This window comes from Microtus oregoni, unplaced genomic scaffold (genome assembly GCF_018167655.1).
Source record: "Microtus oregoni isolate MIOR12 unplaced genomic scaffold, Mior012 000012F_ref0000307, whole genome shotgun sequence".
Classification (NCBI taxonomy): domain Eukaryota; kingdom Metazoa; phylum Chordata; class Mammalia; order Rodentia; family Cricetidae; genus Microtus; species Microtus oregoni.
Window position 1 is genome coordinate 53,528,260 of NW_024543071.1, and position 71,758 is coordinate 53,600,017.

Here is a 71,758-nt window from a genome sequence, read left to right on the forward strand (position 1 = left end):
GCTGGCCCCACTGCTCCTCCCCAGTCAGGAGACACTGACGTCACGGCCAGTCAGTGACACTGGCCCATGTACTCATGCGTAGGCAGGCACAGGAAGGCTGCAGCTACTTTCGCAGATGTAGCTCAAGTGTACCTGCTTCTCCAGGAAGTCTGCCCATCCACAGACCCCACGGCTCAGGCTCGACCAGATGAGCTACTTCACAGTATGTCTGCTCACTCGCCCTTCAGAAGCATCACCACCAACACACTGTCACATTGTCATCTACAAAGCCCGGTCACAGGTGTGTTGCAGTACATTAATATCCTAAGTCAGCGCTTAGAGTACCCAAATGGCACTGCTCTGTCCGGCTGGGGCCGTATATGGCTGAAAGCTGCAGCCATGCAGCCAAAAGGCCTCCAGGTTAGGTGGGTTCTGAGCTATTGCACTATTGTACTATATTTCTGCTTCCAATCATGGTTCAGAGTCCTAGTGAGAGCGTAAACAAAGATGAAAGAAATGTTACTCCACTTTAATATAGTCTGTAGTATCATACACATCGATGCTCAGTAGTGAGCCGTCCAGACCTTCTGCCCAGGGCAGTGGGCACAGCAACGCTCCACCGAGGGCCTGGCACAGCCGCCTCCTGCAGTCCAGTGGTGAAGAGTGGAGTCATCCCATTCACACCCCAAGCTTCTTCTTCTGGTCAAAGTAGGCATCGAACCTGGCTTGGGCATATTCCTGAGAGACAGCAAGCAGCACATCACTGTGTGGTCAGGTGGACCTGACCTGGAAACCCATGCCTGTACCTCTAAGTGCCTAACTTGCTGCTGTGGACCGCCACACCACAGAAACACACCTGCATGCCTGGTGCCCATCCTTGTTCTGAAGCCCGTTTCATCTAACAGTATCATCCGATCACCACAATTCATTTATCACACCACAGAGCATGCGAGGAGGACAAGGGACAGCCTGCTACAGTCAGTTCTCTTCCCCCACGTGGGCACTAAATACTAGGTATCAGGAGGCTTACTGGCAGAGGCCTTTGCCTGCTGAACCATCTTGCTGACCCCCAAATCCACTTTAAGTATCCACATTTTTCCTGTCTTTGCCTGATGGCATCATTACTAAACCTCTCATCTAAAATACAGTCACCCCCTGGGGCTGGAGAGATGGCTCAGAGGTTAAGAGCATTGCCTGCTCTTCCAAAGGTCCTGAGTTCAATTCCCAGCAACCACATGGTGGCTCACAACCATCTGTAATGGGGTCTGGTGCCCTCTTCAGGCCTGCAGGCGTACACACAGACAGAATATTGTATACATAATAAATAAATATTAAAAAAAAAATACAGTCACCCTAGTATGGGTGTGACCTGTCTCCATGTCAAGAACAAAGACAGGGTCGGGTGGTGGTGGCGCACGCCTTTAATCCCAGCACTCAGGAGGCAGAGGCAGGAGGATCTCTGTGAGTTTGAGACCAGCCTGGTCTACAAGAGCTAGTTCCAGAACAGGCTCCAAATCCACAGAGAAACCCTGTCTCGAAAAACCAAAAAACAAACAAACAAACAAAAAAAAGAATAAAGACAGCTCTAGTGTTAGAGCAGATGATGGTCTAACTTACAATGGTGTCTGCCTCCAACATGAAGCTGGGTATCTGAGGCTGGAGTACAGCGTGGTGACAAGAATATATATCCTTACTGTGGGAGCCGTCACAGTCACCTTTCTTCACTTAGTGACCCAGCTAGCACTTGGCTGGAGCTGGCAAGCAGCACCTATAGCCCTTGAGTGAGGCAGCTAACACCAGCAAAAAGGGTTTCCAGAGCCAAACTAACCTGGCGCTACCAGGTCACCAAATGCTCCTGCCAAGCATTCACACACTATAGTCTTTCCTTGCAGCCAAAAAAAAGAAAAAGAAAAAAGAAAGAAAAAACTGCTCCTGAAACATACCATGTACCCGAATTCAATGGATGAAATCTTGGCCTGTACAATGGACCAAAGTCCCCAGAGGAAATGGGAGGCGAGGGCAAATCTGTAATCACAAAAGTCAGAAGCACATAAGTCATGCAAGGTCAGTCAGGGAACCAAAGACATCATACCCATGGCCATGCTACCAAGGATCTCTCTTAATGCATTAAGAGCTGTTGCCTTGGCCCTTTTGTGGGACTGTATGTGAAGGGACTGGACTCTTCCCACCTCTACCACGGGAATGCTTACTGGTGTGATTGCATTCAGCTGCCTGGCCAGGGAACACAGGACACTGGGGTGGCCATGCTCTGCTGCAGGGGAGTATATAGAACCCAGCTGATAGCAGCTCCTGAAAACCCACCCTATGTACTCAGAAGGAAGCTGTTCCCTGAGCAGGAGCTTCTCCAGCCCACAGTCACCCACACTGTCCTCTCCTACTGATGTTAGGACAGCAGCAGGTGAGTAGAGCCACATCAGCATCTCCAGTCTCAGGACAAAACCGCACCGACTGGCAGCAACTTTACAAGGCAAAGCTTACCTGTTGACCTCAAGCAGCATGTCCTCTTTTGTAGCGGACTGCTCTTCACCACTGAGGCTTTCAAAATCATTCTGGAATGCAGCCAAGTAACTAGAAATAAAATGGAGCTTAAAAAAGAATTGACTGTGTTAGGATGGATGACGGTTAAAACAAACACTGCTAAAGCTACTACAAACACGCCTATCACACAGGCTGCCGCTGCCTTTGTACTGCCAGAGTGAGAACAGCAAGGCCATGGTGATTTCTGACCCTGACCCAGGGGATCCGATGCCCTCTTTTGGCCTCTGCAGGCACTGTATACACATAGAGAACAGACAGATATTCATGCCAAGAAAACACCCTTACACACAGAAATTCAAAATAAGAACTCCAGGATTCCATGCACTATAAAGTATCTACAGTGGATTATGGGGGAAAAGCTCTATATTACTTCAACATACACAGAGCTAATATATCTGACAGAGCCCCACACGCACACTATCTTTCCTTCTGTTATTTATTTATGTGGTGCTGGGATCAAATCGAGGGTTCTGCACAAGCTGGTCAAGCTCCCTCTGACTAAGAGAGACATCCCCTGCATCATCTCAACAGTTCAGAAAAATGTAACTAGAAAGTAACTTGCACATTATTCTAAAGTTTTAGCACCATCTTTGATCACCACAGTCTGCCCCTGGCTGCTATTCCCTCCTCCCAGCTATTCTGACAGCTCTGAAATCTGGAGCTATCCACCCTCTGGGTCCAGCTTCTCTTCCACCAAGCCTAGGCCCAATGCTGTCACCTGTGCTCTGCTCCCCAACCCCAGAAGCTTGGCTGCCTAACTTTGGACACATTCAAGTTCGTCTCCAACAGCCTTAAAATGTGTGCAGATAGAGTGATGACACTTTCCGATATCTTAGCAAGCTCCCATTTGAAGGGCCAGCCCTGGAATGGAGTGTAATTCCTGAAGCCTCTTCATGGAGCTCCCGATGCTCCTTGGCTGATCTGCAGCAGTGGCTTGTTCACATCTGTCCTCACATGGAGCATTTGAGCCACCATCCTGCAGTTGTGGAATTCTAGGTGAGTTTGGCTTGCTCATTCCCTGTCCACTTTCAGGACCAAACCCCAATAAGCTTCCACCCAGGCTTCAGAGATAGGCTGAGAAATGAGAGAATCCCAGGAGCATAATTCCCACAAGAAATGATACTCCACATAACCAGCGTCCTCCTGAGATTCAGGTTGAGAAAGGAACCATTCACAGCGACTCTTTTCCTCCAATTACACACAGGATGCTCAGTCTAGCACACAGGCCTAGGAAGTGGGGCTTTTGGCAAACACTGGAGGAACCATAGGAGGTCTGCCACCTCCTAACTGAACCAGGTGTCTATAGCACAGGGAGTTACCAAAATATGGACCCAGATGTTCAGTATGCATCCCACATCAACAGAACAAAACTTAATTATTGTCTTGTGGTGGGTGGTAGTGGTGGCACACGTCTTTAAACCCAGCACTCAGGAGGCAGAAGCAGGCAGATCTCTATGAATTCAAGATCAACCTGGTCTACAGAACAAGTTATAGGATAGCCAGGGCTACACAGTCCTGTTTTGAAAAACCAAACCAGGGGGCTGGAGAGATGGCTCAGTGGTTAAGAGCATTTCCTGCTCTTCCAAAGGTCCTGAGTTCAATTCCCAGCAACCACATGGTGGCTCACAACCATCTGTAAAGAGGTCTGGCGCCCTCTTCTGGCCTTCAGGCATACAGACAGAATATTGTATACATAATAAATAAATAAATATTTAAAAAAAAAAAAAAAGAAAAACCAAACCAAAACAAAACGTACTACTGTTATTAGGGATTGAACCCAGGGCTTCTTACACACTACCAAATGCTTCCACTGATCTACAGCACTCCTCTTTACTATGATGCATTGTACTGCAGTGTAGCCGATGCTCACAATTCTCTTCCCCCTCTTCCTAAGCAGCCCCATCCAAAATGATGCTTTTAACAAAGTAAAAGGATTTTCCTAAGCCTTTTTTGCCATAATTTAAGCAGAGCTATCACGGGGCTGGAATGTGGCTGAGTAGTATAGAATACCCATCTGGCATGTAAAGAGGTCCCAACTTCAGTCCCTAGAAAAAAACCACTCTCCTTCCCTCTTTCTCTCTTAAATGAATATATAGACTATCTTTTAAGAATGAGTATGTTCCAGAGTTGGTGGTACAAGCCTTTAATCCTAGCACTCATGAGTCAGAGGCCAGCAGATTTCTGATTTCAACGGCAGCCTGGCTTACATAGTGAATTCAGATAGTCAGGGCTACAGTGAGACTCTGTCTCAGAAACAAAACAAAATAAATACAAGTAAAATAAAAAATGAGCATGTAATCCTAACTGTGTAAAGCTAGTTCACATATAAAGCTAATTTATCAGTGTGAATAAGTCTTATACCTGTTGTTTTCGGGTAGGATATTTCCGAATATTCGCTCTGAAGAAAGGATATTTTTCATAGGTATAATCATACATCCATTCACAGAAATGATTTCCAATATCAAAGCCCCTGAAAGAGAACAATGCAGGCAAGATGTGAGGCACGCTGCAGGATCTGCAGGCTGCCTGAGCAGAAAGGAAGAATCTGAATGGGGGCTGAGGAGATGGCTCAATCCTGAAGAGCACGCGCTGCTTTTGCTGAGGACCCATGACAGATCTGATGACCTCTCTGGCCTCCACAGGTCCTTGGCACTAGACACACACAAGATATTCATACATACACATAAAATATATATTAAAAAGCTGAATGAGCCTTAAGTGGGATCTCTGGTTCCTAAGGTAGGCTTCTGGAGCAGACAAGAGAATGGCAGCCTTAATGCATAGACAATTAAATGAGCATCCATAGCAGACTGCAAACCAAAGTACCACCTGAATGCTACTTGTGCACCAGAGCACAGTGCTTCCTTGGCAATCAGTACTCATGTCAGGACAACCATCTTGGCACTCCAGAGAGAGAGAGGTAAACTGCTTGTGAGTAGTTGCTCCAACTGCTTGGGCAGGTCTGTGCTGACCTGCCTCAAGGGCAAAACACCTTCCTTTCTGCTCAGTGTGCTGTTTATGCCTATAACTGCTCTGTATCACAGTAATGAAACTATACTGAAATCAGCATTTGACTGTAACACATTACCTGTAATTGTAACTGCTGTATTCAAAGTCAATGAGCATCAGCTTCTGCTTTTCAGAATTCTCTTGGCCGTCCAACAGTAAGATATTACCTATGAAAGATTTGGATGACAAGACATTTTTTTAAACACAAGGCTCAAATCCTTGGGCAACAATTGAGAGTGATTCTGGCCCTGAATCATTTCAGCTTTGGTCCTAAAGACTTAACAGAGTAGACAGAGTACAAATTGTCATGATGGCCTGCTCTAAGCAGGGAGGCTCCAGGATCTCTTGTTCCTAGTCCCTGTCCTTCTGGGCACTCAGCACTGTCTAGAGCAGTACTTTCCAAACACCTCACAGTTTGTGTTAGGTTGCATTTGGTCTCCTTACCTCAATCTCCTGGAGCCTTGGGATTGGATTGCCGTCACCAGATGGCCAACTGGGGCCCAACTGATTTGTCTCTGCATGCTGTTCCAACCCAAGAAGACAGACAATGGCCATGTTTCCTCCAGCAATGAATCTAGGTAAGTGTGTGACTGCCAGCCTGGTTGTACCAGCCCATTTCCCCTAGATTCCCTACTAATGTGTTCAGCAACTCAAGAGTGGGTGAATGGGCCTGGAGTTCCATCCTTTGCTAACTCTGGCCACTCTCCCTCTCCCAGGGTTTCTAATGGAGCTAGTTCCTAGGCTCTGCAGTATACTCCTATTGCTTTCAACAGCAAGAAAAACGAGAATGGGGCAGACACCCAAAACTGTACAACAAAATAAATGCAAGCTATCATTTCTATCCTTTCTACACTTGGTCATCAGACAATTCCTCTCTGGTGATGATGATCTGCATATCTTATTCACCCACCATCAGGCCCAGAAGGGTATGGCTAACTTAGCACAAAGCTGCCGCTGAAATCTCTATACCCTGTTCTACCCAACTAGTGGGCAAGGAATGATTAGCTAATCAGAAAAGCACTTTGGCTCAAATTAATGGCTTATTGATGAGGAGTCTTCATAAGAAACTGATCTAGAACTAAAAAACTAGAGGTATGATTACCTAATCTCATGATCTGGGGGCCAGCCTGGGCAACATGGCAAGATGCTGTCTTGAAAACAAATTAATAGCTGAGTGGTGGTGGAGCACAGATTTAATTTCAGCACCTAGGAGGCAGAGTCAAGAGGATTTCTGTGACTGAGGCTAGCCTGGTCTGTATAGTGAATTCCACGACAGTCAGAGCTACACAGAGAAATCCTGTCTCTAACTCCCTGCACGCACAAAAAGAAAATTCAAAACCAAACCAACAAAACAACAACAAAGTCCAGGATAAAGCCGCAGAGAAGGACTGTATTCATCTGTGTCAGGGCAGATGAAACATCAAAGCAACATAGGCAGACAGTGTGGGCAAAAGGAGCTGAGTCGTTGGGTGTTTTAAAAACTATTATACCAGTACAATTCTGTGAGAGCGGCATACTTCACTGCAATTTTTCAAGGGAAGTGGTCTGAGTCTTTAGTTGTGTGTGTGTTATGGGAAGGTGGTTTCAATGTGTTGCATAGAGCCCACATGATCTGGGTCTTCTGCTTTGCAGGCTAAAGTAGGAATATCTACCAAAAGGAGTTACACATCAACAGGGACACATAGCCTCATTCCAGATCTTTCGCTGATGAATACTCTACTCATTTTTTTGAAAACTTGTTTTTCTTAGTATAATCCAGAGGGTTTTCTTTGGTATAAAGCTCTAGCTCAATTTTATCCTTATACTTCACTGACTGGGTGCACTTTATTCCAGTATGCTAGTACACTTGTGCCACCATTTTGTATGGCTCATATACATACATCAGCTGTCTTTTAAGTATAACACAAGCCTTATCTTTAGCACACCATGGCAATTCTTACCTTCTTGACAGTCGTTATGACAAAATACAACCGGAGATCTCGTGTACTGCAGCAATGACCTAGAAAAAGAAAGCCTCACTGTTACCTTTCTAGCTTAGTAAAGTAAGGTGCACGCACGCATACTCACGCGGCCAGCAAAGAGCAGCATTCTAGCACAGCACACACTCGTATTCTGAAATCCATGTCCGTGTATCTTGGCAGGAAGCCCCTTCAGCCTCTCTGCACTGCCAACTCTTCTCCACTGCAACTGCACACTCTGCTCATGCTATCCTAGCACACACACTGTTCCACATGAGCCTGCCCCGACTTAGAGCAGATGCCCCCAGAGTAGTTTCCTTCATGCATGTATCAGAACTAGATAATTGCTTTCTGTCCAAATAAAGTCAGAATTCTTTAAAGGTCTTGGTACCATTTCCACCTGGCATAGTACACATGTCTGCTCCAAGGCTCAGCAAGAAGACAGACACTTCAGAAACCAATCTCAAGGGTTTTTTTTTCTCTTTCCTTCCTCCCTCCCTCCCTCCCCCCCTCTAGATAGTGTTTCTCTGTGTAGCTCTGGTTGTCTGGGAACTGGCTCTGCAGGCCAGGCTGGCCTTGAACTCACAGAGATCCACCTGCCTGTCTCCTGAGAGCTGGGATTAAAGGTGTATGCCACCTTTCAAAATTAATGTCTCCCAGGATTTAGATTTAGTTTCCCATCTTTCTGGCCTACTACCTTCACCCATCATTCCTGCCCTAGGCAAAACCTCACTTGGCGATCTACATTAAGGGCTATTGGCTCAGTGAAATAAAATAAAATCTTAAAAAGACAAGCTCATCCCCCCCCCCCCCCCAAGCCAGGTGAGGTAGTGCACACCTTTAATCGCAGCAGGGAGGCAAAAGCAGGCCGGTCTGAGTTGACACCAGTCTGGTCTACAGAGTGAGTTCCAGGATGACCAAGCTACACAGAGAAACCCTGTCTGGGGTGGGGGTGGGGGAGTGAAAGGAGAGAATGCCAATTCACCAGGATTTACTCCCAAGAGAATATTTACTCTTTAGATGAGGAGCTTACCAACCCAGGGCAGCGGACAGAAGACTATACTCACCTCAGGTTTTCAAGCTCCAGAGGCAGATTGTAAGCAAGGATCTTGTGCAGTTGCTGAGCTCTGGCCTCCCCACTAAATTTAAGTCTTAGCACCTGATTCAGGTACCTGTCATAGGAAAGACAAAGACCAGCGTTAGGCTCAGCAGGTGCATTCTCAGGCCCCACTCACATACCCAACTTCAGTCAGTCCCAAGCCCAAGGAAGCCCTGTGGTCTCCAAGAAAGACGGAGGGGAAGATTAGACCTACAGTTCTTAGGGAAGCTGGCTCTCCACCCACCCACAGCAATTTTGCAAAGAAGTCTTCTTTCTTGGTCCAGGAATTGATTGATTCATGCAAGAAAGACCTATCATGAGACACACATTGCAAGCGATGGCTTGCACACCAATGATCCAAAGGGGCCTCTGACCGCCCTGGCAGATGAGAAGCACCCACTTCTGCTTACTGCCAAAGTCACCAGGGTAAAAGAGACAAGGACCAAATAATCGGAACACTCACTTTTCCATTGTTCCAAAAAGCCATTTTGGTTCCTTATTGAATGGCATTTTCATTCCATGAAATGTGGCCATTTTCTCAGCTATTTCTGCAGAAATATCTGGTAAATGTAATTCTTCAGTGTCCAATCTCCGGCTCTGGAACAGAAAAGGGGGTTCAGGTACTGACATTTATCATTGCCATCTAACAATTGTATTGAGACCACACCACATTAAAACCAAAAACCAATATGGGTATATGGGTAAGTTAAGTTATTCAAGCCTCAACCAGTGCACAAAATTTTCTTAAGAATGAGCGTGCAGCTAGGCATGGTGATATATGCTTTTAATCCCAGTAACTCATGAGCTAATGGCAGACAGATATGTGAGTTCAAGGCCAGTCTGACAATGAGAGCCTGTCCTCCATAAAAGAAGGATAGACAGCATCCCTACAGGTGATGACCCATTACGTTCCAAGACTTCTACAGAGAGAAGCAGGTCTATCTCATTAAGAACCTGAGGAAGTAACTCCTTCAATGAACTAGAAACACCATTCTTGTGATCTCTATAGCTATAGTTGGTGTTCTCACTTGCCAAAACTGACAGCCTGACTTCAGTAGTTCCCAGTACTCCACCAGCTGAATATCCTAGAGGGCTGCCAACTGCTCCTGCTGTGTTCTTAGCATCAGGGTTCACATGGAGCAGGCACGTGCTACACTAGGTGGACATGAAGGCCAAAACTTACCCTGTAGACACTATGCTGTCGCTGACATAACCTGAGGCCTGGCTCATCCTGACAGCCTTTCTACAGGTGTTCAAGGGATTCTATAGTCTAGGAAATCCTTTGGCTTTTCCACACAAGCTGGACCCCTGCAGGACTCAAGGTGGGGTCTTCCTGAAGCTACAAAGCAGCAGGCCTATGACAGGAGTGCTGCCCAGCAAGAGAAATCTTGCTCAAATTCTTGCTTCAAAGACATGAGCTAGGTGTGTGATTTCATTCCTCAGTGTCTTGTTTCCTGTTGCACTCAACTCAGAGTTGCTTCCAAGGTGAAGGAGATTCTACCAAACCCAGTGGAAAACTCAACAGTTAAGGTATTTGACACCTAGCACTGAAGCATGCATAGAAAGTCTCCTTGATTCTGGAATCTTCTCCACAGCATTCAACAAGCCATGCTGTTATATGGACGGGGAATCAGCATCCACTAATCATATACTCAGGACTTCTGGGGGCAGCACACTCAGCTTTCAAAAATGACACTATAGCCAGGTGTAGTGGCGCACACATTTAATCCCAGCACTCAAGAGGCAGAGATAGGTAGATCTCTGTGAGTTCGAGGACAGCCTGGTCTACAAAGAGTTCCAGGACAGCCAGGACTACACAGAGAAACCCTGTCTTGAAAACCAAAAGTCACTACAGTCACATAAAGCACTTAACAAAAGGAACACACTCCCAGAAATGTGTCCTTAGATTACTACAACCATACAGTGTACTTAACAAAGCTAAGTAGTTTAAGCCTATCACACAAATTGTGTCTTAACCCATTGCTCCTAGGGCCACAAGGAGCAAAAAATAAGTAAGTAAGCAAATAAATAAATAAAATACAAGAAAGATTAAATCAGGCACAAGAGAAATGATGCAACCAAGAGATCCAGGGCACGCCTATGCAGCTGATGCCAGACTTACACAGAACACAAGACACTCATTACAGGAAATTTCTTTGTGTGCTTTCAGACAATATCTCCCTGTCTAGCCTGAACCTTACTATGGAGACCAGGTTGTGGTCTCCACATACAGAGATTATCCCACTTTTGCTTCCTGTGTACTGGGATTAAAGACATGTATAGCCTAGCCTTTCATGCCTAGCTTTCTTGCTTGTTTTATAGACAGGGTCTCAACTGTGTAGCCCAGGTTGATCTCAAATTTAAGGTGATCCTTTTGCCTCAGCCTGCTGGGATCACAGGTGTGAGCCACCAGTTTGGCTTAATCTTTTGTTTTCTTTCTTTTTTTTTTTAAATTTTTTGAAAACAGGGTTTCTCTGTGTAGCCCTGGGTGCTCTGGAACTCACTATGTAGACCAGGATGGCCTCAAGCCCAGAGGTTCACCTACCTCTGCCTCCCAGGTGCTGAAATTAAGGCATAGAAGGAATACACTCATAATATGACAATAAAAGGTACAGCATATAAATATATAAGCAAGGAAGTCAATCATTCGTTATCAAGTATTATGTACTGTATTATGTGCTATATTTTTCTTTGTGTTTTTGGTAAGACATATTTTTTAATTTGGGTGACTAAGCCATATATAGGAAAGTAAGAGGATAAGATACTACTAGAAAAGACAAAAATCAGTAAAAGAGATTTCATGTAGCCCCGGCTACCTTGAACCTTCCTATGTAGCAGAGGATGAAGGTTCTTGCCCTCACTTCTCACGTGCTGATCTTAGAGGTGTATAGCCATGATGGGCAATAGTCCTGAAGAATTTACTGTTTATTTAGTTTTGAACAGAGCCTCAGTTTTCAGTTTTTGCCTAGCTTGGAACTTCATATAGATCAAGATGGCCTCCAACTCAGAGGTCTGCCTGCAACTCCTTCCCAGGGGCTGGGATTAAAGGAAGCTGCACTAAGAGTTGTTTACGCTGCCAGGTGCAGTGTTCAAGAGTTGTCTGTATTCATTTGTATCTATGAATGCGTGTGGCCCTCTGAACTGAAGCCAATCCATGGCCCAGCCATTCTCCATTTGGAGAGTCAACCAAAGATTCCCATCTGAGCTAGGTGGTGGTGGTGGCGCATGCCTTTAATTCCAGCACTCAGGAGGCAGAGGCAGCTGGACTTTTGAGTTTGAGACTAGCCTGTCTACAGAGTGAGTTCCAGGACAGAGAAACATTGTCTTGAAAAACAAAAACAAAAAAATAATTCCCATCTAGCTCAGAGTAAGTTCTGTGAAGACAAGGGTCATAGTGCTTTCTTCCTGCCATGACTCAAGGTGCTGTCTATGAAAATATGAATATACAGGGCTGTCCTGACCCTGTTTGCCACAGTTCACTGTATATCCAGGATGCTAAAGGAAGTATATGCCAAGAGTTCCAGAATATCCTAGCCTATATCAGAAAAGTTATATAAAACAAAACAAAAACAAATATCCAAAACCCATAAGCCTCAGGACAAGACGAAGACAGATAATACCGACTTCTTGGAAACAGAACTGGCCCAGAGCAGCAGGATAGGATGAGGAGACCTTGGATAGTGGGAAAGCAGAAACAAAGGCAGGCTGATAGAGACAAGAATAAGGGGCTGCAGTATGAATGCTGCTCCATTCCATAAAGACGGTTCCAGAAGCTGAGAATAAGGTGAAAAGGGAAATATTTAAGTGGCAGTAGAATGGCAAAACATTTGGTGTGTGTGTGTGTGTGTGTGTGTGTGTGTGTATTTTTAAAATTTTGTTAAAGATGTATTTTTGTATGCACAGTCATTTTGCCTACATGTATGTCTGTACCACATGTGTGTGTGTGGTGCCCAAAGAGTCAGAAGAGAATGCTGGATCCCCTGGAACTGAAGTTACAGAATTTAGTTGTTAGCCATCATATGTGTGCTGGGAATTAAATTGGGGTCTTCTGGAGGAGCAGATGGTGATCTTAACTGCTGGGCCATCTCTCCAGCCTCTCACATTTTAACCTGTGTAACTATGTCTATGTATTAAAGAAAGGTTACTATATATTCTTTAAATGCTAAGCATGCTACGCAATCATTCTACCATCTCAGCTACATTCAACACATTTTCCTTGTCTTTACTTATGACCCAGTTTATTTACACCGATCACATTAAATTCCTTTTAAGACTTTATTTGCTTTATTTTCTGTGACTGTTTTATCTGCATGTTATCTGTGCACATGTGCATAATCTGGTACCCACACAGGTCAGAAGAAGGTGTTGAGTCCTCTGGAACTGGAGTACTGAGAACTGAATCCAGATCCTCAGAAAAGCAACAAGAGCTCATGGCTTCTGAGCTACCTTCCAATTATTAGTCCTCACATTTATAAATATCACATTTAGTATTTCAAATGACAGGATTTCAGACTTTTGCTGCTAGGAGGAACAGAGTTCACCTCTCACCTGTGGTTTACATAATCTTACCGGGATAAACTGCTCCAATCGGCCTTGGGGAAAGATGCCATAGAGTTTTGGCCCAAGTGACCTCTCAGCAAGAATGGCAAACATAACACTCTCCAGAACCATCGCTTCGGCCCCCTGGAACAGATGTGAAAAGAGCAGGGTTAGTGTTCTCCAAGGCAGGAAGTACTTTCTTAGGAGCAGGTTCCTCCAGGCCTCTAGGCCACTCTTTAGCATGGACAATGATCTCTCTCTGTCTCTGTCTCTCTCTCTGTCTCTCTCTCTCACACACACACACACACTCACACACATCACTCACACTCTCAACCTGTGCAAGATCTAGCTCACAGAATTATACTATATAGCTATTTAAAATTCAATTTAGGTCACTAGTTCCAAAAATACAATTTTCCCTACAAGTAAAGTTAAGAAGAAAAAGTTAAAACAATACTTTGCAAAAAATACTTGAAGACAAAAAGTTTGGTGTTCTACTAAAAAAAAAAAAAAAAAAAAAAAAAATTGTGCTAACACTTTTCCTTTGCTTGTTTTGAGACAAAAGTCTCAGCCCAGGCTGGCCATGAACTACCTATAGAGCAGATGATTCTTCTGCCTCTGCTGGGATTACAGGCATGTGCCACCATGCTCACTTTATTTGGTACAGGGACCCAACCCAGGATTTCTTATATGCTATGTAAGAACTCTACCAAATGATCCCCAGCCCCAATCTGTGCACAGGCCTAAATGCCTATGGTTATTCCTATGCTGTTACCATGTGAACTATACCTTCAGGAGACAGTAGGTTATCTGCTAACAGAGGTCCCTTCTCATGTCAAACAATGCTTCCCAAAACAAGTCACTTTACAGTTCTAAACTGGGTTGAGGGTCACTTTATTAAGTGTCTATTTATTTTACAATCTGTTTGAATCTCACTCTTGGCCTCTCAGAGACACCACCATTCATTCTGGTGAAGATGACTTGATTCTCCATTGAGAGCCTCGTGTGCTTGAATGCTCCAAAGGTCTCCTGCCTAGTCTGTGCGTTCCAGGTTTTGAGTTTCAATTCTTGTCTCTGCTAAATTCTCCATAAAGCTGCTATGCATTTTAGATTTATTTACTTTGTGTTTATCAGCTTCTCTGCATAAATATATGTGCACAATGTGCATGGCCTGCTGCCTAAGGATGTCAGAGGCACTGGATCCCTTGGAAGTGGAGTTTTGAATGGTTGTGAGCCATCGAAGAGATGCTAGGAATTGAACCTGGGTACTCTGCACAAGAAACAAATTATCTTAACCACTGAGACATCTCTCCAGCCTTATCCCTCCTCCCATTTCCTATCTTTGGTCCTAATAACTTTTGGCTCTATAATAATTATGTTCAAAACCCATCCTTTTTTCCCAGGTCACATTCATTCCTCAGTCACTCCCAAAACAGCAAATTAGGGCATGTGACTGTCAATCTGTTAGAGTGACAGGGTGAAAAAGCCCTTGACACTCACAGGTAACACTACCCATTTATTGTCCTAGGTAGTAGCTCAGATCCCATTAAAATTTCTAAAACTTTATTGTCTATGCGCAGACATGTCATGGAGCTGGTTCTCTCCCACTACCTTATGGGAGCCAGACCTGTGTGCCAGTGCCTCTACCCACTGAGGATCTCACTTGACCCCAACATCACACCAATAGATGTCCCCTTCTTCCCAGCTTTCAGGTGATTTTGATTACCCTTTGTTAGGAAATGTCCAGTGGGGGAATGATCCCAAAGAAACATGCTTATGGCATTCACATTACAAAACTCAGGAGGGCTGGGGATTTAATTCCGTGGTGGAGCACTTGCCTACCGAGTACAAGGTCCTAGGTTCACTCCTCAACTCCAAAGGTTTAAAAAAAAAAAAAAAGACAAAAATTGACCTCAGAAATTGAGGACAAGCTCATTAGGCATGGTAGAATGCTATAGCTAATAAGACAAAAGAAAAAAGGGCTGCTTCCAAGGATGTGAAAGTACAAAAAATCATAAGGTCACTTCCCTGGTGTACAGACAAATGCTTGTTTCTAATCCCCCACAATCAGAGTTTAACTGTAATCTTGTATAATCCCCATATTAGGCTAATTATACCTTTCAAGGTTCAATCTGTATTTACTAATTGCAAGTGTGTATGTCTGACAATATACGTATATTAAATCGATCAGACTAAGTTAAGGAATTAGGTATCGCACGGATTTATCTTTTTTGATAACATCAAATACCTCTGTTTAGCAGATGAAATGTTTTCATCGTTCATCTGACTCTCTTAACACATTGGCTTAGGAGGCATAGTCACTGCAGCCCTGTCTGACCTGAAGCCCGATACTGCAGAGACTCTCAGGGGAGCTCAAGCGAAGGCCCTCAAGGTGTCCTCTGCTGTAGTCCTCTCCCCTGTGGGCTGGGCGCAGTCTCCTCGGCACCTCTTACAGTGGAAACTGCAAAAGCAAGCAAAGCCTGACCATAACTGAACAAGAGGACGACCCTGGGGTCAGTTCTAGAGCAGGCAATCTACCAGGTATAGCTCCTTGTAGCAATATGCCTTCTGTAGAACTCTCCCCAACACCTCCAGTTTCTAACTTCCAATCTATCTTTGTCTAAAAACCCAGAATTTTGGTAGATTAAAATGTGTTTCTCAGCCTTTCACACTGCAGAGTGACTGAAATGATCACAAGGGTTGAACTGTGTAACACATATATCCAATCCTGCTTCTTCCTCAAATTTGAAGTGTTATTTTTATACTTTTTTCTTGAGAAAGTCTTATGTAGCACAGACTGATCTTGAACTGGTTACAGCTAACCTGAACTTCTGATCTTCCTTCCTCTATTTCCTTCATCCTGGGATTAAAAGTATGAACCACGATGCCCAGTTTATGCAATGGGCTTGCAGACAGAATCCAGGGCTTTGTACACGCTGGATAAGCACTCTGCCTTTTAGTTGAGAGAGAATGAGAATATGTGAGCTTGCACGTGTGGCTGCCCACATACCACAATATGGAGATCAGAAACAACTTCTAGCCTTGGTTTTCTCTTTCCATGAGGGCACCGAAGACTGAGCTTGAGTCATTAGCTTAGTGGTAAGTTACCTTTAACCCTGAGTCATTTTGCCAGCCTTTCCTGTTTGGTTTATAAAACAAAATCTTTTTGTTATAAAACAAAAAGAGTAGTTCAGGCTACTCTTTTTTTTTTTAATTTAAAAAATTTTAATTTTCTTGCCAGGGGAGAGCGCGATCGCAGTCCCCCACTACCACAAATTATGCAGTCGAGTTTCCCGCATTTAGGGAAATCACAGGGGTCAGCACATCCTGAGTGCAATGGATAAGCCTCGCCCTGGCAAAACCACCTTTATGGTCATGGTATCTCCCCTGCCAGGTAAGTATTTTTTTTTTTTTAAGATTAATTTATTATGTATAGTGTTCTGCCTGTATATGTGCCTGCATGCCAGAAGAGGGCACCAGATCTCATTACAGATGGTTGTGAACCACCATGTGGTTGCTGGGAATCGAATTCAGGATCAGGTTACTCTTAAACTCCCAATCCGCCTGCATCAGCTTCCCCAGTGCTGGACTACAGGCAGCACCACAATACCTGGTCTCATAATTAGATTTAAAGTTCAGTGAGTTCAGCACTGCTGATGTGTGTAACAGCACTGTTGCTGGGACCTGGATTAAAATTCTGTCTAGATTCCTGTGGAGGCCATCAGCCTAAACAAAGACATGGTGCCAAGACAGAGATATAAGCACTTCTAAGCCACCTATGTCTCCCTTGAAGCAAGTGAGCAGCAGGCAGAACCAGGGCTTGATCCACAGCCCACCCCTCCACGCCACTATCTGGGTCAGCCATAGGCTAGTGTTACTTTTTGGAGAAATCAATACCTTACCAATTTACTTTGTTTTTTAGAAAAAAAAAAATCTTTCTTTCACTCATTCAAAACACAAAATGTGGCCAGGAAGTGGTGGCACACGTTTTTAATCTCAGCAGTCTGGAGGCGGTGGCAGGTGGATCAAGAGAGTTCAAGGCCAGCCTTGTCTACAAAGTGGATGCCAGGATAGCCAGAACTGTTACACAGAGAAACCTTGTCTTGAAAAACCACACACAAAACAAAACAAACAACAACAAAAACAGAAAATATTTGGTACATATCTAGTGCTGAATATCAGGAAACCAAAGAATAAGCCCCACCAGGCCCCATCTGTACAAGACTCACACAGAGAAATAGGAAATGACTAAAGTCAAGGCTATGATGGGACAGAAGGCTGGAAAGACGGGTTATGAAAGGGCAGGAATTTCCAAAGAGACAACACTGAACTGACCCAGGACCCAAGAGTGCAAGGTACAAGTGAGCTATGGCTGTCCTGATGGAGGAAGTCTGGAGCAGTGAAGGAAGGGTGAGGCAGGGTGGCTGCAGCTAGACTAGGGTGACCAGGACAGACAGGACCATGCTAAGCAACATGCACAACAAACACCCAGAGCAAAGGAAAAATCAGCCGGTTCCTAAGAACTCCCACACTGGCCTTGTGGTGAGTAGCAACACTGTAAAAAGCTGCTAATGATACAACAAGGCTGTTGCACAGCAGCTGTGCTTACCTACAAAAGACCTGCACAGGACCCAAGCCACTCAACATTCCAGCACAGAGGGAGGGACTTACAAGCCCACTCTCAGCTGAGGGGTTGTTAGTAGCTATGGCAGTTAATGGTTCCTGGGGAAGGGAGAGTCAGTTTTCTCCAAGTATGCAGCCCTATACTCTAATGGATGGCCCACATCCAAGTAACTGCAGGCAGTACTAAGTGGACTCAAAAGGGGACAAGAAGGTGGGAAGAGGACATGGGTGGGATCTGGAGGACTGGAAGGGGAGTAAGGGATTAACATGATTAAGATACATTATATAGGGAATGGAGAAATGGCTGAGGTTAAGAGCACTTGTTGCTCTTGTAGAAGACCTTGGTTTGATTCCCAACACCCACATGATGGCTCACAATCATCTTTAACTCTAGTTCCAGGACATTCAACACCTTCTCTTTTTTGTTTGTTTGTTTTTTTTGTTTGTTTGTTTGTTTTTTTGAGACAGGGTTTCTCTGTGGTTTTGGTTCCTGTCCTGGAGCTCTTGTAGACCAGGCTGGTCTCGAACTCACAGAGATCCGCCTGCCTCTGCTTCCCCAGTGCTGGGATTAAAGGCGTGCACCACCACCGCCCGGCTTAACACCTTCTTTTGACCTCTGAGAGCAACAAGTATACACATGGGGCACATGCACATACATATGCAAGCAAATCACCCACAGACATAAATTTAAATTTTTTTAAAGATACACCATATACAAGGATGAAAGTATAAAGGAATAAAAAATATTTTTTTTATTTTTTTAAAAGATTTATTTATTATGTATACAACATTCTGCCTCCATGTATGCCTGTATGCCAGAAGAGGGCGCCAGATCTTATTACAGATGGTTGTGAGCCACCATGTGGTTGCTGGGAATTGAACTCAGGACCTCTGGAAGGGCAGTCAGTGCTCTTAACCACTGAGCCATCTCTCCAGCCCCAAGAAATTTTTTAAAAATTAGCATTTACAGGAGGCAGAGGCAGGCTGATCTCTGTAAGTTAGAGGTCAGCCTGATCAACAGAGGGAGTTCCAGGACAGCCAGAGCTGTCGATACAGCAAAACTCAGTCTCAAAAAAAAATAAACTACCCCCCAATAGCATTTACCCAGCAACACACATAAACATTATACCCATCAATACTCATTCTCACAACTGTACAATGTTCATATATATATATATATATACATACACATACACACACACATTCCATCTTAATATTTAAAAAGCAAGCAAGCTGGATACAACATACACACCCTAGTCCTCTGCTAGACTAAGAGTCTAGACAACATATCAAAACTTTGTCTTCTAAAAAGTCCAAAGAACCAAAAGCTCTAACATTTCACATTACCTACCACTTGCAGACAACTGATTCAAATCTGGGCAGTGGAAGGAAAAAAATGGAAAAGAGGAGGTAATGACTGGCTTTGTGGAAGAAGAAGCTACAGATCCTCCTGAGGGTCAAACAGGAGGAAAGCAAATGGTCGGGGGAATTCACAATGTAGCTGCTGCTGCTGGAAACAAGAGCTTCAGGGAAATGATGGGGACAAGTATGGCTAGGAAAGGGTAAACAGAAAAGAGACGGGGGTGGGGTGGGGGGGGTGGGGGTGGATGGAAACAAAGTTAGACTTTTCATTATATCTATAAAGTTTCACTTCTGCAGTGGAGAACCCGCCCAGTAAATCGCTTGCCATGCATGCATGAAACTCTGTGTTGGTCCCCAGAACTCATATGAAAACGCTGGGGATGGTGGTACACACTTGTATCACAACGTCAGGCAAGCATTCTACTACTAGGCTGTAGCCCCAGCTTGCTTCTTCCTTTAAAATTTTATTTACTTATTAATAATATGTAGGTATTGTGTCTCTGTGTAGGCCTGTGTATATGTATGCCCACTGCCTGCAGAGGCCAGTAAAGGGTGTCAGATCCTCTGGAACTGGAGTTACAGCTGGTTGTGAGCTACCATGTGGGGGATGGGAACCAAACTTAGGCCCTCCGTAGAGCAGTCCGTGATCTTGATCTCCAAAGCCGTTCTTCTAGCCTCCTGCTTTTCATCTTTTACTGTGAAGCAGGATCTCACTAAATTGCCCACGCTGGCCCTCGACTCTCTCTGTAGGCCAACTCTCCTGCCTCAGCCTTCTAAGTAGCTGAGACTGCAGATCCATCTTCTGTTTGACTGAAATGGGGTCTATGTGAGCCTGACCTTGAGCTCATGCTCTCCTGCTTGAGCCCTCAGGTGCTAGTGTTGCAGTCGGATGCCGTTGCCTCTTCCTAGAGACAGGAAGGTCCCCAATCAAACTTAAGCACAAACACACAGATGTGGGACGTTTTAGGATTTTTAGATGAGATCTCACTACACAGCCCAAGTTGCCAAACTCCTAGTAGCTTCAGCCTTCAAGTACTGAAATTACAAAAACAAATGTTTCAAAACAAACAAAAACCCTTGTCAATCTTAAGACTTATGAAAGACTAAAATAAAAATTTCATTTTTAAAAGAAAACTAGAAATTTCATCAGGAACTGAGGGGAAGGACATCTGCAAGAGCGCCTGGCTCCCAGGAGGAGTGGAGGATGGCGACAGTAGGCTGAAAGAAGAAAGAGTGGACGTGCTGAATGCAAGGGAAAGATTGCCTCCACAGGGCAGCCAGTGGGAAAAGGCACAAAAGAACAGGGCTTGGAGTAGAAGGTGTCAGATAAGAGATAAGCAGCTGAAGAGCGAGCTTCAGACTGCATACCTAGGGTGGGGACAGGAAAGCTGCAAGAGAAAACAGACCTTAGAATCCAGAGGTAAACCGAAGGGTGAAGCTCGGCAGGCTGCCAGACAGCAAGCACTGGTGAGGTGGAGTACCAGCTTTCCCAACTGTGTGATTCTCCAGAGCTCAACAGCTCAGGGGTTGTGGGTGCAGTACAGTGGAAGCTGGTACTGAGGTGGTTGGGTTCAGCATGGCAGTTGTTAAAGGTAAGCACAGAAGAGACAAGTAAAGAAGAACTGAGGCTCTATGGAGGAGAAGGCCTTAGAAGCATAGTTGGGTCATCAGAAGGAGGGCTGACGGAATGAGAAGATAGCAATTTCTGAACTACGGATCTCCAAGAAGTCAAAGTAAGCTGGGAGGTTGGCAGAGGTGGACTGCTGAAGTCCTGCATGACAAAGAGAAGCCTGCCAGCTTCTAGAGACAGTCAGGGCACACATACTGGAGAAGACGGCAGAAGGAAAGACTGAAAAAGTTCAAGAGGGATGCAGTGGAGAATAGAGTATCTAGGCCACAGAATGACGAAAGGCAAAGGAGTGGACTCCAACAGGTTGTTGTAGAACCTTGACATAATGAAGGCAAGAAGCAGACAGACCAGAGACCAGGGTGAAGGGGAGGGGAACAGCATGTGAGCTTTAGAGAGCTGGCGTTTCTATTAGCAAATGTTTGGATGCAAGATGAAAGAAGCAGGGAGAGCAGCCCCAACTGTGAGTGGCGATAGAAAACCTCCTCCTCCTCTACAGAGGGAGCGAGCGAAGGTTCTGAGGGACCTGGAGCAATTATCAGAAGAGGACAATTATTTTTGCTTCATGTATACATGTGTTTCTATGCATGCACATGTGGAGATCAGAGGACAATTATTTTTGCTTTATGTATACATGTGTTTCTATGCATGCACACGTGGAGGTCAGAGGACAATTATTTTTGCTTCATGTATACGTGTGTTTCTATGCATGCACATGTGGAGGTCAGAGGACAATTTATGGAAGTTGGTTCTCTCCTTTTACCATGTGGGTTCTGGGGATAGAACACAGGCAGCCAGATTTTACAACAACATTTACCTGCTGACCCATCTCCCAAGGAGGCGAGATGTTGAAAGGACTCAAAGAGGACTAGAAATTAACTCTTCCATACTATGTGCACACCAACCTCAAAAATCACAGGTAAAGTCAGATTGTCTGTGGATCAGGTCCTGAGAAGCAAGGGGAGGGGGAGCTGTGATTCTCTCTGAGGATGGCATCTGAAACCTAAGGGAGGATTGAACAAAAACATGATGCCAGCGGGCAAAGCAGTGTACTGCTGGGATGGGGGGTGGGAGGCTCTACTACTGGGCTGCTACTGCAGCTGCAGTGTAACAGGGGAAGTAAGCAGGGTGGTGGTGGCGCACACTTTTAAACCCTGCACTCGGGAGGCAAAGACAAGCGGATCTCTGTGAGCGAGGTCAGCCTGGTCTACAGAGCGAGTTCTAGGACAGGCTCCAAAATGACAGAGAAACCCTGTCTCGAAAAACAAAACAAAATGAAAAAACATGCAAAGCAGGAAGCACCATGCCCCTATTCAAAAGTTCCTAGGGGTGGCCAGCTAGCTATGTCACATTGACCATGTTATGCACACAAGCACCCCTTCCCTATCGGCCTAAACACAAGAGAATACTCATAAGATGCCCATTCTCCACACCTGGAGTCTCAAAGTTCCCCTGAATTTTTCCCACATTTTTCAGTGTTATATATTTAAGAATCTGGGAAGAAGCCTTTTCAACCTGGCTACCATACCCAGGACAAGCACTGCCACTTCCTCAAGGGGAGAGTGCCAGTGTCTGGGCAGTAATCTGCTTCCTAATGATGGTGTGGAAACATCCGAAAGTAGAGACGCTGCCAGAGAAGGTAGGTGCCTCCACATCAGAGCATCAGAGATTATTTCCTAAGCCTGCATCACTCAGCATCTCTAACACTACTTAGAAACTGCCACCACAGACAATTTGACTCTGTACCCTCAGGAGCTTGGAAGCCCCTTGTGGCTCAGCTTCAGTGAACTCGCTCCAACTGGCCCAGAGCCTTTCTTCTGAGAAACATCAAAGATCAGACGTTTCCAAGGGCAGAGATCAGGCCTGTCAAACCACAAACAATTTGGTGAGGCTGGACACCACCAGTTTACAGCTCATGCAGATGAGAATGGACTCAATTACTTACTTGAAATTCATTTTCATTCTGAGCTTGTTCGGATCCCTCTTTATTACAGGACCTCTATGAATGAGAAAAAGCAAACACTTCTGGTGAGATGGAGCACACTGAGCAGGCACTAACTTTGCAACCACAGAACGGGTGTTCACAAACATCTCAGCTCTTTAACAAGGACTTTTTGGCCACCCAGGTGAGCGGCGTAATCTAAAGGCACCAGCAATCTCCAGCACTTGTGCCAACACCTTCAAAGTGCTTCACCTTTTTACAAGGAAAGGGACACGCTGCTGGGGACTGTCCCATGTACCTTTCAATCTCACAGTTGGAGGGAAGTCACTAGAGAGTGTCCTCTTCTAATTGGGCCTGAATTAGCTATGTGGTTCTCTCAGGGAACCTGGAAAACAGGAATGAATGTCCACACACCCGTGGAGGGCTGCAGGCAGCAGAGCATGTGGACAGGGAGGAAAGCACTAAGCAGGCGGTAAAGTTAGTGTGAGTGCTGCACACCTGCCACTTGCTCAGACTCGCCCTTCACTCCACCAGTCCAAGTTTAGGCTCAGCTGTTCCGCTCGCAAACAGAGGACTCATTTAACAAAGCTCTAGGACTGCCTGGTAACTGGGACGTTAGGAGCTACTCTCAGCACTTTCCTCCTCAGGAAATTGAGAATTACCGGCAACAACTTTCTAACAATAACAAAATACTGGACCACTGGCTGACAAAGAGCTTGGGCTACTTCTTACAGGTCACATATTTCCAAGCCACCCCCACCCCAAGCACTTTAAAACCAAAACACTGTCTTTTAGTAAGGGTTAGGAAAAAAATAAAATCAGAAATTTAAGGGTTGTGTCAAATTGTATACTCAGCTGCCTTCAAAACTGTTATGTTACAATTATATCAGGTTTACTTCAGCCAAACTCAAAAGGAATCCTGTAAAGGAAACCTCTGTAAAAGAATTACGCTAACAGATTCTTGAACATCCCATAAAAAAACATACCTTGCCATTCCACAGCTTTATCAAAAACACCTGTACCAAGGGTGGAAAGTGTGGACAGGAAAAAAAGATGCCACGTTAAGCAACACTGGCTACTCTAGCAGCATTCAAAACACCCTGTGATTTAAAGTAACCGTTCTCACCATCATATACCAAATAACATTCCACAGATATCGGAATAAAAAAGTACATCTCTTACTTCTTTATAAAAGCAGACAAAGTAAACATCCATGTTCATAAAGTTATCTGCAAAAGGTTCCTAATCGCTTGTATTTACACATATGTAATAGTAAACACATCATGCGAGTGAGTACATTTGAAACAGGGCAGTCAGTACAAACGGTGTGCTATTTTCATTTGTGTAATCTGCATTTCTCTGATGGAAATCTAGATGTTACAAGTTAAATCCCGTTACAATGAAAGACACAAAAACAAAAATATAACAATAACCCCTAGCTCTTTGCTGATCGTGTGTCAATGTGAGGACAGAGTGACTATGTATTGGAAAACTTTACTGCTCCTCATACCCAGAGCACTGTGGCACTGGCATCTCTGCTTGACTCTTACACAGCAGTCTATCTCAAGGAATCTAGGGGTTCCTAATGGATACGGGGCTCCACTCTTTATTGTCAGTGTTCCCCCAAAGCACAAAGAAAATCCTGATGCTTCTTGCTGTGGTTGGTGTGAGCAAGTAAGCACTGTGCTGTGCTGCGCACGGCAAACATACTCAGTGCCTTACCTGGTGCCCGAGAGCTGGCTAGTTGTCCATGCCCTGGAATGGGGAACTGGCCGTTTGTGAACCAGGAGACCAGATGGGGCTAAATGTCTCTTTAACGGTCTATGAGCTTTTTTTCCTTCAAGGAAAGATATGAATAAAACAAGTTCCTTGGTCTGATAGTTACATACCAATACTCTTCAAAAAGTAGGGACAAATAAGGAATCTGTATAGCCTATAAAATTTGCTGTAACGGGATTTGACCTGTACAAAACCCTAAATGACTATGGTTATTCCTATGCTGTTACTGCTCTAACTGTATCTTAGGGAGACAGTTAACACGTTGTTAGCTAACAGAAGTCCTTTCCCTGTCTAATGGTGCTCTCTCCAAAACAAGTCACTTTACCTGAAAATACAAACTAGCTTAGTCCAGGACCACTCTTTTATAGTATATTGTTACAAGAAGTGGACATAAATTCCATGCTACTTTTCCCACACTCACCCACCCCACCCCGTTCCAAATGAACCTATGATTTAATTTAACATAAGAGCACCATCGCAAAGGCAAGATGGACTTCTGTAGTCCCATGTTCTGTTTCCTCAGTACAGAATGAGCTGGAACCCAGGAGAAGGGAGAGGAAATCTCAAGCAGAAAGGCAGATGGCCACGAATCATGACTACTAAAGGCAGATGCCTCTTATGGTGTATCGGGCAGACCTATTCTGTGTGAGACATTTACTCTGTGAGAGTCCCGAAGACTGTCCAGAAGATATAAAGTAAATTAGGACTTGGAATCTGTAATAATTTACATTAGTGGCACATTTTATTTAAGGCAAGGATTAAAATACACTATATAAACATTTAGCACAACTTTACATTTTCCTCCAACTAACTTGAAAGTTGAAATTATCTTTCAAGTTACAAAACTTAAATTTTAACATTACTCATTTTATTAACTGTATGTGTTGGTGGTCAAAAAACCATCTTTGGAAGCTGGCTCTCTCATTCCACTGTGGGATCCAGAGACTTAACACTGTTAGGTTAGTATGGCAAATGTGTATTTATATTCATTGAGCCTCCTGCTGGACCTACTTAATGTTTACTTATTTGTGTTTTAAAGAGGTTTTATTATTCTCTATTTATTTATTTATTTATTTTTGAGACAGGGTTTCTCTGTGTAGCTTTGGTGCCTTTTCTGGAACTAGTTCTTGTAGACCAGGCTGGCCTCGAACTTACAAAGATCCTCCTGCCTCTCGAGTGCTGGGATTAATGCATGCATCACCACTGTCCGGCAAGGCTTTATTATTCTGTTTTTAATTATGTGTATTCATGTGTATTTGAATATATGTGTGCAATGCCTGTTGAGGACAGGTGTTGGATGCCCTGGAACTGGAGTTACATTTGACTGTGATCTGGGTGCTAGGAACTAAGCCTGGGGTCCTCTGTAAGTACAATAAGTGCTCTTAACCACTGAGCCATGTGGAATTACAGGCAAGTGTGAGCAGCCACCCTTGCCTTTTTTTTCTTCTTTTTTTTTTTTTTTTTTTTTGGTTTTTGGTTTACTGAGACAGGGTGTCCTGAAACTCACTCTATAGACCAGGCTGGCCTTAACGTCACAGAGATCCACCTATTTCTACCTCCTGAGTGCTGGGATTAAAGGTGTACACCACCATTGCCTCTTTTTAAACAAGTCTTTCTATTTATTTATTTTATTTATTTATTATGTATACAGTATTTTATCTGTCTGTATGCTTGCTGGCCAGAAGAGGGCACCAGATCTCATTAAAGTTGGTTGTGAGCCACCATGTGGGTGCTGGGAATTGAACTCAGGACCTCTGGAAGAGCAGTCAGAGCTCCTAACCTCTGAGCCATCTCTCCAGCCCCCACAAGTCTTTCTATAAAATATAAACTGCAGCCTTTTAAATGGCCTGGAGCCTATGGAGGCTTAAGAATAACCTACTTAAACTAAAAAACTAACGGTCTGTTTAGTCTGGAACCAACACCAGCGCAGAACCTGAGCATCTCTTGGTCTATGGTCTACTAGAATCCCAAGAGAGAGGGGATGGTCTCTCTGAAGCCTTCATAGTAGCTTAGGTTTCATTACTGTGCAGCCTAGGCTTGGAAGACTTGAGGTCTCCACCCCAGTTAGCCAACCACACTCAATTCTTGGTGACATTGACATACCTTTTTTATTGTTATTGTTTGTTCTTTCAGTTGTTTTTGAGAGAGGATCTTACTATAGTTCAGGCTAGCCTAGAACTCAGTGATCTGCCTGACTCTTACTGTCGAATGCTGAGATTGAAAGCCTTGCACCATCATGTCTGGCAAGAGACACCTTAACAGGGAAGGCAAAACCTGTTGTGATCCCTAGTCACCATAATTCTGCTCAGTCCCTGCTACTATTAATGCTATTGCTCCATCTTAGGTGGTCAAGAAAAAACAAAAACCAAAAATCACACTGAGTGCTGTGTGGAGGGCCCTCACAAAGCCATGCAACTCAGCTAACATAATTTTACTCTTTACTTGTTATGACTATGTGCATGCACATGCGTATGTATGAATGTAGGACAGTCAGAAGACAATTTCCAGGAATCATTTTTCTCCTTCCACCTTGGGTTCTGGGGATCAAATTCATTTCATTAAGCTTGTTGGGGAATGCTTTTACCCACTGATCCACTTGCTGACCCTCAACATTTGTAGCATGTACATCTCATTATTATCATGGGGCATAGCCTTTTTCCTCTTTGGTTTCAATGGAGAAATTAAAAAAAAAAAACAAACTTTGTTTAATACTTTACAGAAAAGGTTCTCAATGCAATTGTTTAAAGTGTAGCTTGTATAATTACCTAGTGGAATCTAAACAAGTCATTTCTATGATCTTATTATTACCTAGTCTACCTTCCTGAACACCAGGGACTTTCAGGACACTCTCAGGGTTTGGGTCTTTTCCAGTCAACCTGATAATTGATCTAAGGCTTCTTACATTTTCAAGGGTTTGCAAGCAACTTTTTTCCCAGGAGTCTCCCTTCTCCAGTCTGGCATACTTCCAGGTTGGGTCAACACTGCTAGACTTCATACAGGAACTGACATGGTGAAGTGAGGGGCTGAAGGTGAAGAAGAGTGACCCCGCTCCCAATAGATATATGTGCACAGTGTGCTGCAGCTGAAGGAAGAACCTGAGTACTTCAATTGCATTCTCAAGTTGAAGCCATGAATTCTGAATATTAATAAATGTCATTTTCTACTGAGGAAACAGAAGATAAGGGTCTGGTTTGCCTTGAACAAAAAAAGCAAAAAGAAAAGGTGATATTTCAACATATAACATCCTAAATCTTAAATCACTACCTCTTTAAGCACAGCACAAACTGTAGCTGGTGCTACTTAACAAGCATTACAATTTTCTTTTTTAAAAGCATTTGTTGAATCCAAAAATTAAAGAAAGAAACGAAAGCTGTAGAGAATGCTCCAACTTCAGAGATCTCATACTATACCGTGAATCGTGTCTGTCACCTGGAAACCAGAGTGCTCCAGGCACGATCGCATGGACAAGCCTGCAGCAGAGAACACATGCACACAGCTAAAGTGGTACATTACCCCCCACACCCTTCACTCCCCCAACATATTCCTTCCCAGAGAGTGGTGGGGCTGTGGTCACGTCATCATTCCAGAGATCAGATCTGCACTGGCTTTGTGCTATAATCCCAAACATTTCCAACCAGCAAGGCAAAACACTTTTTGAATAGACCAAAATTAGACACGTCAGTCTGTGGTTTACTTAGTTACCAAAAGGCACCAAAGCAGGTATTGAAAGACAATAGGTAGTGATTTGGCAACTATATCTGGAGAGCATTAACTAAGAAATGCTAGTCAGGCCAAATGGGTGCCCATAATAGGACTGTTTCACTTCTGCCTCAGAAACAGGTATAATTACACTGTTCTCACAGCACAGAGGATCTTTGTAAAGCAAAGTTACCCACACAACTTGAACTCATAATGACATTAATGTAATAAGGAAAAGATAGTAGTTCCCAGGCCTCAATGCCAGGGCCTGGCTCTCCACCAGGCGCCTCAGTGCTTAATTCACTGCACAATGTATGACCTCAATTCTTCTGAGAAATATTCAAAAAACAAAAATGATTTATCAGTAGCCAATAGTTCCATACTGATTATCTACAAGCTATTCTTTATTTTACTACAGTTTAATTTTTAAACTGTACTTAAGAGAAAATAAGAAGACATTTTGTTTTCTTCTGAATTCAAAAGGGACAGTGTACCAAATTTAATCTTTGCATCACTGATAAATATCTGCGTTGTGCCTTGATACCTTTAATTATATTATAGTTAGTATTCAACAAGCAGTAATATTAGCCTTCTGTTATTCAAAAAACAAACTCAAACATTTTTGCAGACAGTACTCGAAGGAGCTCTTTGATGTGTCATAGATACTCGTGCCCAGGCATTCCACAGTGGGGAGGCCAGTCTCTCTGCTCGGAGGATCTGGCCTAATAGTTACTGTTCCGACACAGGGCTGACAAGGCACTCCTCTGAGCCAACTAACAACTTACACCACATGGACAACACACACTGACATTTGTGTCTTCCACAATTTATGATAAATAAACCGTTTATTAATCAGCTAAACTTGCTTCCTTGCTAAAGGATGCTGCAGAGTTCATGTTTCTTCCCACTTATCAGAATGGAAAAACCCCAAGTTACACTGAGAGCTGGCTTAGGAGGTCTAAACTAGCTTCTAATAATTATATTGCCATCCAAAGTGGAAAAGGCTGAACTATTTATTTTTCAAATTTTATACTAAACTACTTTAGTTCACAGCAATTTTATATTTGAGCTTTGTTTTCATCACCTATCCAACTAATAAAAACAGCCCTTTATTTAAAGAAAAGCTAGGTTATATAAAAGCCAGTACATCGTGCTGCCATGTATGTTCGGGTTTAAAATTTTCTACAAATACTGCACAGCGTGTACCTTGTCTCATCCTGTGCTTACATCTTCAAAAGCAACTATTCTCACCTTACACACAGAACTTTTTTACATTAGTCCCTAAAACTCACATAGATCCTAAACAGAACCTGCAGGACACTGCTGTGAAGTCTGCTTATGACTCCTCTAACAGGGTAAGGGGAATGGGAAGAGAGATATTTGGGAAAGACACACTGTGGGTCTTAACCCAGTCAGGTGTTACCTTGGCCTTCTGGTGCTAGCCCTTAGATCTGCACCAAAGAGCAGCCACTTCACTGCCACCATAGACATGAAGGACATTAGAATCTCAAAATACCAGAAGGAGAAATGAAAAAACTAAGAAGCAGCTAGTTATTTTAAAGCAAAGCATTTTTCAAACAGCTACCGATCAAAGAATGAGTTTAAAAAATATTTCCACTTGGTGTCTGATTCACAGAAGTTAGTGATCAAAATGCTTAAAACAAGAATGGGGGAAGGGAGAAAGAACATACTAAATTAAATCAGTCTTACAATTAAGCAAAACATCAAAAAGTTTCTGAAAAATACTAAGTCTATCATATGCAGTATAACATTCTTCAAGGAAAGAGTAGGATGTGGCCCCTTAAAGGCTATCATGGCATTTAAAAAGCTAGTGGCGGGGAGACACTTTATTTGTGTCTGGACAAACACACAAAAGATGTTGACCTCCATGAAGTAGAGATAAAAAGGGAGAAAAACAGAAAATTTGAATCCTACTGTTATTAAAAGTGTCCTTTAGTGAAGAGGTTTACTAAAGCAGCAGGAGTTAGGATTTACTAAGTAATGACATTCCTAGCCCAGCCACGTCTGTGACTATGGATCCTATCAGTTCACTATGAATTTTGGCAATGTTGTTATTGTGATAGCAATAAAGCTCTCACTGTATTTCCTTCAAAGGTGATAGCTCAACTCATTCCAAAAAAATCTTAATTTGACAGCTCCAGAAGAGGAAACAAAAAACAAAAATGTTTTAATTGTTAAAATGTCTGCAAAAAATTAAAATCCGTGGTGCAGCCCTGGCATGGTGCTGTGAACCCTCAGCTTTCCTTGGCTTGGCTCTCGTCTATGATTCCTCAGTTTCCTTTCTACCCTATCTTACCATAGCCATTTCAGCTCCCTGAATTTGATCCCTCTCGTTATATTCTCATAGTATCCCCAATGGCCAATAGCTATTAATATCCAAAATTCCAAACTGGCAGCAATTATCTCTGCTAAATCATGTAGAATTTGAAACCCATCCCCCAAAAAGATGCAATCTAAAGCTGTAGGTTCATGGCTTTACTATTTAAACCTCAATGGAAAAAAAACTACACTTAAGCTAATTATATGAAAATAAAAATTCCCATCTATGAAACAAAATAAATTTTTTCATCAAAAATTTGTTTCAGTGTCTATTACATAGAACATGACATTATTTGGCAGGTGTTTTTGTTTGTTTGGTTTGGTTTTTCGAGACAGGGTTCCTCTGTGTAACAGTCCTAACTATTCTGAAACTTGCTAAGTAGATCAGGCTGGGCTCGAACTCAGAGGTCTGCCTGCTTCTACACACACCCCAGAGATCAGTGAGTGCTTTTTATCTGCTAAGAAACCACTGGACTTTTCTGCTCAAACGCTGGCAAGCATAGTCTACATCTCTTTTAGGGGAATACGGCTTCAGGAATAGAAGATGATTTAACATTTTCCTGATTTGAAAATAGTAACTGGATACATGTACCTCTTCCCAAATTCAAATGATTTGTGTGTAAAACATTCTACTCCGTTAGATGGTAAGAGCTAATTTTCCCTTAAATAGCTTTAACTATTCTGCTATTTAAGTTTTCTTTTTCTTACATTTAATTTAGTTGTGTGGGTTTATGCTGTTCATGTGCCAAAGCACACGTGGCAGTCAGAGGACAATGCTCGCTCTTGGCTTTCTACTTCTACCATGTAGGTCCCAGTGAAAGAGCTCAGGTCACATTTATCTTGCTAGCCCACAGTTTGCTATTTATTTTTGAGTTTCCTAACATGTTTTTCTCAAAAATAAACTGAGGCATAGAATTCTGATTGAAAAAAAAAACTATTTCTAGACACTTGCATTAATTACCTTAAGACTTCCAGACTGCTACAGTTCCCAGAGGACAGACGGCTAAGAACAGTGAAGACTTCATCAAAGTCACTCATTCAGTACCCAGCATATTCTAGAATCCAGCTATCCAACTACATAGGACAGCATCAATCTGAAGTGCCTGACACTCACATGCCCTTGGGTAGTGACATCACACTAGACAAGCTGTTGAGCACAGCTGCTGAGCATTAGAGTTCCTGTCACTGCAGCAGGGCTGGGCATGGCAGCTCTAGCCTGGAATCCCAGCATTTAGGAGGCCAAGATAACAGCATTGCTGTGAGTTTGAGACCTGCCTGCTTGGGCTACAATGTGAGAATTTTGTCTCAAAAAAGAAAATGAAAGTTCTAGTGTAACACATGGGAGAACATACTGTGAGCATTTAAAATGCTTCTACTGGGGCTGGAGAGAAGGCTCAGTGGTCAAGGGAACTAGCTGCTCTTCCAGAGGACATGGATTTAACTCCTAGCACCCACATGGCAGTTCACAACATGCCTGTAACTCCAGTTTCAAGGGATCCATCACCCTCTTAGGTCTCCCTCCCTAGACACTAGGCACATATAAGTACACACACATGCAGGCAATATGCCCATACACATAAAATAGCTTTTGTTTGCTTTGGAAAAGCTTTATTAAAAAAAAAAAGAAAGAAAGAAAATGCTTCTACTTAAGCTGTGTGTAGAAATAGTGATTCAATAATTAAACTAGATGTAACACAACTGAATTCAGCTGCTATTTATTAAAGTATTCAAAAAGAACTGCGGAAATAGAAAATGCTAACAAAGATCAAGAACGGAACATCAGTTTGTGATACTCAAAGGAGAAAAAGACTGATTCATTAAATGTGCCTAAAAGACACCAATCATTTCAAAAACTATGCTTTAAAACGGTAGTTTGGAGTGCATGCCTTTAATCCCAGCACTTGGGAGACAGAGGCAGGTGGATCTCTGTGAGTTCCAGGACAACGACAACCTGAGCTACACAGAGAAACCCCATATTTAAAAACAAAAATAATAATAATAAAAAATAGTAAGAAAAAAATAAAATGTAGTTTTATAGAAAAAAACACAGTGGTTGAGAGCACTGGTGATCTTGTAGAGGATCAGAGTTCGATTCCCAGCACCTACATGGCAGCTCACAAAACTCCAGACCCAGGAGATCTGATGCCCTCTTCTGGCCTCCAAGGGAAACAGGCACATAGATGGTACAGACACAAATGCATGCAGAGCACTGATACACATAAAAATAGATTAAAACAAAACTTCAGTTTGGCAGCAGGACTAAGGGTAGAGGCTTGTAATCACAGTACTCAGGAGGTAGAAACAGGAGGATCTAAAGTCTAAGGCCAGTCTGACTAATATAGTGAGTTTCAGGTTATCATGGACTAGATAGAGTAAAACCCTGCCTTAAAAAAAAAAAAAACCCACAAAGATTATAAATCTAACAAATCCAAGCTTTAGCGAACTCTCAGAGAAGTGCTATTAAAGCCACCTGCATTGAGTTCACAACGTGTTAACTACAACACTCTCTAAAACTCCAAAACAATTCAAACAGCAGGTTAATAACTGGACATACCCACATTAAGAGGAACTGCTTTTACAGAGGACCTGAGTTAAATTCCCAGCACTACACAGTGGCTCACAACCATTTGAAACTACAGTCCTAGGGGATCTGACACTGTCTTCTGGCCTCCACAGGCATTGCATGCACATGGTACAAAGACACATGCAGGCGGGCAACACCCATATGCATAAAATACAGAAGTTTTAAAGAAAAATTATACACATTGAATAAAATATTGCTCATTAATCTAAAATACTTTCCTCATGTTAGAATTAATCATCTAAGTCTGAGTTGAAAAGTTCAATATAGAAAGCACTATCAAAGCCAGATCAACCTTACAACTCCCTAGAGTCCTAGTTTACTAGTTAATAACAGATTAACAATAAAAATTGACTGTAAACAATAAACCACATGTGCAACCCAATTAAAATAAAAGCAGTAAGCATCTTAGTACATGTGTACAGCATTTAGGATCTTTTTGCAGGCATCTTAGGAAAGAGTGAAATGTCAGTGGACCACCCCCTCCCAGGTGACCCCTGAACTCACCATCTTTAAAATCGCCCCATACAATCGCAAGAGCACTTTCCGAGGTTCATCACCAACACTGGCTATAGAGTCTGGCAAGGAGCACTGGAACAGCATGTTACTGAGACCGCCCCTGTGAGAGAAGACAGAAGGAAAACCTCAGCCACTCTTTTCGGTGAACACAGATAAGCGGTCATTTGAACAACTGTGTTCATCTGAGTCTTGGTGTAATCATTCAGGGTATTTGAAAACACTGATGCTCCCATTTTCAAACAAATTCCACAAGTACCATTACAAACAGGCTAATCCTTAATCAGTCTGTTCTAGGTTGGGACCATTTAATAGCCTTTGTGTACCTTAAAAGTGATACGGACCAAGGAGGAAACACCTCAGCACTAAGAATGGGAATGCTGGACAGGCAGTGGTGGCACATGCCTTTAATTCCAGCACTCTAGAGACAGAGGCAGTTGAATCTCTGAGTTCAAGGCCAGCCTGGTCTACAGAGCTAGTTCCAGGACAGGCTCCAAAGCTACACAGGCAAACGCTGTCTCGAAAACCAAAGAGAGAAAAAAGAAAAGAAAAAAAAAAGGATGGAAATGCCGCCTCCTCCTTACAAGTCAGGATTTTTTCCTAGCCTACTATTTCCATTACATTGATCTGATATTTTTAATAGTGATCAAAATCTTGGGGCAATTTTGTTGTTGTTCGTTGGTAGGGGGGTTGCCACCTAGTACATGTGGCAATTAGAGGAAAACTTGACAAAACCCAGTTCTCTCCTATGATGTGGGTGGTCTCAGGGATTCCTCATGTCAGCAGACTTGGAGGTAAGTGACCTCGTCCACTGAGTGTTCCCTGCCCTCTTGGGACAATCCTAAAACAATCCTAAAACTCCAGGGTTTTTCACTTGGTGTGTGATTCCAAGACCCATCCGTTTTATGCTAAGGTTAAGTATAAATAACTCAACCATTTTTTTAAAATATTTATTTATTTATTTGTTATGTATAGAATATTCTGTCTGTGTGTATGTCTGCAGGCCAGAAGAGGGCACCAGACCTCATTACAGATGGTTGTGAGCCACCATGTGGTTGCCGGGAATTGAACTCAGGACCTTTGGAAGAGCAGGCAATGCTTTTAACCACTGAGCCATCTCTCCAGCCCTAACTCAACCATTTTTAACTAAGTCTTTAAAAACAAAACAAAATCAATAACATAAACTTGTTTAGGGGCTTTCAGGAGATGGCAATAACCTATGCCCACATTCAGCTCTCACTGTCAAACCCAAGCAGTAAACAGCCTTGGGGCAAATCAACTGCCTGGGCAGAGAAGACCAGAGACAGAGAGAGTTCTTAAATGAATAGATGACACAAAACTCTGTACAATATGAACCACAGATAAGACAGACTTCAATTGTAGTGGACCTCTGTGAACCTTCAGAGTCCTAAAACCTATTCTGACTCCCATTTCAAGATCTAAGAAGCCCAAGCTGGCCTAGAACTGCCTCCAGATATACACCACCATACCCGGTTTGATTTTTTTCCCCCCTTTAATCAGGTAAGAACTTCTAAGTACTCTTATACAACTGTACTCAGTTTGGGTTTTTGTCTATTTTGGTTAAGTTTTTGAAGACAGGGTTTCATTTATGCCAGGCTGGTCTCAAGCTCACTTCACTATGTAGACAAGGCTGACTTTGAACTCCTGATACTCTTGGTAAAATAACTCCCATCTCCCAAAGCCCCTGGGATTATAGGCAGTGGCAGCACAACTACCTGAAGAAGTTTTTCAGGAGGCTGCTCCCTCCTGTCAAAGGATGACAGTACGAGTATGGGCTACTCCCAGAATACAGGCAGTCGCCAGTCTCATTTAAAACCTCAGAAAGAAGGCAGCAGGAAGGAGCAACAAGCAGCTTTCCTCTCCTAAACTAACCTCAGTAGTATCTTCCTCTGCAGGCTTTTCCACAATTCCCCCACCATGTGCAGTCACAGCCAAAAGGGGCTTCAGACTACCAAGCAACAGGACAAGCCCTCAATTTTCTTCCTGTCACATATTCTCCAAAGCTTAGTCAAATGAAAACAGATGAACTACTGTTCTAAACTGTGTGACTTGACTCCAAGTTTGTCTCCAGGCAGGCAGGCTAGCATGGCCAGAAACAAGCTCAACTCAGACATCTCTGGTCTGTTGTGCCACCTGCGGTCTTGGTTGTGCAACAAGCTGTAACGAATAAGTTGTCTGTTACAGTTTGATGACAGTCAAAATGAGTAAAACAGGGTCATTACACCAGTGGCCTAAGAACTATGGGAAACTAATGGGGGGAGGGAGAGAAGGAACGGACACACCAGTGACCAGTGATTCAAATTCCGTGCCTGGTAACAAGATTTACTACCAACAAAGGCCACAGAAATGACAGTTAAAATTTAACTGTCCTTTTCACCATCAAGTTGTCAAAACATCATCACAAGTAAAAATCCAGGTACTCTCTCTGAAGACTTCAAAGAGAGTCAAGGTTACAGACTTGTACAGCATTTTACAAACAACACAAATGAGTCGCAATTCAGCACAGTAAGCACAAGATATTCAAGCTAAAAACAAAAAAATGATACAACAAAAACACCAGTAAATAGCAGAGGCAGCTGATCTCAATGAACTTCGAGCCAGCCAGGGACATAATGAAACATAAAGAAAAAATAGCCCAGTGGTGGTGGAGCACGCCTTTAATCACAGTACTCCGGGAGGCAGAAGCAGAGGATCTCTGTGAGTTCCAGAACAGCCTGGTCTACAGAGCTAGTTCCAGGACAGCTAAGACTACACCAAGAATCCCTATCTCAAAAAAACAAAACAAAATGAAAATAAAAAGTCACTCTTGGACCAGATTTGTAGCTTGGGTGTTTTGTTTGTTGAAAGTTCCATCCCCAGGACCAAAAATAATTTAAAGAATATGAAAATATGTATGCTAATGACTCAAGGACTGGAGTTATCTTTGTGAACATAAAATTTCACTGTAGCTTCAGGAGGGGAAGGGGTGAGAAAATACAAAGAAACTCATATTTGAATGGATTCCAGAGCAGATTATGTAATGCTTTTTTTTTTTTTTTTGGTTTTTCGAGGCAGGGTTTCTCTGTAGCTTTGGTGCCTGTCCCAGAACTAGCTCTTGTAGACCAGACTGGCCTCGAACTCCCAGAGATCCGCCTTCCTCTGCCTCCTGAGTGCTGGGATTAAAGGCATGCGCCACCACCGCCCGGCTATGTTTTTAATTCTTATAATCTTGCTTTTTCATGTTTTCTTTTTAAAAATATAGGGCATGGTGGCACTGGCCTTTAATCCTACTGTTAGATCTCAGGTGGTACATTCTGTTCGGCTGGAATCTCCAGCTTGGCACCATTTCTCTCTTTCCAAACACCACCCTCTCAGAAAAACCTCCAATAAGTCCAGCTCCGCATTCCTGGAGGTTATGTTATGACTGCTCCCTAATTGAAGCTGCCCCTCCCCAAGCCCCTCCCCCAAGTATTATAACTGAGCACAAACCCACCCAGTGGCCGATGTGTCATCATCCCTCCAGAGGGTGAATAAATAATAAATGCCCCGCTTTAAATTGGTCCTGGGATTTTTCTCCTGCTCCATCTCTAGAGGATGTAGGGTCACCTGGGAGTGCTTTGCCCAAATAAACCTGGTCTTTCACTTTTTAATTCAGCTTGATATGGCTTACTGCATAGAAACCTATTATTGGGACACAGAAAACCTATTATCTTGGTGCCAAAACCCAGGAGAAGCTGAGCTTTCTCTATTGGACAGACGTGGTTCCCTAGTCACAAGAGAGGTCACTCCTTTATCTCCCTCTCCACCAGACAGAATCTGACTTTTGACTTGCAGTAAGCCCTTTCCAAGCCACCACCTATAGAGGTCCTGGACCTCTTCTGGGTCAAAGACTCTTGGAGTTCCTGCCATTCCGCAGCCACCCTGGGCAACCCTGATCCATTTCCTTAACAAAGACCCATCTTTGTTCTGTGGGTCCTTTGTGGAAGAGATGCCCTACCCCAAAGACAATCCCACACCCCATCTAAAACCAATCCTCAGTCACCCCTGGAGTATCTACTGCAAAATTTATCCAAATTGGGGCTGCCTCACACCATATGACAAACGGTTTGAGCAACCTCATCCAGGGTTTTTGATCTCTGCACTCTGTCCCCTCCCTCTCCCTGTTCTCTGTCTGTCTGCCTGCCTCTTTCATGCCTCCACTTCCATATGGCCTTTCGCTTTTATTCTCCCCATTCCCCAATAAGCCTTTTGCACTGACTCTGTTGTTAATGGTGTATTCTCTTAATGGCATACCTTGGCATTAAGGTACACACTTTGCCTTTTTACTCAGTAGGCTCTCCTGGCATTTGGTCTGGTCATACTGCGAATCTATCTACCCACAAGAGATCTGTTCTCTTTGTTTATTTCTGTCTTCTCTCCCACCCTAAACAGTGTAAATGTCCTATCCTTGCCCCTGCGTTTGTTACAACATGGGAGTCAGAGCCTGAGAGGTCAGCTGCTTCGTGCCCGGCACATACCTGGCCTGTTCTCCAATACAGTGTCTGCTATCTGGTCATCAATAAAGTATGTACTGATCATCTATCTGCGACTGAATCTAATTCCAAATTTTAGAATCCAATACTTCCTACATTAATTTCCACACGGACACAGGTGTGCTTGTCCGGCTCATGCAGCCTCTTGCACCCATGGGACATCTCCTCTCCTGTTCTCTTCCCTCCCCCAGCAGCTTGGGAGATCTACAGCTTAATTCTAGGCCGATGTATTCCATGTAACTCTGTCTTTTTTGGCCTGCAGATCCACGTGGATAACCCTTACCTTCTGCTCCTTCCTGGCTTTCTCTCACTTGCAGTCAGACTGCAGACCCACTATGCTATCCTGTTTTTACTCTTAATTTCCTCTTGGAACTTATAGGAATACACTTGCACAGTGTTCCACTCTGCGACTCTGTCTCTTTCTTCCTCCATGGACTCATTTTATTACAACAACATGTTCTCTGTTGGAGGCTGCTTGTTGGTTCCCGCTGCCTGGCGGCTTAGACCCGAAAATAATCATATTAAATCACTGCTTGGCTCATTAGCTCTAGCTTCTTATTTGCTAACTCTTACATCTTAATTTAACCCATTTCTATTCTGTGTATCTCCACATGGCAGTGGCTTACTGGGTAAAGTTCTGGCGTCTGTGTCCAACGGGACTACATGGCTACTCTGACTCCTCCTTCTCTCTCCCAGCATTCCATTTGGTTTTCCCTGCCTAGCTCTGTTCCCCTATAGCTCTGCTATAGGCCCAAAGAAGTTCCTTTATTAATCAATGATATTCACAACATAGAGGGAAATCCCACATCACCTCCCCTTTTCTATTTAAATAAAAAGGAAGGTTTTAACTTTAACACTGCAAGATTGCATACAACAAAACAGGTATCAAGCAAGAATTAGTTACAATATTTCTATTTACTTTATCTTTTATCATCATAAATCAAAATCTATAACTATAACTATAAATTCTTCAACTCCATCAAAGACTCCAGAGGGATATAATATTAGCTAAGTAAACAGGAAGTACATTGTAAGCAACTTCCAAAACTCTAGAAATGACAGAGACATCTCGCTGCCTGGACAGTCACCCAAAGTTCTTCTGTACATTGGGGCATCCATCCTCAGCTTACAAGCCCATAGTATCCGGCAGACTTTTCCATGAAGCAGGAAATTTCAAAGACAGTTCCACCTATATTGGCAGTTTGTCAGTCATCTTCTGTGTCCTGCAGAATGTCTGGCAGACTCTTTCATGAAGCAGGAACCCCAAAGGATGTCTCACCTTTAGGTAATTTCAGCAGTCATTTCTCTGTGGGTTCTGCAATCAAGCAGTATAGGCAAGAGCAGTTTCTTGCCCAAATGGCAAACCAACTCGGATGCTCTTGAAGTAACTGGTGCTGCCAGGAGCAGACGTGTCTGTCATGAAAAGTCTTAAGCTCTTAAAACATTTTAAATGCTATATTCCGTAGTCTTTGAAAGGTTTGAAGAATGCCTATCCATCTGAAATACATCTCTGTACATCTAGAAAACCTAACTAACATTAAATTTTTAAATGAGCTGCACACACAATACCTTAATCAAGAGCAGAAACATACATATACAGAGTATAACAAAATTGACCTTAAATTTGTATCAATAAACCAAGATCCATACCAATGCAATCTCTATAGCATATCCCCCTTTAAATGAAAAGAAACATTTATAGACAATATTTTGGAATATGGGCATAGTTCTGTCCAAACTTCTTCCTGCTATTTATTGGGCAAAGTAATTTTTTGAGGGGTGTTCAAGGCGACCTTTAAGGGGGGGTCTTGGTCCATCAAATGATATTAGTCTAGAAGAAATCCATAGGTTCTCATCCTCTGTGGAAACAAAAGAACCGCTTTTCCAAAGCAACATATCCTTAGATCCAAATTCTGAAGTCAAGATACTTTTAATATATATATATATATGCTAGTTTAGCTTAGCAGCCCTTACAATGAAATGTCTCTCTGTACTTAGCTCCTTCACAGTCAAAAAATTCAAAAACAGGGGCTGGAGAGATGGCTCAGAGATTAAGAGCGTTGCCTGCTCTTCCAAAGGTCCTGAGTTCAATTCCCAGCAACCACATGGTGGCTCACAACCATCTGTAATGAGGTCTGGTGCCCTCTTCTGGCCTGTAGGCATATGTGCAGACAGAATATTGTGTACATAATAAATAAATATTTTTGAAAAAAATTCAAAAACACAATATACATAATCCAGACTCTCTCTGCATATTCCATCTTTACTTGGCTTATTTTACTTTACCCTTTTAATCTATGACTGTCTGTATTCTGTCTCTTTAAAAATTTTATTTTGTAAACCGTTTACTTCACTTTTTATAGTCTTTTTCTTCTCTCCCAAGCCTATGTACATTTATTTATCCAACACTGTGACCCATTTAGAGGCTTTTTTAAGAAATCTGGATTTGTCTTTATTGCTGCTCTTGCAGTGGACCCAAGTTCAATTCCCAGAACCCACATGGCAGTTCACAACTGTCTATAATACCAGTTCCAAAGTATCTGGCACCCCCACTCAGACATACATGTAGACAAAACACCAATGTATATTAAAAAAAAAAAACAAGCAAACTTTCGATTTAACATGGGAGTGCTTTGTCAAATAAGCCTAGTCTTTCATTTTTTAAAGTGGCTTGATCTGGCTTACTGTGTTGGCAGAGAAATCTATTATCAGGGTACAGAAAACCTTTTACATATACCGAGAAATGAGATCACGCTGGATGATAGGATTTCTAGCGGTTAGATAAAAGATAAAATTCCCCCGGAACTTGTGAAATAGGTTCATGTCATCCCCAAAGGAGTCATTTCCCTTGCCTCTGGCAGAACCCATTTAAAAGCTAGAAAACTTTTGTTAATTCCACTGTGCTTCTGTTAAGATGAGGAGCAGAGACTGGAGAATCCCAAGAAGCTCATAGGCCACACACACACCAAACAACAAAGAAACCATTCCTCAAATGAAGGCAAATGTTGTGTGTTGAGGACCAACCTGAGGTCCACATATGTGATATAGAATGTGCCTACAAGAGACAGAGAGAAACTGACTAAGTGATTTATATGACTCTACATTGACATACTTTTCTAGGGTTGCATATCAAAACAAATGCTGGCCTCCAGGTTTCTTCAGTCTATACTCAAATGTACCTGTTATACATTTCAAAGTGAAAGCAACCTAACCCTTCTCACCTCCTCCTCTACCCCAAAATTCCCTCTACCTCTGGGCTTCCCTCCCCAGCTACTCATCCTCTTTATAATCCACGATTTGTTCAACATGCACTTTCGCTTCTTTCAAAGATGGCCCTGGCCCAATACAGTCTGCTTTCTTTTCTCTCTGGGTTGGACTCTCAGGAAGCCTCTGGATATTTCTCTCTTATCTACAATAAAAACCTTCCTCCTAATTATAGAGTGGCCATTTTGGCAGTCTCTTTGGTGTGCCCCATTGCATATCCCCAGCACACAAGAGGTTGAGGCAGGCATATCTGAGATCCAGACCAGCCAGGTCAGAAAGAAAGAGACTGTGAACTAGACTCAATTATCTGCAAATTTACTTCCTCCAGTCACAAAGTATTCTAGATACTCCAAGACTTATAGGATTTCCTAAACAAGAACTCTTCTTAAAAACCACAATGTTGGGGCTGGAGAGATGGCTCAGTGGTTAAGAGCTTTGCCTGCTCTTGCAAAGGTCCTGAGTTCAATTCCCAGCAACCACATGGTGGCTCATAACCATCTGTAATGGCCTGCAGGCATACATGCAGGCAGAACACTGAATACATAATAAATAAATAACCTTAAAAAAAAAAAAAAAACACAATGTTGCCAGCCACAGGCAACATTGACTTTAGTCCCAACATTCAAAGATGCTGAGTCTTCTGGAGGCAAAAGCAGGAGAATCTGAGTTTGAGGCCAGCCTGGTCCACATTGTGAGCTCCAGGACAGACCAGGTTACACAGGGAGCCCCTGGTTTTCTATTCATAAATTTATAAGGTCTAAGTGCACTCTTAAACTTCTATACCTCCATTTTAAATAACTAGAGTTGCTGAGCTTGAGGCTAGCCTGTTCTACAGAGCAAGTTCCAGGACAGCCAGAAAATCTATCACAAAAACAAAACCCACAAAACCTAGAATTGGCCAGCTTTCTTCTTTCTCCCTACTTATCCTTCAAGACTATAGGAGGGAACTCACCAAGGCCAGCTGGCCTAGGTCTGAAAAAGCATGGGACAAATCCAGACTAGCTGAACATAGCAGACAATGAGGAATACTGAGAACTCAAGAACAATCGCAGTGGGTTTTTGATCCTGATTGCTCTTCGAGCAGATGAGGGAGGGGGACTTGATCGGGGGAGGAGGAGGGAAATGGGAAGCGGTTGCGGGGAGGAGGCAGAAATCTTTAATAAATAAATAAATTTAAAAAAAAAAAAAGACTATAGGAAGGGGAAAAATAGCCCGCTCACTAGAGACTTGCCTTCTGACTTCAAAGGCACTGTCAGCTCACCAAGGAGGCCACAAATATCAATCACCTAGGAGACCTAGAGTGGGAACTGACCCCCATTTTTGCATACTACAACAAAACCCCAGTTGGAATATAAGACAAGATGGTCATGCCCTTGGCAGCTGTAAATAAATAATGTCCTGTCTTAGTTTCGAAGTCCTTCAGGATGAGACACCACAGCATTGCTTTTAAATCATTGTTCCCGGGGGCTGGAGAGATGATTCAAGTGGTTAAGAGCATTGCCTGCTCTTCCAAAGGTCCTGAGTTCAATTCCCAGGTGGTTCACAACCATCTGTAATGAGGTCTGGTGCCCTCTTCTGGCCTGCAGATATACACACAGACAGAATATTGTATACATAATAAAAAAATATTTTTTTAAAAATAAATAAATAAATCATTGTTCCCTCTGCAGCAAGCATACTCCAGGCACAGAGTGTCTGTCACCTAGGCACCAAAGCACAGGGAAGTCAAACAGGCAGCTTCTCAAACACTGGCAGCACCCTCCTACCACCAACTGGACAAGAAAACTGCTTTTCAAGTTTGGCTACTCTGAAAAGTTCAAAGATGATATATATCTTCCACATATAAAAGGAAGTCAGATCTGAGTTAATACAGGCATCATCAAACTTTCACAATCCTAAGAGTAAACCCAAATAACCATGACTTATTTAATCTACATCATATGACCTACATTAGAACACCCTTGAGCACATAGTGATAACTATGCTAACAAGCATGTAGTGATAACTATGGGCACTTACTAATATTAAATTTCTTGGACAAATGGCCCACCCCTTTAATTCCAGCACTTGGAAAATAGAGGCAGGTGGATCTCTAAGTTCAAGGCCAGCCTAGTCTACAAACTAAGTTCTAAGACAGCCAGGGCAACACAAAGAAATTCTGTCTCAAAAAAAAAAAAAAAAAAAAAAGCCAAAAAACCAAAACCAAAACAATAAAACCAAAAACCTCAAATTTGTCTAGAGCCAAAATTGTAGTATTTACTTCAAATCCTGGTACTTGGGAGAAGCTGAAGCAGGAAGGTGGCTGCAAATGTGAGGCCAGCCTGATCTATAGAAGAAGTCTCAAAACAAAACTTGCTAAGTGTGGTAGCATCCCCTTAATCCCAGCACTCTAGAGGCAGAAGCAGATCTGTGTTTGAAGCCAGCCTGGTCTATACAGTTAAATTCTAAGCCAGTCAAAGGCTAGAACACAGAGAAACCCTGTCTTAAACAAATTCATGAAGCCAGCCGTGGTGGCGCATACTTTTAATCCCAGCAATCAGGATTAAAGACAGAAGCAGGTGGATCTGTGTGTTCCATAACAGCTAGAGCTGTTACAGAAGAGAAACTGTCTTGAAAAACCAAAACAACAAAAAACCAAATGCATGGAGATAGGTGGATAGATATATAGATGTATCTCCTTCTCTTTCAGTTTTCCCTCCCCCAACTGGAACAGCAATCTATTCTCTAGTCTGACTTTCAACTGTACTCCTAACCACTATACTCTCCCTGGCCCCAAATCCTTATTTTTGTAATTCTTTTGCCACCAGCCCCAGAGCTACTGCAATACTAACAAACACAATAAAAGCATAAGAAGGTTCATTGTGAAAGACAGATTACAATCTTCGTGGAAAACTAAAAATAAGGGCCTCCCTGACATATATAAAAGGCAGAGAATCCTGGAGAGAAGTTGGCTGACAAGGTCCCAATGGAAGGGAAGATCAGATAAAATAAAAGCATTGCAGGTTTGGTGTAATACTCCCCCCTACACCCCCCCCCGCCCCACCCTCTCTCTGTCTCTCAAGCAAAGGCAGGAAAGAAGATTTCTGTGAATTTGAAGTGAGCTTGATCTACAAACTCTAGGCCAGACAGAACTACACAGTAAGACCCATTCACAAAATGTTTTTTAAAAAGAGCAACAAAACAAAAGCATCAGTGTAGAAACTGGACAAGCCAAGAGATATGGCTAAAAACAAGGGGACAGTGGGCAGAAGGGAAGGAAACACACACACACTATTCCGATCAACAACACCAGTAAGTGGAATGGTAATTCAGCTTAGTTCAGTGTGTGGAAAATGTGTGCTCAGAATACCCACCCAAAATTAAAAATAACATTCAGATTTACAGTGTCTAGGGACACAAAAAGAGCCCCTCAATCCAAACAAACAAACAAAACCTCTAAGACTTGCTGGCAAACAGCTCCCTAAAAAGTAGACAGGCTGGCAAAAGCAGAGTAGCCGCTCATACAGCACCTGCTACAGAACAGGAGCTCAGTATGAACAACTCATTTAAAACTTCAGGGACAGAGGGGTGTGCAAGCTTGTACCTTTATATAACCCTAGCTTTCAGGAGCCTGGGCTACCTAGGAAGCAGTTGTCTCAAAAAAAAAAAAAAAAAAAGGAAAGAAAGAAAGAAAGGAAAGAGACAAAGGCAGGGAGAGAGGGAACATGGGAGGGAGGGAAGAAGGAAAGAAGAAAGGCTTCAGGTAGTACCCTAGTTACTGCCCATGATGAAGACCTCTTAAGAGTATACTCAAAACTTTTTCTTTTATTCAAAATTATTTTTAAAGAGGGATCTTTGAGAGAATGATGGGTCAGGTTAATAGCACCTATTTTGCAGAGGATCCCAGTTCAGTTCCTAGCACCCACATTAGGTTCACAACGCCTATACATCTAACTCCAAAGGATCTAACACCTTCTGGACTCTGTGGGTAGGCATGTGCACACAGGGTTGGTTGCATGCATGTACGCAGTTGCACGCACAACACTAAAATAAAACCTTTTGCTGGGCAGTGATGGCAATACACCTTTGATCCCAGCACTTGGAGGCAGAGGCAGGTGGGTCACTAAGTTTGAAACCAGCCAGGTCTACAGTGGTGAGTTCTAAAACTGCCAGGACTATACAGTAAAATCCTGTCTTGAAAAAATAAACTTTTAATGGAACTGGGGGGGGGGGGGAGTATGGGTTTGTTGTGATTGTGTCTAATCGCTAGTCTCTTGACTCCATGTCTGAATTCTGTGAGAGGAATATGGCCTTACTGGAAATCCACAGGTAAGGCATCTCTGCCAAGTGGGCCTGCAGTCCAAACATTTGTAGAACCTGAGTTAAATAAATATTTAAAACAAAGAATCACAGGCAGCACTGGGGAGGCAGAGGCAGGTGGATCTCTGTGAGTTCAAGGCCAGCGTGGTCAACAAGAGCTACAAGGCCAGGAACCAAAAAGCTGCAGATAAACCCTGTCTCGAAAATAAAAATAAAAAAAAAAAAAAAAGAATCACAGGCATGTGGTGACATACATACATTCAGGCAAAATACTCATAAAAATGTTTTTTTTTTAGTTAAAAAAAATAATCCTATCTTCTACTAGAGACTCAAGTTCCTCTTTGCAAAATAGTAAAATAGAACATAGAAAAAAATCCCAGTTATTTCTAGTTATCAACAAATGAATTATAAAATTTTTTAAAAGAGGTAAAAAGACACTGGTTAGCCAATTTTGAAAGTAAAGAAATAAGAGAGCTAACACTATCAACCTTTAAAACTACAATAATTAGGGGGGCTAGAGAGATGGCTCAGAGGTTACGAGCACTGATTGTTCTTCCAGAGGTCCTGAGTTTAATTCCCAGCAACCACATGGTGGCTCACAACCATCTGTAATGAGATCTGGTGCTCTCTTCTGGCCTGCAGGTATGCATGCAGGCAGAACACTATATACATAAAAAAATCTTTTAAAAAAAAAACTACAATAATTAGGGCTGGATAGATACGGCTCAGCAGTTCAGAGCACTTGTTACTCTTTCAGAAGACTTAGGCTCTGTTCCCAACACCCTCATGGCAGCTCTTCTGGCCTCCACAGGCGGTGCATGCACGCGCATACATCCTCCACAGGTGGTGCATGCACGCGCATACATGCAGGGAAACTGTACTCCTACACGTAAAATAAAATATAAACCAGGTGTTTTGGACACACTTTTAATCCCAGCACTTGAGACTGTGACCTCTGTGAGTTCAAGGCCAGTCTGGTCTACTTAGTGAATTCCAAGACAGATAAGGTTACACAGCTACACAGCAAGACTGTGTCTCAAAACAAACAAACAAAAAAAGCTAAGGAAAAAGATGACAATAATCAATACAAGTACATAACTTGTACGTACAGAAGAGAGAGCCCATAAATAGAAGCAATCTGACAAGAGCAAAGGCGGTACCTTGGAGTCAAACCGTACTTTTGACAACCAGTACTAAAACTCGACATCCACATGCACACACACAAAAGAATATAAATAGACTTAACACCTACAAGAAAATAAGCCTCAAAGGAATCACAAACATAAATGTAAAATGCAAAACAGTAAAGTTTTTGCACACCAACATAATGGTGATAATTTTTCAGATAATGCAATGAAGGCACAATCCAGAACTAAGCATGGAAAGCATGCTCAGGCCTAAGTACAACCCCTGACATCGAAAAAATTAAAGACAAAAAAGAAAAACCAGGCTCAGAAGTTCATACCTGTAATCCCACCACTTTGGAAGCTGGGCAGAGAATTACTAAGAGTTTGAGGACAGCCTGAGCTACAGAGTGAGACTCTGACCCCTCCCCCAAGACCAAAAAGAAAGCCAAACTGAGCAGAAGGGTTGCTGCATAAGTTAGAGGTCACCCTTCAGCACATGAGCCCATAACCCAAAATAATGAACAATTACTGCTCTCTAGGAACTAGTCTTCCATGAAAGTAACGCACCCACACCCAAGCAAGTTAAGGGCCCATTTGAAGGCCTGTAGCGCTGAAGTCCTGGGGAGAAAATGTAGTGGGGGGAGGGGTTCCTCCTTTTTGGTTCTCCCTGAGTAAGGCCTTGAAGGAGGAACTGCCTTGTAGGGGAAATTTTAAAAGCAGCCATCAGGGAAAGGACTGCTAAGCAGAGGGCAGGAGCAAATGGGCCTGCTACTGAAACACACGGCTCATTTAGAAGCACTGGGCCCAATGGAAAGAGCTCAGTTAGTCGCTGCAGTTGGGGGAAGGGCAATTTGAAAAGAGCAACAAAACGGCCCTTCTCAAAGGTAGACTGCAGCCCAAGTTTAGATCTTGCAAACGAGTTTAGATTTTATTTCCTAGCTACAAAAGACATGGGAGCAACTGATGACATTTGAGAAACACCCGGCAACAGGCTACAGAATGAACTTAGATAGAGGTTAGAATACATAAAATGCTTAGATCCCCTGGGGCCTCCAGTACCATGTATCTAAGCAAGGACAGGTAGTTCTGGGCTGTCCCTAGACTTTAGAGACCACAGTAGGAGAGACTTCTGAGGAATAGAGTAAAAAAGATGGAGGAACTGGACCAGACCGCTCTTAAGACAGAAAGAAATACTTTCTGAGGCGGGGAGGAGCCAAAGGGTTAAACCTGGAAAGGCTGAAGGGCTATGTTGAAGCAATGTGATGAAAAACGGGGCAATGTACTAAACCCAGCAAAAAGCTATACCCAGGCCACTAAGCTTGTTTTACAGGTAGTTACCACCCACTTCCCCACATCTTAAATCACCTCTTTATTCCACATATTCTATAACTACGTCTTCCCCAAAGCACAGAACTGACAACATGCCCCATTTTTTTCTTTTTGGTTTTTCAAGACAGGGTTTCTCTGTGTAACAGCTCTGGCGGTCTTGGAACTCACTCGGTAGACCAGGCTGACCTTGAACTAAAGGATTAAGGTGTGAGCCACCAAGTCCAGCAGCACACCACATTTTAACAGGTACTGAAAAAGAGAGTCCTATCTTTAAGATTAATTCCTAAACCATGCGGTGGTGGTACACGCCATTCATCTTAGCACTCAAGAGGCAGAGACAGGCGGATCTCTGGCAAGGCTGGTCTACAGAGTGAGTTCTAGGACAGCCAAGGATACAGAGAAACCCTGTGTTGAAAAACTAGAGGTGGGGGAGGCGACAGGGACTAACTCCTGTAGAAAAAGAAAAAAAGACATTCTCAGTGCTTTTGCAATGACTGGTTTGAGCAAAGCAGATTTAACTGATGAGTGACACACTCCCAAGAGAAAACCACATCCAAGTACCCATGAAGGGCCGGGAACACAAAGTGGAAGTGCAGTCCATCCAAAGAGTTAATTTTGCTGCATTCATGACTCTGGTGAAAGACTGGGCACGGAAAAGGAATCAAATGACTAGAAACTGGATTTGAGGATTATGGATGGCAGCCAGCCAGCCAGTCAGTTTCTAGACACTTGGCACTCAACCGGGTCAACCAAACAGAAACTAGTAGAAAACGACCAAATGGGTTTTTAAAGGCCAAACAAAAGGACCTGTACTCAATACTGAATGCTGAACACTTGTGCATTAAAGGCAAGGGCAGAGCTGCATTTCTCTGTTAAGTCTGAATACATGCAAACCTACATATTTTTTAAATTAAGATGAAATATTAAAAGGAGTAAGGAATGCCCAGGCAGAGTGGTGCATGCCTTAATCCCAGCACTCAGGAGGCAGGGGCAGCGAATCTCTGTGAGTCTGAGACCAGCCTATTCTACACTGTGAGTTCCAGGACAGGCTCCAAAGCTACAGAGAAACCCTGTCTCAAAAAACTACAGAGAACTGAAGAGCCAAGCATGGTGGGCACATCTATGATCCAGCACTTTGGGAGGTAGAGGCAGGCTTATCGGTGACTCAAGGCCAGGCTCCAACACCTAGAAAATTCAAGCCCACTTGACCTACAAGAGACCCTTTTTCAAAAGAGGAGGAATTTTCGCTACTTCTACTTTGGCTCATTTTTGGAGCCACGCCTCCAGGCGTTGGCCAGTAACACAGGCACACGAAGACAAGAACCTCAGAAGACTGTGGCCTTCCACCAACACACACCAACTCCTCTGTCTCCCTGCCTTTTGGAGACAGGGTCTCATCATGTAGCTCTGGCTGGCCTGAAATTCGTCATGTAGGCCAATCTGGCCCCGAACTCAAGAGATCAGCCTGCTTCGGCCTCCCAAGTGCCAAAGGAGTGGTGGGGGAAGGGGTTGTGATCAAATAACAGACTAGAGGCACGACAAAGGAAAGTTACCCGGTGAGTTTTCCCCCTTTTTCTAGAGCCCAGCCACAACATCCCTTTTTCATTCAAGGCCTTCGTAAGGAAACGGCTTCTAGACACATCTATTTTGAGCTTCGGTACAGAATGTACTTGTATGGCTGCATAGTATTGTTCTCCCGCAAGGGACCGGAGGCATCCCAGCACACATTTTCCCCGAAGCTCTCCCGAAGGCCGCCTGCCGAGCTCCGGAACGTGCTCCGGACCCTGGGCGCGGCGCTCACCTCTAGCCCAGCCGCCGCCCCGCCCCGCCTCCCCGGCCCCCCGCGCGGCGCCGCAGCCACCGACCTGATGACACTGATGTGGAATTGGTCCTCGCGAAGGCCCCGCCAGGCACCAGGCAGGAACTCCTTGCACCACAGGTAGGCCCTGCGCCGGGTCCGGGGCTCCGGTTGCTCGTCCGATAGCGGCGGCGATGGCGGCGGGGGCAGCGGCAGAGGAGGAGGCGGCGGCGGTAGCAGCGCGAGAGGCTGGGACCGACCGCCAAGCTGCTTGGGCTCCAGCTCGCCTGCGGCGTCGCGCTGCTGCCCCACGCCGGGCGCCGGGGCAGCGCTGCCACCGCAGCTCAGCAGCAGCCCGAGCGGCGACGGCTCCACCTCGCCCCCGGTGCAGAACTTGGTTTTCATGCCCGACAAGCGGCCGAGAAGGCGCGGGCGGCCGCAGCGCGAGAGGGCGACGCTCAGAGTCCAGCTGGATGCCCGCCTCTGGGGGCCGGGCGCGGGAAATGGCTCGCCGGCTTCGCTGACTGACCGGGCGGCGGTTGTGGGAGCGCGCGGGGAGGCGACGTAGGCGACGGCGGGGAGAGGCAGCAATGGATGGCGAGCAGCGGTGGGCAGAGGCGAGCGCGGAAGGCGGACGGCGGACGATTGCTGTAGTGGGCCGCGGCGCTCGCTCCTTTACAGCGCCGCACGCGGAGCGCAGAGCGTCACCGCCCGCCCCCGCGCTCACCGCTGATTGGACGCCGAGGGGGCATCACAACCGCCACCGCCCTCGCCACGCCGCGTTCCCATTGGCTGCAACACAGCCCCGCCTCGCCTCAGGCGGTGAGCCCACGGGGAGGGCGGGGCCGGCGCACCGGAGGCGGGGCCTTGCGCAGGGGTCCCGGGGGTCCCGGAAAGACCAGCCATCTCATTTGTCCGCGCTTGCACGGAGACTCCTTCGCGGAGTAGGGCCTCTCGGAGCAGGAGAGGAGAAGCCTCTGCAGCTTTGGCAGACGCTAGAGTGGGCCGGGAGAGGGACACTTTCCTTAGACGCCCCCACGTCTGAAGGCGGCGACTTCAAAGGATCCGGGGGCTTTACAGGGGCCCGCAGGAAATTGGTGTCTGGAGGCTATCTGCTCTTTCCGCGTGACCTTGGGGCAAGGCAGCTCCTGAAAGAGCTCCGTGGGTGTGTTTTTACATTTCCCAGGCGCAGTGCGAGACGTGTCCACGCCAGACCCAACTCAGGGCCGGAGGCATTTCTCTCTGCGGTTCAGATATCAAAAGGGAGGTGACTGGGTCAAGGTGACCATTTGCCAGCTGGAAGCAGTCCCTGCTGGGAAGAAGCCTTCCTCCACGCGCCCGCAGCCTCAGTTTCCCTGTCCGTGGTGCTGAGGATGTCGGCTAGATCTCAGGACTTCTTCCCACAGCCTGGCCTTGGCAGCCGCCAGGATTGATAACCAAAGGTGCTTGCTTCGCCATTCCTGGCTTTGTGGACGCTGTCATCTGCCCCCCTCCTTTCCCCGATGTCCAGTCGCGTGACCGTGACTAACATACCTTTGCCGTAGGGCATTGAGGGGGGCCAAGGCCCTTCTCTGTATGCTGACACATTGCCACATTCTTTGGCCTCATCATTCAATCCTTCCAGGAAATAATTTGAGGTGCAAATAATATAAAACTACAGGTCTATGTGGTGGGGAATAACTGGGAAGAAAGATTTCCCCAACTGCCAGAGGCCTAGGAAATCCAGTGCCCTGCATACAGAAAATGGCCCCTTTGTAGGGCTTCACAGTCTGCTGGAAGTCAGAACGTCTTCAAAAAGAGTGGGTACTGCCGGGCGTTGGTGGCGCACGCCTTTAATCCCAGCACTCGGGAGGCAGAGGCAGGCGGATCTCTGTGAGTTCGAGACCAGCCTGGTCTACAGAGCTAGTTCCAGGACAGGCTCCAAAGCCACAGAGAAACCCTGTCTCGAAAAACCAAAAAAAAAAAAAAAAAAAAAAAAAAAAGAGTGGGTACTTATCTGAATGTGCTCCCCAAAATTACCTTATTGGACAAAAAGAGTGCGAATGAACTGGGCATGGTGGCACACCTTTAATCCCGGCGCTTGAGAGGCAGAAACAGGCGGATCGCTGAGAGTTCCAGGACAGCCACAGTCACATAGCCAGACCCTGTCTTTTTTTTTTTTTAAGATTTATTTATTTATTATGTATACAACATTCTGCCTCGATGTATTCCCGCACGCCAGAGCAGGGCGCCAAATCTCAGTACAGATGGTTGTGAGCCACCATGTGGTTGCTGGGAATTGAACTCAGAACCTCTGGAAGAGCAGCCAGTGCTCTTAACCTCTGAGCCATCTCTCCAGCCCCAGACCCTGTCTTTAAAAAAAAAAAAAAAATGCAAATGAAAGGACATTTTGGCAAGCCTGGGTTCAGCTCCAGAGAAGTAGAGGTAGGGGGGCGAGGAGGCCTGGCCTAATCCAGGAGTGGGAATTTCACTGGCTGCTGGAAAGGCTGAGAAATCAAGGTCTCCATTCAGGAAGGCGGTTAGATAAGGGAGCCAAGGACTTTGAAAACACTAGCCCATGTGGAAGGAGGTGGAGCCTTGCCACTGGCCAGCTCAGGTGACTGGCCCTTTGTCCTCATACCAATCCCCATAATCTCAGAGGAATGTTGGAAAGCTGGCTGAGGAGAAGCTGCTCCAGACGTGAAAGGAGAGCTCTATAATTTGAAGTAACTTTCTCTCTGACCTCTGCTGGTTTAGACTATGAGAACCCACAGGCGCCTTCCTGTGGCAGTAAGAGGTCGCCCCAGTAAAAGGGTGGGAAAGGTTCCCAGGACTCAAAGCTTCCAAGTCCATGAACTTGGAGTGTGGGATAAATGGGAGGGCTGTGGGATTCGTGGGGCTGAGATGGCACAGTACGATGCTAGCACAATTCAAGGCTGTTGCAAGCTTTGCTTACCCCCTCTAGAAACTTAAGTCCTTGGGTTAAAGGAAACCAGTGGACAGTTCTCAGTAGTCAAAGTATAACATGACTCTAAGGTCCATTTTTGGTGGCACTAGTCTGGAATCCCAGCACAGGCAGAAGGAGGAGAATCAAGAGTTCAAGGCCATCTTCAACTTGATTTTGGGACCAGCTTGGGACTGAAACCCTCTGTCAAAAAAAAAAAAAAAAAAAAAAAAAAAAACAACAAAAAAAAAAAAACAAAACCAACAACAGGAACAACAACAACAGGAATAACAACAAGAAAGAATGGCTGTATAATTAACATATAGCGGGGCTGGGAGTGGTGGCATAGCTAGGCCAGTAACTCTAAAGCTTGGTAGAATGGTTCTCTCTAGTCTGAGGCCAGGCCAGGCCGCATACAGATTCCAGCCAGAGTAAGACTCTGGGACACACACAGGCGTCCACACGTGCACACACACGTGGTGGGGGGAAGAGAAGGGTCCCTAATGACACATGTATGAACTTAAAAATTAAGAAAGTCCAGATGGGCTGGGCAGTGTGGCGCAAGCCTTTAATCCCAGCACTCGGGAGGCAGGCGGATCTCTGTCAGTTCCAGGCCAACCTGGTCTACAAGAGCTAGTTCCAGGACAGGTACCAAAAACTACAGAGAAACCCTGTCTCGAAAAAAAAAAAAAAGAAAGAAAGAAAGTCCAGGCGGTGGTGGTGCATCCTTTTAAACTCAGCACTTGGGAGACAGAGGCAGGCAGATCTCTCTCTGTGAGTTTCAGGCCAGCCTGGTCTTTAGAGCAAGTTCCAGGATGGTCAGACAAAGAAACCTTGTCTCCAAAAACCAAAAAGAAAAGAAAGAAAGAAGGAAGAAAAGAGAGATGCTGGAGAGGTGTCTCAGTGGTTAACAGCACTGGTTTCTTTTGTAGAGGACACAGGTTCAATTCCCAGCACCCACATGGCAGTGTGCCACAACCATCCTTAACTCAGATCCAGGGGGTCTGGAGCTCTCTTCTTGCCTCTGAGGACACCAGGCATGAACCAAGGACACTTATTTGTACTCATACAGAGAAAATAAAAGGAAATCTAAATTTTTTTAAAGAAAAACTGCAATTCAGCTTTGAAATCTCTATTACTAGATCAAGAAACTGAATCTCAGAATAGTTAATAATTACCCAAGGGTGGGGAGATTGCTCAATTGCTCAGTAGGTAAAGTCCTTCTTCTTTTTTTTTCCTCCCTCCCCCCCTTTTTAAGACAAGGCTTCTCTGAACCAGGCTGGCCTTAAACTCACAGAGATCTGAGAGCCTCTGCCTCCCTCTCTGGAATACTGGGACTAAAGGCATGTGTGGCGTAGTGTTTCTGGTACAAGCATGACAGGAGTTCCATCCCCAAAATGTACATTAAAAAAACAAACAGCTGGGTTTGGTGGCCTGTGCTTATAACCCTAGTGCTGGGGCTCACTAGCAGCCAGCTGTAATGATATTTCCTTTGCATTTTAATAAGTAAACTAAGCTGGGCGGTGGTGGCGCACGCCTTTAATCTCAGCACTCAGAGGCAGAAGCAGGTGGATCTCTGTGAGTTCGAGGCCAGCCTGGTCTAAAAGAGCTAGTTCCAGAACAGGCTCCAAAGCTACAGAGAAACACTGTCTCGAAAATCAAAAACAAAAAAAAGGAATTAATAAATAAAGCTTGCCTGAAGATCAGAGAGTAAAAGAGCCTTACAGACCAGGCAGTGGTGACACACCCCTTTAATCCCAGTAGCCACACTAATTTGCCTTAGAAACCAGGCCTTTAATCCCAGCCCTAGAGAGGAATATAAAATGGGAGGAGACAGCTCTCAGGCTCAGTCTTTTTCTGAGATTCCTGGAGTCAGAATCACCATTTCAGATTGAGGTAGAGGTAAAAGCCAGTGGCTGGCTGTTTTACTTTTCTGACCTTTAGGTTGAACCCCCATGTCTGTCTCTGGGTTTTTATTAATCATGCTACAGATGGCTTAGGCAATTTGGCAAGTTCCAGGTCAGGGAGACCCTGTCTCAAAACAAGGTGGGCAGCATGGAGGAATATCACCTGAAGTTGCCTCCTGGTTATACACACACGCGCACATATGAGGACACACCCACATGAACACACACACACACACTCCACCCAAGACCACATAGCTAGGAAATGATAGCCTGGATCTGAACTTGGGCAGTGTGGATACAGGGTTGAGTCAGTGCCACTTCAAGGAGCTTCTACCCTCTGTCGTTCCAGGCTTTCCGATGAGAGAGAAAAAACTATCTGATTGGTCCAGCTCTTCTTCTATGCATGTCCTGTCTGGGTACATGTGACTAGACTAACACTCAGTGCCCGTGAGTCAGGTGCCCAGGCCTAGTCCAATCAACTAGTACCAAGTGGCTGGTACCAGCTTCGCTTGCCTGAGCAGGGGCTGGCTCCAGGATAGGTGCTATTCCTAATACCAGGGGCAATTCTGAATTTAGGTGGCACTCCTGTATCAGACCTGTGCCACACACAAATCCCTAATTTGAAGCTTTGAAGAAGGCCAGTGTGAACTAAGTTCATTCCTGTCACAAGAACACCCTGGAGACCCAACCCCTCTCCTCACTCCACCCCACCCCCCATGCTTCTAGAGCTCGCAAGTCACAGAGGTGCAGCCTTGGAGTCTGGCAGCCTGATACAAATCTTGCCATTTTTATTTCCTTGGCATCTAACTCGAGGCAGGCCACCTTTGAGCCTTTTCATTGTCTACCAAATGACTATAATAGTCTAGCTCAGGGCAGTGATGAAGGCTTGTAATAAATTTTCTTGTAAGAAGCACAAACAAGTCATTTGGGGAGAGAAAACTTTGAGAAAATGCCCTTTTGAAGTTGGCCTGTAGGCATGCATATAAGTCGTTTTCTTGATTGATTGATATTGCAGGGTTCAGCCCTCTCTAGGCCCTGCCACCCCTGAGCAGATGGTTGTAGGTTTTATATATAAAGCTAGTTGAGCAAGCCATGAGGAGCAAGCAAGCCAGTAAGCAGTGTTCCTCCATGATCTCTGAGTTCTGGCCATCACTTTCTCAATGATGGCAGGAAACCTGAGGGTTGTAAGATAAAAAACAAAAACTAAACAAAAAAAAAATCTTCTTCTCCAAGTTGTGATCATGGTGTTTATCTCTGGCTTATCACTGCAATGGACACCCCAATGCATCCTTAGCACCGAAGGGGGCAACTCCTGCCCTTGACATGCTTTTATACGGAAAGATGGGCTTGCATGGAAAGGTAACTATGTCCATAAACACAGGGAAGCATCTCCAGGGCACACGTGGGGACCTTTGAAAGGCTGTGAAGGCACTCACCTGGCAGTCAGAACATTCCAGAGATTGCAGCAACATCTTTAAGTATGCTCATGTAGCCCTTGAGCTGAAAACTCTGTTCCCAAGGAAGAAAGTTACCTGGCCAGGGAAATGGCTCAGAAGGTAAAATCACTTGCCACCAATCCTGGATACCTGAGTCAGAACTCACAGTGGAAGGAGAAACTCACAGTGGAAGGAGAGAACCAACTCCCCAAAGTTCCCATGTTTGCATATACTCGCCACGTGCACACTAATAAGAAACTTTTTAAATTTAAAAAGGCTGGGAATGGTGGCTCACACCTTTAATCCTAGGACTCTGGAGGCAGAGGCAGGTGGTTCTTTGTGAGTTCAAGGCCAGCCTGTTCTTCAAAGTGAGTTCTAAGACATCCAGGGCTGTTCTGCAGAGAAACCCTATCTTGAAAATTGAAAAACAAAAATCAAACAAAAAAAAAACTGTTTCAAAAACGCAAACTCGGATGAGCAAGGTGGCTCAGCAGTCTACAGCAAAGGCACATGCCTCCAAGCCTAGGGACCTGAGTCTGAAACCCAGGCCTCACGAATGGAAGGAGAGAATCAGCTTGCACAAGTTGTCTGCTGGCCCACATATGCACATAATGGCACACATACGCCTCTTCCACAATGAGCAAGGAGGCAGATAAATGAGCATTTTTTTTTAACAGTTAAAAAAGAGAAGTTATCAAAAGCAAACTTTCCCATGCGTAAAATATCCCATTGCCACATCATTTCTAATTGACAAGAAATGGAAAGAACCTAAGAGCCCACAAGTTGCAGGGTGCTAAGCCAGGTTCAAGTCACTTTGTAGGAACAAAGCATGGGGCCACTCTGCACGTGTCTCTCTGTGCCCACCATAGGACTTGGCAGCACAGGTACAAGGAAGCAGATCTAGTTCCTGCTGCAATCTAGATGGGCAAACTGCCCACCCCACACCCTCTCCTCACCCTTGGTTGTTGGGTATTATCTTGTCTTCCCACTGGAGACAAGCAAAGGAGCCCTGATGGTTGTCAACCCTTAGCAACATTTGCTGATTGAATAAATCAGTGAATTTTTATGGCTGAGACTCAATTTCCTCAGCTGTGAAATAGGAATTAGAACACCAGATATGCAGGGTGGTCCAGAGGGCTGAAGAGAGGGAAGGACACCTGCCAAGCCCATGATGTACAGGAAACATCTATACTGTGACCTACAGTACAGCTATTGCAGCCTCTCTACCGGGGCCAGTGTTCCAAGATGAATAATGAAGGCAGTTGTAGCATCTCGTGACCAAGGGCAAAAATGTTGTGTAAGAAGTGGACAGTGTGACGTGTCTGTCTGCTTACCAAAGTGTCAATGTCTGCACAAGTGACCAGGGCTTGGCAGAAGCTTTGCTACGCAGGCTCTGGCTCTGGGAAGAGGTTATTCAAGCTACCCGACCTTTTATTTTGAGACAAAAGGACCAAAGAAGTGTTTCCAGAGCTGTGATAGGCGCTGAATTCTGAGGACAGTAGGGAAAGTGGGGGATGGGTGCGGTCTCTCACTACTCGGTGACTGCCTCTCCTGGTGCAGATGAGGGCCCGACAGGAGTCCATGCTGTCTTGGGGAAGGCCAGGGCTCTCTAGGACACACTGTTCATCCACCCAAGAGCTTTTCTTCTGCCAGCAGCTCCACCTGCAAGGCATACTCACCAAAAAGGTTTTCTGGGGATGAGAATACATCTCAGAGTTAGAGTGTTTGCCTAGTCAAACATTCACAGGCCCTGTGTTCTGGAGGGCCACCCCATCCACCACCATCAAAAAAAAAAAAAAAATTGAAGGTGGAGGCTGAGGTAAGGAGCAGCTCAATCAACAAAGTGCTACCTGTGTGGAGAACTTGAGTTTGGGTCCATTTAAAAGGCTGGATATGAGGCATGCCAGTAGATAATTCCAGCCAGTGCTGCAGAGATGAAGACAGGGAGATGCTGGGGCTTTCAATTCAGCCTGCCAAGGTGAACTGGGAAGCTCTCAGGTCCAGGGACAGGTCATATCTCTGAAACATAGAGTAGAAAGAGACTGAGGAAAACAGTCAATGTTGATCTTTGGACTCCCCCCCCCACTCCCCCATCTCTCTCTCTCTCTCTCTCTCTCTTACACACACACACACACACACACACACACACACACACAGAGATCCTTAAAGCAAAAAAAACAAAAAAACAACAAAAAAAAAACCACAACAAAACCAGAAAGGTCTCTGCATCTGCCTCTAGGAGCAGTTTTGATCCCTTTTCCACCAACTAATAAGCAGAGGTTAAGGTCAGGCGGTGGTGGCGCAGGCCTTTAATCCCAGCACTTGGAAGGCAGAGGCAGGCAGATCTCTGGGAGTTCGAGCCTGATCTACAGAGCTGTGCCCGGACAGCCAGGGCTGGTACACGCAGAAACCTCGTCCCAAAAAAAACAGAGGTTGCGTCTATTTAGCACCTGCTTCCCTGACCACAAAGGAGTCTTACTTCCGGTGAAACTTGCCCAAGGCCAGCAGCTCCTAGGACCCCGCCAGGACTCCTTCCAAGGACCCTTATCTCTCTGTTCTGCATTCCTGGTCCAGCAAGCCAGAGACACTTGGCAACTTCCCCGGAGGGTGGAGAAGCCCTGGCCAGGTTACGAGGTTCACACAGAACCAGGCACAGCTCCGGTTCTGAGTCTTCAAATATTGATGAGAACGCAGAGAGGCTAACAGGCTAGAATACCATATGCTCAGGATTGGGTTACAGCCCCGGCTAGCAGAGTGACGGGGCTGGACGCTTTGCTGAGCACTCAGATCGGGCGCCAGCAGCTCCGGAAGCTCTCTGAGTCCCAGTGTGATCTTATTTAGCATCTTCTGCCATACACACAACCCCAGTACCCACAGCTGGGGCAGAGGGCTAATGAACTCCTCAAAGAAAGCAGGAAGTCTAGCAGATGGGGCAGGCATTTCTCTCACACCGCATCTGCATGAATCCCAAGCCTATCATTATGTAGGTACTGTCTTTGGCGGCCAAACTCCTATAAACTGTGTGATTTCTTTTTTGTTTTGTTTTGTTTTGTTGTTTTTTGAGACGGGGTTTCTTGTGTAGTCCTGGCCATTCTGGAACTCACTCTGTAGACCAGGCTGGCCTCAAACTCAGAGATCCACCTACCTCTGCCTCCAGAGTACTGGGATTAAAGGCGTGAACTCTGTGACTTTAGACAAAGAAGTCTCTCCTCCAGGTCTCTCCTTGGCTAAGATTCTCCAGCCCTATTTAACCTCCACTTCTCTTTTTCTCTTTTGGGGGTGGGTGGATGAGGAGTGAGGCAGGTTTATGTGTAGCCCTGACTGACCGGCCACCTTGCAGCGCTTCTCCATCTTGAGCCTACTGAGTACTGTGCCTACAGGCGTGACTCTCTGGGTCACATCTTCCTCAGCATCAGGTGGGAAAATTGTTCCTACACTATAGGCTGTTGGGAACGTGCCCTGAAAGGCCTGGGTACAGATCCGGGACTCCGGAAGGGATTGCTTTGCCCAACTGTATTTTCTACAGGGTTTTTGGAGGCTGGCAGGGAATGGCTGTGATCGCATTAAAGTGGCCCTGAAACAGTTCATCCCAGTGCCAGCAGGGAACAAAGCTGTGGAAACCCTGGCCTGTTCAGAGTCCAATCCAAGTCTGGATCACCTTCAAATACAGATGGATGAACAGGGTTTCAACTGGGGCATGCTAGAAGGGCTTCAACTAGACAAATCAATGTCTATTTGTTTAATTTTGCTTTGAAACAGTGTCTTATGTAGCCTGGGCTGGTCTTGTACTCAAAATGCAGTTTAGGCTGACCTCTGACCCCTGATCCTCCTGCAGGTGTGAGCAAATGCTTGATCTTCGTCTTATCAGTTTAAAATAGGAACGGAGCCAGGCGGTGGTGGCGCACGCCTTTAATCCCAGCACTCCAGAGGCAGAGGCAGGTGGATCTCTGTGAGTTCGAGACCAGCCTGGTCTACAGAGCTAGTTCCAGGACAGGCTCCAAAGCCACAGAGAAACCCTGTCTCAAAAAAAAAAAAAAAAAAAAAAAGAAAGAAAGAAAAAAAATTTAAAAAAAAAGAAAAAATAGAATAGGAATGGAGGCCTAGGTGTTGGTGGCAATGGAAGCCTTTCATCCCAGCACTCGGGAGCAGAGGCAGACTGGGAGGCTTCCTGGGATGGAAAAAACTAAGTTCAGATGCTGGACCCCTCACTCTTCAGTCAGCCCTGGGCACTACAGTCCCACTTCAGCCTGGTGCCCTTGAGATGGCCCTCCCACTGCAGAGGACCCCCTGTACAGATAGGTAAACTGAGTCTTTTTTTTTTTTTGAGACAGGGTTTCTCTGTAGCTTTGGAGCCTGTCCTGGCACTAGCTCTTATAGACCAGGCTGGCCTCTAACTCACAGAGATCCGCCTGCCTCTGCCTCCCGAGTGCTGGGATTTAAGGCGTGCACCACCACCGCCCAGCGTAAACTGAGTCTTGGGGGTAAGCAGGTAACAGTGATTGCTCGCCTAGGAGGCCATGGCCCACCCTGGGGACATCTCCTTTCTCAGTCAGCAGTAGGGATAGACAGTGCAGAGGTTCCTCTGTCTTGTATTCATGCTGAGGCCATTTCAGATTTAGCTAGAATCTGATCTCCTTGGTGGAGAATCCTATGGAAAATTACCCAAGTCTATTCTAGGAACCCAAGGTCAGGATGTGCCAGCTGACTTATGTTAGCTCCTGTTAAACTGCCTGTAGAACCCCTCCAGCTGCCAAGATGCCAGGAAGAGATTTTTGAAGGCAATGCACTAAACACTGGCTCTGGCTACAACTAGATCCCCGGGCACTTGGGTATAGTCCCAGCCGGCTGGAATAAAGACTTTCTTCTTTTTATTTAAGATTTGTTTATTATGTACACAGTGTTCTGTCTGCATGCCAGAACAGATCTCATTACAGATGGTTGTGAGCCACGATGTGATGGGAATTGAACTCAGGACCTCAGAGTGTTCTTACCCTCTGAGCCATCTCTCCAATCCCCTAACAAAGCCTTCCAAAGGGCCATAAACTGTGTCTGAGTAGTCATCTCTGGTGAACTCCCCTGTAACATCCCAAGGACATTTTCCACTTCTAGTCAACTCAAATTCTGTCCTCAAAAACACTTAGACTCAAACGAGGAAGCAGGCAAGAGTTAGCTGTGCCATTCCCCACTCTGCGTACCGAAGCCTGTTCCTGCAGGGCAGGGAGGCGAAGATGGGCACAGCAAGTGGGGGAAGGGAAGGGGCGGCGACTTTGGAAGACCTTTAGGTTCAGGGCTTACCCTTCCTTTCTGGGTTTCACTCTTGGGGCTAAATTCCAAAGCCAGCAGGATGGTAGGGGGAAGGAATCCGGTCCAACCGGATTCCAACTCCCTGCTGGCGATTCTGCCTGGTAAAATCTTGTAGAGTGGACCCTGGAGAACAGGGACTGTTGGGGATGGGGAGGGGGAAGATTCCTGTGAGGGGCGGAGTCAAATTGAGTGCTTTGAGGGCCCAGCTGGGCGCGGGACTAAAGTTGGGCCGTTGCTGTTAGAGTACCCAGTTCCGAAGCTGGTGAGTTCCCTTAGCCCCGATGGAAAAGGTGGGAAAGGGTACCTGCTCACAGGCTGCTTGTTTTATTAGGGCAAAGCCTCCTTCACTGCGCTCCTGGACACCTCTCCATCCCCAGAGGCTGACCAAGAGCCCCTGCCAGCCCTCTCCCCTAGGCCCTAGCGCTCTTGCAGTGATCCAAAGCACGTCCTTGCTGACCCCCAGGCTCTCTTTCCATTCTCAGTACCTAACTAAGCATTGTAAGTGCTCAAAGAATAAACTGAGCTAGGGGCTTAAGTGCGTGGTAACCAGGTTCAGGAGTTCAGGGTCATCCTCCAGGCGGCACCCAACCTACTGACTTGATACCCTAAGCTATATTCTCTTCCCCTGAGCCCCACTGCTAAGCCTGGCAGCGCCTGATATTGTTTCAAGCTCCCCTCCCCTGCCCTTTGACTTTGGATCTCTCCTCCAGGTTCTTCCTTGACTCTGACCCTTTTCAACTCTTCACTTCTTTTTTTTTTCTTCTTCAGGGGGGTGGGTGGATGAGGGGTGAGTCAGGTTTACGTGTGACCCTAACTGAACCACCACCTTGCAGCGGTTCTCCGGCTCGTGCCTACAGAATACTGAGGTTACAACTGTGCACACCCACACTGACTCCAATTATCCTCGTTCCAGCCTGAAAAACACTGCTGTCCTTCCCAGATGACTTGCTGTGGGGACTTCTGCTCCCTGGACGCATGTCTCTTTTCTAAACCTCCCCGAAAATCGCCCCCTCCCAGCCTGCAGTGAACGAGAGACCCACACAGAGACACACTTGGCTTGCTATGTGGGTCACTTCTCTCTCCTGGCAGATACCTCTGCCCTCTTGAGTCTAACTAGTGTTCACAGAGATTGAAGGCATAGCTTAGCAATAGAGTGCATGAGACCGGAGTTTGATACCAAGTACCAGTGAGGGTGGAAAAGGAGGGACCTAAGAGTTGCCAGGTCTGAGAAGCCAGGGCTCACCCCAGAGAAGGGCACCTGTCCATCATCTGAATGGACAAATGGCAGGTGACACGTGCCCCTTCTGGGCCAAGAGCTGTTGTACTTCCCTAAATCCTTTCCCTTCCTAGGTGACCAAGGCAGCTACAAGATGAAGAGAAAGAGCATCATGAGGGAATCTCACGGAGCCACCACATGGAGGAGAGGGACCTGGCCAGGAGCATCTGTAGGGTTCTGGGTGGGCCCAAGAAGAGGTCTAGGGCTCCTTGTGACAGTTACAGCCGCTGAGCAGTCTTCAGGGACACGATTCCTTCCTCCGTCAGGCCCACCCGGCAAGCCTGGCCCAGAGTGAGCTGTCTCCTTTCTGCTCTGCCTTCTCAACTGATGAGGACAAAAAGCAAAAACTGGCTAGGCAGTTCATGGAGAGGGACCTTGGGGAAAAAAAACAGGAAATGTCCTTATTTCCCTGGTCAGGAATGCTAAAAGGGAACCCTGGTTTCTCATCTCCTCAGTGAGCCTCCTGCCTGGAGGCTCCGCAAAGGTGCGGCCGGAACTCTAGTTTAGATCCTGGTCCCTGCTGGTGTACAGTTTTGGAACTGAGTCTCTTAATTTTCTTTTCTTTTTTCTTTTAAATATTTTATGGTTTATTTAACTTTATTTTTTATGTGCATTGGTACAAAGGTGTTAGATCCCCTGCAATTGGATCTTAAGACAGTTGTGAGCTGCCATGTGGGTGCTGGGAATTGAACTCGGGTCCTCTGGAAGAGCAGTCAGTACTCTCAACCACTGAGCCATCTCTCCAGCCCCCTCTTAATTTTCATAGTGGAAATAGGTTATATATTTTCCCCAACTTCAGCCCATCTCCTAGGGTCTCTTCTCTTGGAGAAGGGGGGGTTAGTCTTAGAGACTACTGAAGATGAATAACAGGGCTCTGTAGAGGTCCCTCACAGGAAAACTGTTTCCCCCAGGTCAAAAGAATGGAATCAGCTCAGCTGTGGTGGTGCACACCTTTAATCCTAGCATTTGCAAGGCAGAGGCAGGTAGATCTCTGTGAGTTCGAGGTCAGCCTGGCCTACAAAAGTGAGTTCCAGGACAACCAAGACTGTTTCACAACATGGAATCTACCTACCTCTGGCCCCGGGTGAAGACATACTGTTCTGATCTCTTCAAAAGGAACGCTACATCCTGTTGCTTCATCTCTTAAATTTATCTACTGGGGCCTGTCAATCACATAGCTAGGAAACCTCTTCTCAGGAAGACTGACTCCCCTGAGCCATGTTCAGGAGGTGGCAAGAATAATTATCCCCTGAGTAAGAGGACAGCCTCACCCTTCCCGGAGCAGCCTCATTCTCCTCCCTTTTCTGTTTCCTTATCTTTTCTCAAAATCGAAGTGTGCTTTCCCTGGTGTTCTGGGCTTCCTCACTCTTTCTCTGAAGCTCCCACTCCACCTGCCCCCGCCATGACAACCTGGCCTTCTCTCTTCCTCTAGTCCGGTTTCTTTCTCCAGGCAGCTGCCGAGACTCACAGCTCACCTACCCTGGTGTTTCTCTCTAATAAACGTGCCCTTGAGCATCTGTCCATTTCTAAAGTCTTCTATCCATAAGACTGAGAATCCAAAAGAGAATCCTGGAGAATGCGAGATAGCCAGTTAAAACTAGTTTACTTTATTGTTTTGTTTTTGAGACAGGGTCTCACCGGGTAAGTTTAGCTGGCCTCTGATTCACAGAGACCCATGTGTGTCACGATTCCTGCACTAGTTTTACCTAGTTCCCGTAATGGAAAACGAGGTGTGGTTCTTACACTGCCCTTGTTGCTACACGTTATGTGTTAGTCAGTTTGCTGCTATGGGACAAAATACCAGAGACTTCAAACACAGAAGGGGAAGTAGGTCCTGAGGGAAGAGGATGCATGTCCATAGGCACTACGTCCTGCTGTTGCCCTTTTCTCCGCTTCCCAATTGCCATGGTGTGAATGACTCTGTGCTCGCTCCTGTGAGAGGCTGAAACCTCTGAAACCATGAGGCAAAATAAAGACTGTTCTTCTTCAAGTTACAAAAGAAATACAGAATGTGGTGCGGCAACACACTCCCTTCATCCTAGCCCTTGGGGGCAGAAGCAGTTGAAACTCTGAGTTCCGGGGCAGCCGGGGCCATAGACAGAAACTTCTGCCCTGCCCGGTCCTGCAGCCATTCAGTCCCAAAGAAGCACATAGAGGTTTATATTAATTATAAACTGTTTGACCTAATAGCTCAGGCTTAATATAACTAGCTCTTACACTTAAATTAACCCATAATTCTTGTCTATCTTTAGCCATGAGGCTTGATACTATTTCTCAGTAAGGCATTCTCATCTTGCTTCCCCTGTGTCTGGCTGGTGACTTATCTGTCTTTCCTCTTCCCCGAATTCGCTTAGTCTGGTTTCCCCGCCTATACTACCTGCCTGGCTACTGGTCAATCAGTGTTTTATTAAACCAATATGAGTGACAAATCTTTACAGTGTACAAGAGCATTATCCCAAAGCACCGGTCCTGTCTCAAAAACCAAACCAAACCTAAGGTAATAAAGATGCAGGCCCTTCACAGAGACACTAACTATTTTGAACGATGTGTTAGGGATGGTCCATATTCAAACCACAACAGCAGGAGCATAGACCACTGCATCTGCTTTTCTGGTGGTCCTGGTTCCAGCAGGAACGGAGGAACAGGGTTCTTCCTGCTGGAAGTTTCCATGTACAATGTCTCCCAGAGGTTACATGTTGAGGCTGTGGTCTCCACCTCTGGCCCTATGTTGAGAGGGTTTGGGAAGTAGGAGATGGGATCTACCTATCTGGAGGAAGTAGGTCACTGGGGCGTGGTCTTTAGGGACTTTTTCTTGCCCTGACCCTTCTTCCTTGACACCCCCTGTCCGGCTTTCTGGCTACCATAGAGTGAGAAACGTGTCCCCGTACCCTCTGTCTTTAGAAACAACAGAACTGAAGTGAACGGAAATTCCTGAAACCATGAGCCAAATAAACCTTCCCTCCCTTGCCTTGTTGTTCGCCAGTATTCATTTGCAGAGGCCAAAGTCTGACTAACAAGAGTCCCCACCCCCAAAGTCAGCGCAGTGGAGAATTCCACACCACAGAGAGGGCATTTGGAAGTGGGGCAGCCAAACAAAGCAGGTGAGAGTCCTAGCCAGAGCTGTGTGGTCATTGGCATTTGCCCATCAGAGCAGTGAGTGTGTGCTCTGCTCAGCTTGCCACACACATTAAACACCCAGCCTCACTCTGCCCTGTGGGGCGGGCATGTTGTCATTCCAATTTTTCAGCTAGTCAGACAGAAACAGAAGGATTTCGCTACCTGACCAGGACATCAAGCATAGGGTACACAAGGAGACACTCAGATGCCAGGCTGATGGAGGACACTTTATGGACCAGAGCCCGAGGATCTGCTGGTAACTCTGTCTGTGGCTGCCTGGTGTTGCAAGACCTGGAAGCCAGTGAACCACATTTCCCAGCACCCCCTGCAGTGTGCCTTCTTTTTTGTTTTTTTGTTTTTTTGTTGTTTTTTTTTTCCGAGACAGGGTTTCTCTGTGGTTTTGGAGCCTGTCCTGGAACTATCTCTTGTAGACCAGGCCGGTCTTGAACTCACAGAGATCCGCCTGCCTCTGCCTCTCGAGTGCTGGGATTAAAGGCGTGTGCCACCACCACCCGGCTGCAGTAGTGTTCTTATAGCCTGTTAACTGGAAGCACTTGTCCAATTCCTGGAAGGCTGGAGACAGGTGATGGTGGGAGCAAGTGCAGGCCTTTGCAGATGTGACATAGGCCTGTGACCTCTGTCGGGGTGGAGTCTTCTTCCTGTGTGTCATTACCCTGAGGATCAGAGTCCTTATGAAAGATTCTGGGCTTAGGGTTCAAGAGGAACACTGAGAAAGGTTGATCTTTTTTAAAAAATTAAGAACAACTCAGGTTTTTCTTTTTGTTTATTTTTATTTTCTGTGTATGATTGTTTTGCCTGCATGTATGTGTGTATACAACACATGTTCCTGGTGTCTGCAAGGCCAGATGAGGGCATCAGAACTCTGGCAACTAGAGACATGGATGCTTGAACCACCCTGTGGGTGCTGGGAGTTGAACCTGGATCTTCTGCATGAGCGGCCAGTGCTCTTATCCATTGAGTCATCTTTCCAGCCCTGCATTTTCCTTTTTACCAGGAATTTATTATAATTAAAAATAAATATTAACATCTTAGACAGGCAGACAGCAGCATGTTCAGGGAGCTGCAGAGCACTCAGGCCCATGTAGCAAGAGTGTGTGGGTCCCTTCTTTCAGGTTCCAGAGACATAGGAGCAGGAAGGAGGTTGAAAAGTTTCCTTGTTGGTCCACAGTTGGTTCTTTCTAGGGTAAACAGGGAATATTCACTGAAGAATATGCCCAGTGATGGCTTAAAACCAGGGCTCCATGGGTCAGAAAGACGAGAATATCGAGAAAAACTTTTTTAGTCCTGGATACTAAATTACTGTCAATGATGAGAAATTTCCTAGTTCAACCAAAATGAAGGAGCTGTACCAAATGTAGTCACTCTGATTACCACTTTGGTTCCTGGCTTTAGGAAGAGGCTGTCTCCTCTGTCTACGAGGGAGCATCAATAGGCCCCAGTCCATGCCTCTCACCTATGCCTTGCCAGCCCTGTGTACTCCACAGGACAGGGCCACAACCCACTGTTGACAAAGTTTTGGGTCAGGGCATTACCTGGCTCTGAACTGCACAGACAATCAATATCCAAACTGGCCTATGGCCGATCTTAGACTTTTGAATGCCATCACCCGGTTGGTTGCAAATACAGGTGAAAGGTCTCCCTGGTGGTGGCTTTCAAGGCTCAGTGCTAGGAAGCAGAGAACCCCAGGAGGAAAGAGCTCTACCGCCTCACAGCCCCTGCTGAAGTCCCAGTTGCCTGTTTAGCCCATCTTGATCATCTGTTCAACCCTGGACCAATCATGGTGCCTAAGTAATACACCCTCTGACTGGCCGGCCCAGGAGTAAAGCCAAGTGTGTGGGAAGGTCTGGCTACTTCAAACCGCATTCAGGAAGCAGTGAGGTGACTTCCAGAGAAGGGGGAGTAGAGCTCAGGAATCAGTCCCCAAAGTGGAAGTCAGGCTGGAAGCCGGTCACCATTCCTCAGCCCTGTTAATTGTGGCTACCCCGCTCTCTTTACCAGCTTGGGGGTTGTGGTCTGGAGCCAAATCGAAGAGAAAGGAAGAAGCAATCTCCTCCTGAGGAAGGGACAGTCCATCTCCTTCCTTGTGAATGAGACCCGTCCCTGGCTGCCTTCTCTCTGGCCTCGACCGGCTGATCAGATTCCGGACGCTGTATCGTGAATCATCTCACTTCATCCTCACCTAGAGCCACAAGCACCTGTTTCACAGCTGAGGACCCTGAGCTGCACAGGAGCAAAACTGACAGCCAAAACCAAGATGCAGCTCACTGGTGTAACAGGCCAGTGCCCTAGGGCTCGGATTTAGCCCACAGCACTAAAATGGAGTAAGATAATACATATTACAGGCAGGAGCCAGGGTAGATTCCTCGTAGATAGTGTGTCTTATCAAACAAGGATGAGAAATTGAGTTCAGATCCCTAGAACCCCATCAAAAGTCGGGTGTGTCATGCATGCTTGTGATACCAGTGTGTGTGGTGGGGGGGGGGGGGGGAGTAGAGAAAGGCTGATGCCTGGAACTCACCAGACATCCAACCCAGCAGAATACAGGAGCTCCAGGTTTGGTGAGAGATCATGATGCAAAATAGAAGGTAGAGAGGGCTCGAGATATGGATCAGTGGTTAAGAGTACTTGTTCTTGCAGAGAACCTGGGTTCCTTTCCCAGCAAACACAACTGCCTGTAACCCCAGATACAGGGGATCCAACACCGTCTCCTAACTTCCGGCAGCACCTGCACACGTGTGGTAAACACACACAAACACATATACATAGATAAAAATAAATGCATATTTAAAATATATAAATCTTAGGAAAAACCAGAAAGGTGAGTGATGGAAGACACATTAAGCATCAAAAAGACACTAAGCATCAACAAATGTGTTCAGACACACATGCACACACACGCACACATGCACACTTGTGTAATAGTCCAGGACTGCCTCCATAAACCTGCTGACAGCCGCAGACAATTGTGCCTTTACAGTCAGAAGCTGGGAGAGGGACAACCCAGCCTTTTGCAGTTCCCGAAGCGAAGGCCAAGGTCAGCCTGTCTAATTGGGTTCCAGTCAGTCCAGCAGACATAGAGGACTTTGGAAGTCATGTGACTTTGGGAATCATGGGGCAATCACATTCTGCACCCTTAGCTACCTGACCTAGTGACTGAGGGCCTGAGGGCTATGACCTGGTGCCTGCCACACTACCAGCAGCTTTGCCAATGCTCCCCGCTTCCTGCCTCAGGGAGAGGATTCTGGTCCAGGCTGGAGAGCAGGTTCTCCACTAGCTCTGCCCCTATGGTCGCATGCCCTTCTTTGCTCTCAGCTTCCCTCTCTGTGTTTATAAACAGGCAGGCAGGCCCAGGGGGTTCCCTGCAGCTGGATGATGCTGGCGTTCAAGCGCAGTGATTTGGGGGCTGTGAAAGCCCCAGGAAAGAGGCGTCTTTGTACTAAGAGGTGGGCCAATGGAGGACATTGCATTTCAAACCCTCCTGCGGCAGCGCTCTCTCAGGCACCAGGGCAGTGCCGCAGTGCCGAGCAAGAACTTACACCCAGGGCCCAAGCAGAGCAAACAGCTTCTCTGCTGGGATTCGACGGATTAGAAAGGGTCCCAGTATGGCTTTCTAGGCCACTCCTTCCTTGGGACAGAGGGGCAATGGCAGGTGCAGGGTTCATGACCAGGTACCTATGGGGCTTTAACTTCAGGTCTTCTAGAGGCCCGCGAGGCTACGGTGCTGAGACGCTGGGGTAGCTGAGATAGCTGGAGTAGCTGGGGGTTTCCTTCCTCAATGAAGGTACCCTAACTCAAATTTCCCAACCTGCTAGGCTTCCCTGGGCCCAGTCCCAGCCAGACCTGAAGGACTCTGTGTATCCTGCAATATCACAACTGAGTGGAGGGTGGAGGGATATGAGCGAGTTTGAGAGAACTGAAGTGTGGGAGGGCATGGTTCAGAGATGCCACTGAGAGGGTCTCAGAGGAAAGCAGGTAGAAAGCTCTTTCTGATTGGCCGGTCTCTGGTCTGGGCTGCGCATCTACCTCCACTAGCACCACACTCCAGCCCCAACCCACCAGGGCCCCACAAGGTTCGGAGACCTCAGGCCTGCAGCGGGTCTAGGAAGCAGTGCCCGCAGGCGGTGTCCCACTTTGGAACTCAGACTCCTTCTAGGAACAGTGACAGGGAACCCGCGAGAGACTCCTGTGAGCTTTGAGCCACATGTTCTATCAGGCATGAGGTGACTTCATGTCTCCATCACCCACCTAAGTCCCTGATGCAGCGCCAGGGTCTAGAGAAAGTTGAACATTAACTCTTCTGGTTGGTGGCCCCAGGTAAGCAAACATAGCTGTCACATGTCAACAGCAGCTTCCTCCTGCTGACTTGGCCACTTGCCTGGCACTGCCTGCCACGCTGGCATAGGGTGTGGGGGGGGGGGGCTCAGGCTGCCAGGTAGGAAAGGGAAATTACTGTCTGGATCCAAGCCCAACTGCCTCTGCCTGCCAATCACCGCAGGCCTCAGCCAACCCCTTGCCTGGCGCTGTCTGCTCTCATCTTCTATGGCAGCTCTGCGAGGGCAGAACCAGTGCCCTGGATGGATTTCTGCGCACAGCCCTTCACCCAAGGTGGCCTCCTGAGTCACTTCCTCCCTGGGACAGGCAGGGGCAGAGCCAGGCTCCCATGAAACCAGGGAATAGGCACAGGGCTAAGGTCGCAGGAAACCCTGAAGGTCCCGGTTCTGTCCTGCTGGTCGGGACACCATATGACCACTTAGCCTGTCTGGGCACACAGCGCCACACATCCTTCCATTGTTTTTCTTTTTTCCCCTTTGTTTGGTGCACTGGGTTTATTTATTTTTAAATATTATTCATTTATTCCTTAACATTTTACATATTTTTCCTTTATGTGGGTGGGTGTTTTGCCTGCATCTGTGTACGTATGTGTACCACACGAATGCAATGCAGTGCCTGAGAGGCCAAAAGGAGGCCATCGTATCCTCCGGAACTGAAGTCACAGATGGCTGTGAGTGGTCATGTGGGGGCTGGGAATCGAACTCTGATCTTCTGCAAGATGCTTAAGCAAGTGTTCTTAATCACTGAGCCATCTCTCCAGACCCCTTAGTTTTTACTTTATTTTATTTATTTTTTTTTTTGGTTTTTTCGAGACAGGGTTTCTCTTGTGGTTTTGGAGCCTGTCCTGGAGCTAGCTCTTGTAGACCAGGCTGGTCTCGAACTCACAGAGATCCGCCTGCCTCTGCCTCCCGAGTGCTGGGATTAAAGGCGTGCGCCACCACCGCCCGGCTATTTTTTTCTTTTTGAAACAGGCTTCTAATTGTTTAGGCTGGTCTTGAATCTGTGATCCTCAGAGTGCTGAGATTATAGGGTTTGTTTTTTTTTTTTGCCACCACGAAGGGCATTCTCTTGTTTTGCTTGTAACAACAACAATAGAGTTAAAATATAATAAACAACAATGGTGTACTAATAATTACAAATCTATAATAAAATAATACATTTTATCTGTGTATGTATGTGTATGTGCACAAGCCATTTGTCTGTGTGAGTGTGACTGCGTGCATGCGGGTGTTGGTCCTCATGGTCTACTTCTCTGACTTGTCTGAGACAGGGTCTTCTGTTCCCTGCTTTGTAGGCCAGCCAGACTGGCCTGGGAGCTTCCCATCTCACTCAGGAGCACTGCCTTACAGATGTGAACTATTGCAGGCAGCTTTGTGTGGATTCTGGGGATGCAGACCTGGGCCTTGATTCTTTACCCCCTGAGCTATCTCCACAGCCCTGTCTGACTTAATCCAGTAAGTGGGCTCTGCTTCCCATCCCTC

The 71,758-nt window shown here is 45.3% G+C and overlaps 1 protein-coding gene and 1 non-coding gene across 4 annotated transcripts; both read right to left on the reverse strand.

The window, feature by feature from the left end:
• Positions 1–493: 493 nt before the first annotated feature.
• Positions 494–50,644, reverse strand: Chka (choline kinase alpha). 3 transcript variants are annotated; one of them, XM_041661132.1, is made up of 13 exons: positions 50,029–50,644; positions 33,604–33,715; positions 23,684–23,713; positions 22,701–22,754; positions 13,174–13,287; positions 9,068–9,201; positions 8,573–8,677; positions 7,488–7,546; positions 5,627–5,714; positions 4,900–5,008; positions 2,479–2,585; positions 1,923–2,004; positions 494–717 (listed from the first exon to the last, which is right to left on the reverse strand). In XM_041661132.1, exons 1-13 carry the CDS (start codon positions 50,364–50,366, stop codon positions 658–660), a joined length of 1,392 nt encoding a protein of 463 aa, XP_041517066.1. In that variant the 5' UTR covers positions 50,367–50,644; the 3' UTR covers positions 494–657. The 3 variants fall into 3 exon arrangements, with proteins under 3 accessions (XP_041517066.1, XP_041517067.1, XP_041517068.1); XM_041661133.1 differs by lacking the exon at positions 23,684–23,713 and having other exon boundaries at positions 50,029–50,643; XM_041661134.1 differs by lacking the exons at positions 22,701–22,754; positions 23,684–23,713.
• LOC121454810 lies at positions 16,382–16,545 on the reverse strand. The gene has a single exon (XR_005975330.1). It is a non-coding gene; the product is annotated as a U1 spliceosomal RNA (small nuclear RNA).
• Positions 50,645–71,758: the final 21,114 nt, after the last annotated feature.

Bases quoted from the DNA above. Each gene is read 5' to 3' on its own strand.
- Chka (XM_041661132.1), bottom strand. From the start codon at position 50,366: ATGAAAACCAAGTTCTGCACCGGGGGCGAGGTGGAGCCGTCGCCGCTC. The intron at 2,586-4,899 runs GTATAAGACTTA...TTCTTTTTTAAG, and splicing joins ATCCTACCCGAAAACAACAG to CTCCATTTTATTTCTAGTTA. The intron at 718-1,922 runs GTATGTTTCAGG...GCTGTCTCTCAG, and splicing joins CCATTGAATTCGGGTACATG to GAATATGCCCAAGCCAGGTT.